Genomic DNA, 71,180 nt, shown 5'->3' on the forward strand with positions numbered 1-71,180 from the left:
ATAGTTGTGATTTTTATCAAGTAGGCATTATCCACATGGGCGTCGCCAGGATTTTTTTCTCAAAGGGGGTAAAGTACATTTCCCTCCAAAAGCCCTGTACTTTTCTAGCATATTCTCGATTTATCATTTTTCGAGGTAGGTAGTGACATTTACTCCCTCTCCCAACACATTAAATATTAGGAACTCATTAAATTAATACCAAAGGAGGGCAAGTAACCCCCCCCCTCCCGCGACGCCCATGCATATCCATTTTACGGACATGAAGCATATGACTATGGCGATGGAACTGGAACGAGACAAACAACGTTCAGACTTTGATCATTTGATAGATTAGCAGAACGTAAAGTTGGATGACAATAAATTATGCAAACAAATACAACAATGCCATTCATAAGTGAATCATAATGTTTGAACTTATGAAATTGAGACATATTCTGATTATTTATTGGAGATGTACTGTCGGCACTATTTATTAATTCTAGCAAATCAACTACATGCTATTATTCCAATAGCATTAAACGAAAACCGTCTGAGAATTTCCATTTGATATAAATAAATGAAATCATAATAAAACGACCTGTTTACCTACATCAAAAGTCCATGGTGTATAGTTTAGTATAGCTGAAGATAGAATTAAGTCATTTTTTCCCCCAGAATGCTGCCGGACATCGTGATAATACCCAGTTAAAGCATTATGGACCACATCGGTGTTTGGGTTTTGGTCTTTCTCAGATTTTGCGCTGCGCAGTACAACATATGTCCCAGTGGATCGGGTGAGTGGCTTTATTATCTGTAGTTCTAATCACAATTTAAACGTACACATGAACCCATTCCAGTTTGTTTGAGCTGAATGAACTATCAGGTGCGGATCCAGGAAAAAAAGGTACATGTACATGTATTCCCCTTTTAACAATTATTTTATCAGTAAAAATGTGCCGCATTATGTCCGCCTGTCCGCACCAATCGAACATAACACAGTCTGACGGGCCTGACCTCACCTGCAACAATTCCTGGATCCGCCCCTTCCCGGGCACGCGCGTATGAGCTCTAGTTTTTGGACCCCCATTGTATGTTTCCGACGGAGAAAGAGGTATGATAACAGGGTTACCACTTGAAAGTCTGAACACTCTAAAAACAAATGAAGTTTTGAATTCAACACTTTAACCCTCCGACGCAGAAAGCCCATTTAGTAACACACTTGCTGTAAGGGGTCCCCCGGGGACCCAAATATTTAGCGCCACGGTTTGAGGCTACACAACACTGTATCCACATGAACACAATCTTGCTATGTCTGTAGACTAAGGAGGTGTATTTGTATACATAGTCTGTGGTCAAGCCGTGCACTGTCTACTCGCAAGTGACCTTGTTTGTGCACATGTATATGGTGGGTCCCCGGGTGGGCAGAAATTGCGTCGGAGTTGTTTTGTGCGCATGTATATGGTGATCCCCGGATGGGCAAAAATTGCGTCGGTCCTTAGCCCAGATTGTCATGCTCAGATATGCCTGACCCGGGGTCACACACTAAAGGTGACTGCATAAATCCGTAGAGGGTGTCTCTTGCTAGGATTAGATGGAAGATCACCAGAATTGGTTTGAATTTTTTCTTTAATTAAGGTAATTAACCAAATTGGGTCCCCAAAAGGGCTAGATTCTGCGCCGGAGGGTTTTTAAGAGGTCGGTCAGTGACCACACTTTGTTAAATCCAGCATTTTAAATGTTAAAACCAACAGTTACAATGTTAATTCAACATTAAAAATGTTGTAAAGTGATGATTCAACATTGTTCAACTTTAACACTTCAGCAAGGTGAGTCCACAGCCACAAGATTTAAGTTTCACTGTTGTTTCTTTTAGCAATCTTTCTATAAGAAACACAAGGATTCGGTAAATGTTTTTTTTTTCAAAATTGATCACTGAGTTTATCGTTTTGCATTTTTTTTGAGGCAGTACCATGCTCACGCTCATATTTGTACGCGCAGATGGAATCCATCTTGATCCAATAGGCTGTTAAAATGCACATGCATCTCAATTTTAAGAGCACTCGTGACACACAAAGATGTCCTTTTACACTTCTGAGACAGTTTATATTTAAGAGAATCTATAACACTCTTATAAAAGTTGTGTCATTATTTTGTCTGTTTTGGGGGTTCTCTTTTGTCTTTATGTATTATCATTTTTAATGGGAGACTTGCGATGAAGACAGCTTGATATTTTCTGATGTAATGCTGCCTCACCCAATATTATGTACCTAACATATTGTAGATAAAACTCTAGGCAATTTGCTTTAGTATCTCCTGAACCCGGGGTCAATAAATGTTTCCTTAGCGAATTTGTAAATGACGATAATCCAAAAACAACCAAGTCTTGGACAGCTGTCGGTAATGCCTCCCATAATCTAGGGAATCTATGAAAAAGATAATGGTGAGCAGTATGCATTACACATGGTTCTTTGATGGTGAAACTTCACAACATCATTGTGTCCAACATTAACAGCAATGTAATTATTTAAAGGAATGTCAAATTGTTTTACAATAATTAAACAACAAACGCAGTTGAAAGAAAATGGAGTCTGTTTTTTAAAAGGGGGTAAACCTAGATGAACGCACCTATCAGCATACTGAATTTTATTGTCAGGGTAAATGAGCAACCTTTTCGGAAAACTAAACAAAAATCTGGTAAAACGTCTCTTTACCCTCTTAGGCCAAAAAAAAGTCTCCGGTTTCTGGTATGCGCGCGCGTCGCCGTAGCCATGCGTGTCGGCAAGATGAAAAAGTTTGTTTTTCATTGAAAGATGATGTCTCAAAACCACCAAACTCACTGGTTTGACTGGAATCCTGCTGCTTCACAATTTTAACGTGTTTTTAGATGGGGTTATGATCGAGAATGAGCTTTATGTGGCCTCTCTGGACTCCCATATATTTGCACTAAGTTTAGTCAGGCACCATTTGCAGTCATCAGCCGACATTTGGAGCAAAAAAGCAGCGTCGCCGCACCACTTTTTGGACAAGCTCCATACCAGAAACCGGAGACTTTATTTTTGGCCTTAGTTATGTACTTGAATTACCTGATATTTTCTTCAGCAAGGAGAGTCCAGAACGTGTTCGGTCGGTCAAGGAACGTGCAACGTGGAGTCTGGCACCTTCTGCCATGCCCAGAACTCCGTCGCAATGAAGAACTTGATGGGGTGATTTGGTACAAAGGGGAGAACATGGAGGATCCATCCACAATACGTCTCGTCAGCCTCTTTTCTGGTGAAGTCATCCCAGGCAGAGAGCGATTCGACATAAGGTCCGACTTCAGCCTCGTTATACAAGGTGTTGATGACATGGATGGAGGTAGATACCTGTGCGAGGTCGTGACTGCTTCAACGGAGGACAGAATTGGAGAAGTTGACATTAGGGTCATTGGTAAGTAAAATCAGCTTTACAGGTAGACGTTATTGATGTAAGATTGGAATCAGCAAAGTCTGCAGCAAAATTGAGAAGTCTTAAGTTGACACAGAGATATGCTTTGAACACCCCAACCCCCATTATGGTTCTTTTGGGGTTTTAAGAAGAGTGAGTCGAGGAGTTGACAACGATCACTCGCACATCATATTATGGGTTTCCCATTCACTTTGCAAACATTCCAATACATTAAGTTAATCTCTGATGTGATCGAGGTATTCATTCTAATCTTGATTTATACCTCTGTAAGCCTGTGGTTTTTTTTTTAAGAATGGCTGTTCTGTAAATCATTAAGAAATTCTTGAAAATTGAAAGAGTCAAATAGAAACAAATTATGTGCACATAAAAAACCCATGAGGGTGCCCTGTGCTGCAGAAATGAACATGAGTACAGTTGGCATTATAGATTTTAAACATTTAATTGTAGGCTCTATGGATCAACTGATCATGTGTATCAACTGATCATGTGTATTTATATTTTAATATATTTCAGGAAACTTTTTTCCAGCCAGCACAAGTGAGGCATCATCCACATCGAGTTTTCAGCGTGGACGCAGAAAGACGCTACCGTGTGAGTGCGCGTCACAGGCACCAGACGTAGTTTATTGGTCAACGGGAGAGGACGTCACTACAGATACACACATAATTGGTGCACGTTTCTCTGATGGTGCTACCCTGCAGATCCAACATGGCGCCAGTTGCAGCATTGGTAGCGACGCTTCACTTACAGTCAACTCCCTGAATGACGTACAAGATACACAGAGATTCTGGTGTCACGTGTTCCAGTCAGATGGTACCGTCAGAAATTGCGACACCAATGTCCAGATACTAGGTAATGCCAAAAGTATGTAAGTCGACAGAAAAGTCTAGTGTTACTTAAGAAATTTCCACATCTACACACAAATCAATACAAAGTAATAAAAAACAGAGCAATTCTCTGAATTGATGTTCCTGACCTTTGGTACTATTATAAATTCTTCCTTTGTCCATTCACAAAAGTGTTTTAACAATTTCCTCTTAATGACTTTGAAGTAGATGAAGTGGAATCAGCTAGTGATGCACTGAAGGCATCAGAAAGATCTTTCTACCTGCGAAATGACACGCAGCAGATACTCCCTTGCCTGAGCTGGACACCTGGCACCACAGCTTGTGAGGTGGAGTGGCGTAAGCTCGACAACCCAGATCGACAAGTCCTTAGTTACAACCTGTCGACTGGTGTCGTAGATTCTAGTCCTGAATTCGACCTCGCCAGTGACTTTGGTTTGATGATTCAGTCGGTTGATGATGACCATGCTGGAGTGTATCGATGTGCTGTGGGAGATGAAAATCTGATGGATGTAGAGATCCGAGTGATAGGTATGTGTACATATTGCATGATGTAAATTCAATGATGTAAAGGTTTTTTTCTCTTCAATTTGACGGTAACTGATTTGTGAGCATGATTTTTAACATGTTTTTTTTTTGCTGTTTCATTGCAGGGGATCGCTTTCCATTAGACGACGGCATCGCTGTGGAAGGTGACAACGTGACCTTTAAACCTATTAGTAGATTTTCTCTTCAATGTCCGGCTTTCTCAGACATCCCCTTGACAGCCAAAGCAACTTTGTTCTGGTCCTTTGGCGACCCTGATCCAGAGCCATATACCACTGTGATTGGCACGCTGAATCTACCAGATGGTCCCAAAAAGATATATTATCAGGTAGAGGACTGCCTCGGCATAACAATGGAGGGCGCTCTGCTCCTTAATAACTGTTTCCAAGATGGTGACGTCAGATACTGGTGTCATGTCTTCCCAGCAACTGACGATCTGATCAGGTCATATGTTGATGTGTTTACAGAGAGTAAGTTCATGTCATCAATGTTCCCATAATTGTTCTCATGATAAACGCTTGAGATTATTGTCTGTGACCTTAATGCGTCATTCACATAATGATTCCGTCATATCTTGGAGCCATGTCTTCCTGATGTTAGCCTTGTCATATTCAAAAATATATGTGTTTTTTTATTTTTGAAAGGAAAAGGACGGCTGCATTTTAGATATATAGGAGCTCGATGAAAAACATCAGCTCAAAAAATGTTGACGGGGGAAAAAAACTATGATGAGCCATGTTAAAATCCAATGAGCATCGACAAATACATTCCCTATCCGCGATGCAGAGTCATCGTCCTGTAGGCTTTTGCATATTACTGAAAAACATTCTTGAGTAAAACCGTCGGTGGAATTAACATACATACAGGCCATTGTTTAATAGATACCAAATCATGTAATCTTCTATTACTAAAGTCAATATGTTAATTGTATTACTATCACAAGATGTGATTTATAGGTTTATATCATGTTGCAATTGTTTATTCATAATTGGGTTTATTCAAGTCAAGGAGTAATAGAGCAAGACCTGTTCCTTATTCTACCCCCCCCCCGCACCGAGAGTTTGTTAAGCTGTTCAAAGCAAAGATGCAGAGAGTAGTGTTATCTAATTTAAGTAAATTAAATCAATGCTTGAGTGATTTTGGGTTTCAAGGCATACCTAGGTATGTGTGCTGATAGGCACTACCATCTCAGCCTGTGTTGTGTATTCATGGGTAGTCAACCTGTGTGGTGCTGTACATATACTGCGTGTATTGTACATAGGGCGCGGCCCTCAAGCCAAGCCAGAGCCAGTTCTCAAAATTGTAAGTTTATCTTATTGGGTGATATTTACTTACATTTTGATTGTCTTATTTTGTATAAGTGAATTGTAAGTGATTTCTTTGAGTTTGTTTAAGGAAGTTTGACCAAAGAAATTACTCTATGATGTACATGTATTGGAGGGAAATAGTGTAATTCGATTCAACTTTCACTGAACGGGCTTCAGTGAAAGTGGAAAACTGTTTGAATTTTTTTTCTTTAAAGGGCTTTCCCCGTGGAAATAGAAAATTCTTAGGTTCTAAGGGAACCAGATAGTTCTGTGTGAACAAGACTTGGTCAATCCTAAGACTCACGGTCTACCAGGAAAATCCGGAGGAGTATTCGGAAGGCACAACCGTTTCCCGTGTGGACCGTCAAGCTTCAAGCCATATTCCAAGGCCCAAAAAAGTCATCCATGTTCCCCAAGACCGGAGTTTATTGACCTCATTGGGAGCGTCAATACGCTGGAGGGGTTGTGTGTGACTGGCACTTCAACTTGGCCACCCGTGTCACAACTGTGAACTGTTGACTCAGCAAGTCCTTTCAAAGGGTTTGAACATTGAACATTTAGGGTGTGAATTGCAATTGTTTTGGGGTATTGGAAACGGCCGTATGATACTTAATACAGGATCCTGATAATGCAGTGATATAGTTGAGTATCCGTCACCCAAAGTATAAGTAATCGATAGAGTGGCATAATTCAATTGAAGTAATTTGTAAATTTCTTTTTGTTTAATATATTTAGTTGTCGTAAATAGTATTTTGTTTTGATCATACACATTTTGCCGTCCGGGGTTTGATTTTCTGTCCTGCTGATTTGTCAAATATATCCACTGCTGTCTTCCATGGGGAAAGCAGACCCACTGTGTGACCATTACTGTCATTTTATTCTTTGTGTGCATTAGATTCAAACGGTAACCCTGAACAGTTTAATGTCACCGCCATCGCTGTGTGCGTGCCTTTATTCGTCATCGTTCTTCTTGGGATTGTTGTTTTCCTGATGTGGAAGCGGCGTCGACGATCTTTGCATCACAGAGAAGACAATGAGAAAGGTGACCACATAACGGTGCATGAACTCGGTAGGAACAATTTCGAAGGTTTGTAAGGGAAGTCTCCAGGGGAGCAAGTAGTTACAGAATTTTGAAATGTTGCAACTTGAGGGTCACATTGAAATTCCTTTTAAAATATTCATATGGGCATTGTCCTTTCTGTTTTGAAAATAGCTCATCAGGATAACAGTTTAATCTGTATCACATTAAAAGACGATGTTAATACATTTTACCTTCCAATGTCTAAAACAGAAACCTTTATGACCTAAATCACCTAATACGCGAACATTGTGTTGTATTACAACTCTGTACGATGCATTTATGAGTTCATGTTCTCTGCAGGGCAATTGTGTTCAAATATACCCTGATGATATTCCCTCTCGATTTTTTTTACAGACCCCGTCATGGAGCTGGGTTTAATGACACTTGCCAAGAAGGTTAAATCCTTTGTGATCAGCAAACTTAGCAGAATTCCTATTACCCCATGGATTGACCTGGATGATGCAAGCTTCGCACCCATAGACACAGTCTACAAACCCCTAGAGATGTTCGCTAATGTCTCATATGTAGGAATCACGGTAAAGTATCAATTAGACTCAGAATCTGATATCTTTGATGATGGTATTCCAGAATTGGCCAGTAAGCATGCTATAATACAAGGTAGACGGGGTTGTGGTAAGACTACTTTTTTGTACAGACTGATATACGACTGGGCCATGGGAAGGCAACGTGCACTGTGGGGTAGTGATCAGATAGTTGTTCTTGTCCCAGCTTGGTTGCTTATTAAAGCTAAAACCATCGGTGAAGCAGTCGTAGAATGCATGCTTCCAAAAGATGCAAACATTTCGGCCAAATCCATTAATGCACACTACGCACGAGACAAAAGCAACCTGACAATTTTGGTAGATGACTGTAATGACAAGGACGACATTGACACAATCATGAAAATAGTGGCCGACAATGAATTCCCTTGCTGTCAATTAGTTTTGACGACTAGAAACTCAGAGCTGGCAACAGCTACCTCACGAAAATATGACATGCGCCACATCACTATTACCGGCTTTGCGCTCAGAAATGCTATCGAATACGTCACCGTGGTTTTGGATACTGCTGTCAAGAGTGACGCTGAACCAGAAACAGGTTTGACGGCAGACATACACAAAAAAAGAAAGAAACGTAACCTTCATCGATATCTGAAAAAGGAGAGTCTAGAACCGAAGGTATCATGTCTCCCAGCTGTTTTGGTAGCTCTCTGTCAGATCTCAATATTGACAAAAGGAGAAGCCTTCAAACCCGACGATACCATGGCAAAGATGTTCCTCACATTGGTCGAAAATATGGTAAACAAGAACAAAACTCTAGATGAAGGTGTCTCTGAGGGAAACCAACCCAGTCTTCCCACGAAAGACCAAGTGAACTTTTTGGAAGAGCTTGGTAGAGTGGTTTATTCAAAACTGCTTATCAAATGCCCGAACGATGCAGACTTTTCGAAAGAGGACTTCTTGAATATGTCAGAAAATGGAGAGCATGTCTTGGATGTTGCAATGGCCCTTGGATTTCTTCGTCCGTTTCAGGTTGAGTCCAAGGTTGAGTCCAAGAAAAAAAGCATTGAGAGAGTTCGTTCTGAGGTATCAGAAGTAAGGAGTACGAGAGGGTTTCTTTGTTGCACAAGAAAGGGAAACAAGCAAACCGAACAAGATCATATGAGCCAGGATACAGAGCTCACTCCCCTGACAAGCCCTAAAGTAGAAAGAGTATATTTTGTCTTGGAGATTCTTGAGGAGCTTTGCGTTGCTCAGTTTGTCGCTCGGTGGACCAAAAGAAAGGTTGGACAATTGGTCGATGACATCCCAGAGATTGACCACACGAAGATTGCAAATATATTCCAGTTTGCCATCCAAGATAATCAGTTTGACAGAGAAGCTCTTGTTGATTGTTGTGCAAAGATCATTAACAGGGGATACAGTCAGGTTAGTCCCCTCCATGTTGTGCTGCAATTGCAGAAGTTCGTAGAGTTGTGTCTCCAGCTGAATTTCGAGGGGCAGTGTGAGGGCGCCTTGAACAAGAAGCTGAAATCGATCTTTCCTGACTGGAGGGTCCGCTTAATTGGGATATCGAGTTACAAACTGCATCTGATGTCATACCTACTCAAATATGCTCAGCCTGAAGATAAGAGCAAGCTGAATGTGAAGTCGGTTGAATTATTACGAATTGGTCGATATGACTGGCTAGAACTTCAAGAATACATTGAATACTTTGCTCCCGGTCAAAAAGGATATGAGAAGCAGATAACAGTGGAAACAAACCCAGAAGACAACCACACAGATACAAGTGGAATCCACCAGGGAAGAGGCCCAGCACAAGAGCCTCAATCAGGTGAGGAAAACAAATGTGATGATTTATCGCTTCCAACACAATCACAATCCGAAGCAAGTGCCCCCGGTGGTGAGGATGCTAATGAAGCTGAATCTACCGAATGGTCAGTTAATGGGGATGTTGAATCGTGTCGTATGAATGACATTAAGAATGGGGAACATGTACTCAAAAAGCTGCGTGAGAGGATAACATTCAGCAACCAAGACATGCCACAGTTTCCTCCTGACGAGTCAGACATCAGTGTCCTACACAATGTGCGGTATTTCGGTCTACAGGAGTTCTTAGAGTCACAGGTAGGGGAGTGCTACTCATCGGGTGCAGCAAGAGACTTGGCTCGCTACCTTCCTCGTCTGGAAATGCTGGAGAGTCTGGTTCTGGTTGGGACGATTCTGAGTTCAAAAGCTATTTGCGACTTGGCGAACAGTGCTGACCAACTCCCAAACTTCAAGAAGCTGGATCTTCGTCTGAATAAGCAGTTCGATGACAGAGCCTTTGTGGCGGTAACAAATTTACTGCTACGTGAGTGCAGAAAGTTGACGGATCTCAGACTGTCTCTGTACAAAGTAACTGATGAAGGGTTTGATCGTGTTCAGAGGGAAATGAAGAAGGACGGCGAATACTCGTGGGGAAGATTGAAGACACTGTATCTGCTGCATGGAGCACCTGCTGAGACGTTTGTAAAATTCCTCAGCAACAGCTTGAAATACTTCCATTTTGTGAAATCTTTTCATCTTTCGGCCCGTGTTAAAGAACAAAGAATACAGGACAACACTCATGAGGAGTTCGAACAAAATATAAAAAACCCGAAAATCATGCCAAATCTGGAAGACCTCGACATCAGCAACATGGAAAGACTGAAGGCAAGAATGGCGTCCTTGAAACTCCCTAAGCAGAAGAAAAAGGGACCAGGATTCTCGAAAATAATTGGAACAACCGTCGCTGGCCTGTGAATTCTTTGATGGAGAGTTAAACAGTTTACTTGATTGAAATTTTACTTGATTCTTGCAATTTCCTTTCAAGTTAATTGTTTTTGTATAAACACATACAGAAAGATATTGGGAAAACACATAAACAAAAAGAAAGAAAGGAAGACATAGCAGTGAAACACATAAAGAAAGTAGCATGCAAGAAAGTAGCATGCTGTAGGTCATACATCTGCATACGTTTCATTGAGGATTTGTTGGTGAAATGACCTACGAACGACATTTAAGAACAGCGTACGCATCTTACATTTAAAAAAAGTAATAAAAATAGCCCATTGTCTCGGGGACTTTGGTGGTAACCAGATCTACGCATATGCATACACAAAATATCTAGCAGTTTTCCTTTTTACAATCAAGACCAGTTCCCTGCACAACAAGATACCAGTGCCATAAAAATACCGAGGTTTAAAACTCCATGCGCTGACATCCATATACATGCGCAATTGTGAGATTATAAGGACTGCCTATTTTGTCCAAAAATAAACACATGTAAACGAAGAAAAATCTCACAAATTCCAACAGCAACTCAAAAAATCCCCAAGTAAGTGTGCTAGTAATTCGTCGAAGACATAAATGATCGATAAAAGTGGAAGATCTAGATCTAGAAGTGGGGGGGGGGGAGGAGTTGAGTGAAGTCATCCGCCGGAAATTTTTGAAATCTACGATGCTTTCTCCTGTATGCTAAGGCGATTTCAGAATAAATTTAGGAACTGAAGAATTCCATTAAGTTTTTCGCCCCATTTTTATAGTTTCATTACATAAGTTAGCGACCGAACATGCAGGAGGGGGACCCCCGATCCGCCACTGGATAAGATACATGAAGAATATATCTTTAATTAATATAGTCGTAATCCTCAAGTTAAACGTGGCACCAATTTTAGATTTGTCCCCCAAGGAGATGAGTTATGAAACAAGGATATTTGCAATCTGAACTTATAATGCTAATTATAGTTCAATTTGAGCAATCTTATGAGCAGGATATAGGCGGGGGGGGGGGGGGGGGGGGGGAGTGACTACCTTTATGGAAGGACGATTGAGGTTACAATACGGAAGCAATAAAATGTAAAAAGGAAGGAAGGCAGGAAGCTGGGTGATGGTAAGATGTGTCAACAAAATTATAGTGTTCTGTTTAATTCCTCTAAACCAACCTATAATCAGTAGTGTTTGGCTTTAAGTGTGTTACTATATTGCTTGGTTATGTAATTCTCGTTTTGTATGTAAGCTTTAGAGTTATTGGCTATAATATACCTTAAAGTTGCTCTCCGGGGACATTTTGAAGTTTCACTCAAATATTTAGATGTCAATTGTTTTGGAATAATATCATTCTGAACAAATACATTGTGCAGTACATTTGTAACTAATATAACTTGCTTTTGTTTCGGAGGCACAGAAACACTAACAATAAACCTTTTCGCAGAGGTTGCCGATGTCCAATATATAGAAAAGTGTTTTCTTTAATATAAACACGCCTTTATACCAATAAATAAATAAAGAGAGTAAGCTCAATTTTGTTTTCTGTAAGTACGTTTTCATGTATGAAGGGATACTGAATTATGTCAAGTGTGGTCATCTCAATACTGATTTAGATTGTACTTATTTAACATCGTTAAAACACATTTCTTTCGATTAAGTTGATGTTGCTTACCCGCAGTAATTGTATTTCTACCGTCATTACGTTTTATTGACGTTTGTATTTTTTTTATGAACAATAAAGCAGGTTATAATGTAACATTCATATGAAGAAGCAAAACACTACAAAGGGAACTTTTTGGGGGAAATGAAAATGTCCTTCCTTAGAAGAGATTTAGGTGCTAAAATAGTAAAGCCTAATAGCAAAGGGAACTTTTGGGAGGAAATTAAAATGTCTTTCCTTAGAAAAGATTTAGGTGCTAAAATAGTAAAGCCTAATTAAAAACAAATGAACGTTTAAGTGCTTAAGTGCAAAATTTCAAAAGTAATCAAGTGTTATAGCAATCGAATACTTAAGTACTAAAGTTCCAATCAGCCAGGCTGCATTACAACCGTCGTTATTTGAACGTTTCTTCATGAAAGGTTTAACTACAATTCATGTGATTAAAATCTGAAATTTGCCATTAAAACTCATGCCAACATTTTACATTGCGCAGCGTTTAAGCATATATCCCGCACAAAGTGCCAAATATTCAGTTCTATAATCTAAGCCCAAGCAAAAAAAGAAGAACAAAATGAAGTCTAATTCATTCAAAGGAAAATACACGTAAACCAGTCGACAACGCAATTAAACTTAATGATGTGTTTATAATACACATGCATTGTCAGGAGCAAAAAGCTTGTACATTACATTTAATTTTGGCTTTGTGTGTATTGATTTGATATTGAATAAAAATGGGGATACAAGTCGGATTAAAACTTAATTTGTGTGGTTTTTTTGCTTGTTTTGCTAGTTGCTTTTGTACGCCCTTCTGTCCGTGTTTATTCTTTTCCTTGTTCACTTCACAACACACCGACGAAGATTTTCCGTTTTCCCTCAACCTACAATTTCCCGTCTTTGGGGCCTTTGAGGAAACACGGGTCCCTGTGATGTGCTCCGTGACCATCAAATCCTATAGCTCGATTGCATTCAGCGGCCATAATGAAGGTGTATGTGTGTTATTATGTTAATTCATTAACAGTCAATGCATAAGAGTTCATGTGTATTTGATGTTGTTAAATAAAAACACACTACTTAAAGGTTGCTGCAGTGCAAACGATCCATATGAACAATGGAAGCACTGTTTCAAATAACATTATATACATCTGGCTTGCACTAAGTTATCAACCCCAAAAAAGTTTGAAAACCCACACGACTCTTGGAAATTCCATACAGCTCTTTGAAAAACCATAGATCTAGGGGGAAATCCACAGCCCTAAACACCTGTAAGTGACCCACCCACTGTTTCTAATAATTGTTATCTCTGGGAAAGAACAAAGAAAACAGTTAATGCAAAAGGGGTGAGTGATCTTCTCAAGCCCATTGTCATGTCTGAGGGAAATCACTACAGTGGATTTTCAATTTGAAGAAACTACAGGTTTCGAGTCGAATTACTGCGATCTGTAAAGTTTTCATGAAAATGAAAACTGTTATGACCATGTTATGAACATTTTATGAAAATATTGAAATACATGTGGTTCGATATATTTATAAATGAACACTGAAAATATAGAAAAATGAACCAAACTGTGTTATAAAGTATATAATAAAGAAATGCTTAGAAGCGAATTTATATGCAATATGTTTTATTTCCGTAGTCATTTGTAAATAAAAAACCACAACAATACGCTGACTAAAGAAATATAGATTTTCAGTACATTTAACATCTTTCTTTACAAATCTATTGTTCTTGAAGATGAGATCAGTCATCATCAGTGCATATAGCCTACACGATATTTTGGGTTGATTGTCGGCACAATTTGGGGCAAGTAGGCTCAGTGGGGCCAACTTTAGCGGAGTACACCATATCAATAGAATAAACAGAACGTGGCGGTGCCGGTGTCATATGAAATACGTCTCCTATGAAATACAGACTCGCTTTTAGTATTACGCATGCCTAAGTAAAGTTTGTAAACGTTCAACCAATAAAGAGCGGCATTTCATGGGAGTCCATATTAAATATGGCACCGCACTACTATTTAAAACCAGTCGGTCGGTGTTTTATAATCCGTTTAAAAGCTCTCGATCAATAAGTGTGGGTAAAATGTCAGTTATTTATGAATAAAACATTAAGGGTGCACTCTCAAAGGAGACCTTACGGCGACCAAACATATTTAATAAATTTAACAATCGCAGCAAGGACGCAAGAAAGTGGCAATTTTCTGTATTAAGTCGCCGGAAATAGCTAAAGCTACACTTACACTCATAGTGCACTCATCCCGCGCTTACGATGCGCTCAGCTCGCTCTCTATGGGCCGCAGTCATGCCCAATCACTCAAAATAGTCCCTGCCGCAGCTGCGCCGTCACTGCGCCCACACTAAGCTCTGCTTGCTTTTGATACGTCCTAGTAGCTCGTGTCACGCTCTCTATCCGACCAATATACGCTCAAGTGACGTCACTTGCACTTGAATGAACGGAAACAATCAAATGTAAATAACAAAATGCTAAACCCATTAATGTTTTAAGGAAACAAGAGAGTAAGAAAGGTTTGATCTTTGCATATTAGGAAATGAATCAGGTTGATGGTGCATTGTGTAAAGACTATAATAGCCTGCTGCTTAAATTAACAAAAATTAAAATACTAGTTTTATTCTGCTGCAAGTGTATGTCAGTTGTATTGCCCTTGTAGATAAAATAGTTTAGACTCATATATTTAACACGATACGCTAAAGTTGCTTTTTGGTGATCTTAAACTCTACTTTACTTAGGCCTAAGCTCTGAAGTAGTGAAGCAGTAGTAACATACTAGCAAAGACCTTAATGCTAAAGTGTTAAGTAATTAATTACTAAGGTGTTAAACTACTTGAGTCTTAAAACACTAAAGTACTTAATGTACAATTTATCTAGCTACATTAAAACTGACGTTATTATGAATTTCTACTTGAACGGAAATCGTACGCTATTAGAGTCTGAGTATACTTTTTAAATCAATAGTAGGTTCCATCTTATGAATTGCTATTTAAATTAAAGTTATGCACAAATATAACTTTGGCGAATATCCAAAAATTCCAAATATTGAGCGCTAATGTAAGCCTAAGGAAAAAAAAGTCTAGTAAAAACGTGAAAAGTAAAATACACGTAAACACGTTTCACAACGCATGGATATTTACTAGATTACTTTGAGTATATTTGATGATATATGTGAAAACTTACACAATGGATATAAAGGGGATTTGTAGAGGCAATTGTAGTGTATAATAAAAAACAAACAAAAACAATGCTGGAAAAAGATGGGTGTCATCCTCTTAAATCCTTTTTCATGAAATCTCAGCATCAGAAAAGCGCGGTTCAATTAAAAAAAACAACTCATGTTTTCAAGGCCTGTGTTCGGTCCGTGAACGTTTCCTTTACTTCTTTTTCGAATCTAATTCGAAAACGAATGTAAAACGAACATAACAACTAATCTCGAATCGTTTTGGCTGCGGGCATAACGGCTTGACGCAGTTAAAGGAACACTGGCTGGTGTCGATTGCTCAGTTGTCATCAAACTCGGGCCGGATCGCACTCAAATTCTCGTAACGCACTCGGCCAAACGAAAAATAGGTCTGAAAAGTAAATGAAATTAACAATGTCCTTGTTATGTGTATGCACATACAAAGTGGTAAGGGTCTTTTATTCGACCTCTAAATATATATTATATAAACTCGGATGTTCAACATTTACACCAGTAAATCAAACATTGTGATATCAATTGCAATGTACATATGAATATTTTGGTTTATTTTCATCAATCTAAATAATCTAAAAGGAACACGTTGGTGCGAAATTGAGGTTATACTTACATGTTGAATTTTGCTGTCACCCATGTCACTTAGGGTAGAAACCAGTTCAGAGAAACTTGGTCTGTTGTTCGGATCCTCTTCCCAGCACTTACGCATTAGGGCGTAACTAAAGAGAGTAACAAATAAATCGTGTGAGTGAAGATCGGTCCGTGTTTTTTTCTTTAGATCCCTTGTTAGCGCATCATGTAGACACAAATCAAGTGAAAGGAGACACAAATCAAGTGAAAGGAGGTTTTTTTGGGCACATTATAAAATGGTTGGGCATAAACTAGTAACATGAGGATAAAATGTAACATGTAATCCTTGTGCATCACCTCAGCGCTAGGTTTCTACGATTTAAGAAGGGTAGACAATATTCCATTTACCACCGCAAAAAGGTAGATTATAATAACATTGTGTAGTCTTTGATGAATTACGTTAGTAATAATTTTGCCATAAACGAAACTGAAAAGTTGTCAAACAGGCAGAAGCAGGCCTACTGGAAGTGCCTTGTCCTCATAATGTGTTGAATTCGGCTACACCTTTCTGTCCACAAGCCTAAGAAACTATTTACGTAGACCGCAACCTACATCATATGCTTGTGGTCATCAAAAGGGCAAGTCGTAGGCAAAACGTATGGCCTATAGGACACATATAGCTTTGTCAAGACGCGCGAGTCAGCTTGAATTTTGACCAGCAGAAGTGCTGACACTCGATATTTATTAATTTGACATCTTACCTTTTGTCGTCACAGTTGCTGGGCTTGGGCATACGGTATCCTCCCTTCAGCTTCTTGGCTACTGACTCGCTCTTGGTGGTCGGGTAGGGGGTTCCCCCTTCACAATATAAGTTTAATACGATTTAGATATAGCGAACAAGGAGAAGGAGAACACTTATTAAGATCATGATCAAAGTCAAGTTGCCTTAAATCATTTGTTGACACCTGTCTCAATTTTGTTAGTCCTAAAAAGGGCAGACATTCCTTTAAAGCAGATATGTCTCACCTATTGTTGATATCTCCCACAAGAGAATTCCAAAAGACCACCTGATGATGAGAAATTAAATTAGGAATTAAAAAAAATGAAGTTAATGTTCTAGGTGTTGGCCTAGCTTGCATCATAAAAAAAATACCTCGATTCGATAAACAAGGTTCTTTGTACTTACACATCGCTCTTTGTCGTGTACCTCTTATACCTGATTGACTCAATAGCCAACCAGCGGACTGGAACTCGTCTCTATAATGAAAGGCAGAGGAATAAACATCGCTAACATTTCTAAGGTTTTTTATCAACTGGTTACGTGGACATGTTCTTGCACAATATGATCCATGACATGACACAAAATTAGTTATCACCGTAGTTGTTTTGGGATGAAGAGTGACAAAGGATAGTTGCCTCTGGGGCGATGTATTTGAGAAGCTTGCAACCTGTCTTTACACTAAAGATTGGGATTGGCTTGTTACTGACACTGTTTTAGTGAATTGTGATTCAGTAACAACTGATTTGTTAACTGATTGATAATAAGGGCTTTTGAAGAGTTGTAGGCACCCGCTGTGGGAGACAGTTCCTTAATAACATCAAATATATGCAGTGTACCAATCAGTGCTCAAATTACCCAGTTAAAAAACCTCATTAAAATGTGAGATAGTATCTGTTGTCTTCGTGTTCAGTTTAGTTCAAATATACTACCTTTGATGTTTGGACGTAGATATCTTCCCCTCTGGACAGTCCGAAGTCTGAAACCTTAGCAGTCAGCCCTTCAGATAGTAGGATGTTCCTGGCAGCCAAATCTCGGTGGATCACCTTTTAGAATTATGAACACAATATTAACAAATGGTTCTAAAACCATTGAGGAGGTGTGTTCGTTGATTCTTCTTGACGACATTTTCTAATAAGATTTGGTTCAGATTTAAACCGGGACTGTTTTTCTGGTCAAGACAACACCTCTCTGTATTCCATTCCTCAGGGCCATTTGTGACTCCAAACCTGATTTTTTGATGAAAACAATGTCATTTTGACATGAAAAGTTGTCATTTTTACCTAGAAGAGTGTCCGGTCAGGGCTGACCCAGACCCAGGGTCAAATCTTCTCTGGAACGTTAAAGTGTTTAACCTGCCATTTCGACTAAGAAAATAATACAGAGAAAACCATTTTGACCAGAAAAAATGCCATTCTTTACCCTGAAAAGTGTCAGGTCAAATGTGACCCACATTTGGGGTCAATCACCCTGCATGTGTCAATATGAAAACCGAGCCTTTCCTAATCAACATAAAAAAAGGCAAACATGCGACGGCTACTTACCCCCGCTTTAGCAAGGTGTTCCATTCCCTTGGCAACATCCAGGGCAAACTTGACCAGCTGATCGGAAGACAAGGCATCGTCGTCTGAGTCTGACTGTGAGCGAGCCGTCCGCAGGTAGCTGCGAAGATCACCGCGGGGAAGATACTCCAAGGCGACGTACAGCACCTCTGATTACGGAAAAAAAATGTTTCCCGGGGTCAAGGTCAATCTTAAACCATTAACAAACACAAGCTGCGGACCACCTCGTGTGAAGCTGCTGGGAACGACCATAGATCGATCAACGCTTCATGATGGTTTGACCAATCAGAGTGGTGATTGTTGTCGGACATGCGGGCACGTGCGCATGGCGCGCGTTTTGATGGTCAGAAACACACGTGTTGATGCCAACGTAAGCAGTGCGCGAGGCTTACTGGATATAGTAAGTCTCACTTACGATTCCATTTGTTGTCCCAGCAGATTCAGTTTTTTGTACAGAAAATATAAAATCACTCATTTTGATAAAAAGCACAAAACTCAGCTTTGTTCGATTTGATCAGAAAGTAGATTACCAAATTAAAATAAATATCCACTATCTCAATTTCAAATGTGTCTTTTTTCAGTCAGTTTGTGTCAAAAATATTTATATAACAAAACGAATCCATACGTCGATGCTGACATGCGCCAAGCAGAGAAACGACATTAGGGTGGTGGTCAAAAGAGGTCATCGTGAGGAGTTCATCGATGAAATCATCTCTCTCACTCGTCGATGCATGGCCTGTTTGAGAAACACAGTGTTTAACGTTTTAAAAGTATTTAGCTGTCAACTAAATGGCACAATTTTTCCGTGTATATGCGAACTGTGATTAGAACAGACCGACCCATTAGGCCCGGCCCACTGCGCACATGGACAACAAGACGTGCGCTTCACTCAATGCCATGTTCATAACGGAGATCAATGCCATGCCACTACTTTAAAGCCGCGCTCATCACACGCGCATATACCCATGTCGGACATTTATGTACGGTTGGATTGGATTAAAAGACCTTTGAGCGGGTCTTAATTGTTCGTGTATTGTCATTTGGCCTGTGTAATGAACCTCACATGATAAGTAGTTATGGGTTACCTTTGAGCATTTTGATAGCAGCCCTTGTCAGTTCTCCATCTTTCATCACAGCACCTGATCGTACCTCGCCAAAGTTCCCACTGCCGAGGACTCGCTCATCCATGATGAGGTCGCAGCGAGGCACCTTCCACCTCTCAGCCCAAGGGGGTAGATTGTTTTCTTCATCACCACTATCAGGTAGCATTGGTGTTTTCTCCTGTGGTGGTGTGGTGTCGTCATACTCCACCTGCAGAGTGCGTGTATCTTCGTATGTGTGTGCAACATGATGGGCAATTCTCTTATCGTATTTGTGTGGACCTTGTGGTGCAATTTTGTCCTCGTATTTGTGTGGACCTTGCGGTGTAATTCTGTCCTCGTATTTGTGTGGCCCTTGTTGTGCAATTCTGTCCTCGTATTGGTGTGGACCTTGCGATGTAATTGTGTCTTCGTATTTGTGTGGACCTTCTGGTGCAATTCTGTCCTCGTATTTGTGTGGACCTTGCGATGTAATTGTGTCTTCGTATTTGTGTGGACCTTCTGGTGCAATTCTGTCCTCGTATTTGCGTGGACCTTGCGATGTAATTGTGTCTTCGTATTTGTGTGGACCTTCTGGTGCAATTCTGTCCTCGTATTTGTGTGGAAATTGCGGTGTAATTGTGTCCTCGTATTTGTGTGGACCTTGTGGTGTAATTCTGTCCTCCCGTTTTTGTGGATCTTGTGGTTCAATTCTGTCCTCATATTTTACCTCCAATGACTTGCCGACCTCTGATTGATCTTGTCCTAAAGCATCCTGGTCAGAGGCAACATCCTTGAAATAAAGAAATACAGAAAACAAGCAAATAATTAGTGATACAAAACATGTTTATGCTTTCCTCGACCTTTACAATCAATTTCGTTTGCAAACTAGCCAGCCTTCCCTCGGTAGACTGGATAAAGGCAATTTAATAAACTTTTTGGAATTAAACTTGAGCAGAAATACTAACAGCCATGTCAAGTCCTAGTATTTGAACAATTTGCACGGTTTTTGGGGAGACTCTTTTATGCTGTTTTACTCATAAATTGTTTCAGTTTAAAATTGCTGAATTGTTTTTCTCAAAATTAATCGTTTGCTTTCGTTTGATTATGATTGCATGTAAACATGTCCTGGATGTCTTCTCATTTTCAAGGCCTAACCTTTTGTCCATTTTTTTTTCAAGCAACTTTCATTTTCCAATTGTCTTGTAAGACATAAACCTGTTCAATAATCACGTGACAATTATCATTGCACTCCTACACACATACATTTTTGGGTGTTTTTTTTATTTTCGTTCGTCCTTTATTAATATCTCCAATTTTTAATTTGTAATCAATCAGCAAAATAAACGAAGGCTCACCGTGTCGACTGATGATCGCAAGTCACGTTTGATTTGATCACTACGCTGTTCTCTTCGGTTCCTTATAAACTTGACGGACATCACGATTGCCAAGACAACCAATGTGCTTAGACAACTGACCACAGTTACTATGGCGATAAACACTCCATTTGCACCTGTAGAAAGAGCAGTGTTTTAATTGAATAACGAGCAGGCTCTTGTTTTAATTGATAATTTAAATATTCTAAAGACAAATCAAGGAATTTCTTTGCTGACACACTCAATGTCCAGGACGAGACTTAAACCGGAAACCGGATCATATTTGACCTGATATTCAGGTCCAAAGATTGCTTTGCTTATCACAATGAAACTTTTGTCAAGATTTGTTGGGCTTAAAAAATTATGAAACTGTTATTACGACCATGCAAATTATCATTTTGACTCTGATAGGTATCGGGTTAATTCTAATCCAGACCTTTAAACCTTAACAAGGAAAGGTATAACATGACTGTTTCTGACTCGGTCAGCCATTAGAATCATAAGCTGAAGGTATCCTTTTATTTTCAGTTCATCCAAATTTTGCAATAAAGCATCATAATGGCATTATTTTTCCTTAAACAAACAGTCAGTTGCCGTGACACGCGTAGCTGCTTTTATATCTCGTCCACACAACTGACAGCAACGCGAGACTAGCGAACGATGACCGTAAAAAGGGCTTGAGAAAAATTCGCAATTTTCAATGCAAACCACAACCGATCTAAACAAAGTTGTTTGAAGTAGTTAAAGACCTAATACATACATCTATCAACGTCTTTTTTTCTGAAAAAATATATAAAAGATTTCGATGCAGTTTGACGATATTATTTCACGGACAAATCGACTAAAATATTTCGTGATGAAATGTCCGGGACTGTTTTCGACAACATAGCAAAGAAAGTCTCCCAAATGTTGAGGTAATCAAAAGAAAAGAATGAACCTTCGTCTACAAAAAAAATCTCGTGAACGTGATGTCGTAAATATATTAAAAATTCTATATTCTGAAGTATTCCAACCACCTCAATTTTTTTTACAACGCAAAAGATGGTCGCCATTGTTCAAGCAACGAGAAATGGTGACCTTGTGATCCCAATGAAGATGTTCGCCCACTGATTGGTCGAACTTCAGATGGCCTGCTTAACATTCCTAAGCATTCATCGCATGCAGTTCGCGCGTGCTTTTCATTTTTATTTTGTAGGCCATCTTATGTATGCAAGCATTACAGTTTACTTGCAAATCGATGAAATCTCGCAAAAGTCTAAATTTTTAAACGGCAAAAATCCTTAAAGAAGCGCACACTATCCTCTACGTACTGAAACTTGCCATTTCTTTCGGCCTTTTTCAAGAATTGAATGAACACGTAAAACTATCGGCCCTCGCTTTTGCTGCTATAAAGGGTTTTTTTGACGCGCCGTAACAACATTTCAATTTTGTCAATAGCAATTATATTTGGTATCAAAATAAAGCACACGATTTTAACTTTTCATTATAACATCGTCATCTTGGGCGACAGTGGTACATCCGAGTAGTTCGTCGGTGTTTTTTTCTGTAGTCTCGAATGAATTCTTGTAAAATCTCGCGTAGGCATTCGGGCCACGCGTGCGTGACCCCGACACAAGAAGCTGAGGCCGAACAAGGCTCTGCGCGTGACACGGCCGCTGACTGTTCAACTCTTCCACATTTCAGATCGGGTTTCGATGTCACGATAGTCTATCAGGATAATATTTAGCAGGAAGGAAACGGTAATTTTAACTCAATACATTGTTACCCCGAGACCAATACAGAAAAGTGCAAGACAAGAAGTTTCACTATTCAGTCGTTTTGCTTTCTCTTCGACTAGTGTGTCGTAAACAAGGAAATGAGTCTTACAGTTTTCAGAAGTAAATAAGCCTGAGACAAGATCGAAAGAGATACCATCTTTCAACACCCTCCAAAAATTCTCTGGAACGATCGATAGATACAGTGTCTATATTGTTTATTTTGCAGGGAAATTGATGGGTCTCCAAAAATGCCCTGCTGCCCTGAACTGTTTCTTGCAATAATGTAGATTTTGTCATTGAATATCCACATTTTATCGAACTCACAAAAGTATCTAAGATCAAAGCTTTGTTTGATGAGCTGAGTCCTTTCAATATTAGCCTAAAACGTACAAACATATTTTATCTCAGGCAAAACGAAATAAGTGAGACTGCACAATTTACTTTTACCGTGATGCAAAAAGTGTTGCATGAAAGTCTTGCATTAACTGATCCCCTGCAAGAGCTCAAAAATACGACCCCGAAAAATGTGACGCCGATGGAACACATGAAACACCATACTTTTGGTCAATTTTCCAGGGAAAGATAGAACGACCGACCGACCGACTACCAAGAGCCGTGTAGAAGCTTCTGCCAAAGCTTAAGAAGAATTTGACCACTTTTGATGTCGAAGCCTCTAACGTACACTGGGGCTTCTTGTCAGTGGCACATGAGAAAAAAAACATCTCCCATAATGCAATTTCGGGTACATTTCTTGAAAATTTCAGAGATTTTCACTGAAACGCTATGCAACCCAAATCCACTTGAAAAGTAGTGTATTTTCCAGTTTTTGGTTTTGAGCCCAAAATATAAGATGAACAATTTTAAACTCGTTTTTCCCGACCTTGTTGTGGGCGGAGCGTCCATTTGGAAAAAGCTTTTGGTTTTGAGCCGAAATAAAGAATGAACAATAGTTTAAACTCACTTTTCCCGAACTTGTTTTGGGTGGGGCGTCCATTAGGAAAAAGATGGCGAAATGAACTCAAAAAGGAGATTCATTCATCCATTATTATTAATCATTTATCAATATAAATTTGTATTTTATTTCAGATAAAAAAAAACAGCAAAAGATTTCCTCATGAGTGTAATCACTATTTTACTATCACTTTGGATTGTTTGTTTTACTCCTGAAAACAATGACCAGCAAATATTTCGTGTGTTTATTAAATGTCTATCATGCCTCAAAAGGAAACAAAACATTTATGATTTGACATTCAAACACTCTGTCCACCCCCGATTACTACACTGGATGGGAAACAATAACACCAAGATTGCCGGTTACAGCTACAGTGTCTGTTAACACCATTTGCTCTCCACTCCCATAAAATGGGACCCCGACCCCAAAAGTGGCAAAATTCTTGAGTTTGTTTATCCTAAAGATGTAGCACTTGGGTGAGCTGTACAAATTACGAGAAAGAAAGTGATAGTAAATGAATCAATTCGCTGCGCAAAGCCCCTCCATTTTTAAATGCCATTCCCCCCCCCCCCAAAAAAAAAAACCTTTCCGAACTTGTAAAGGTATCCATTATTGATCTTAAGAGTTACAAAGATTCTACCCAAAAAGGATAAGGTCCCGATAAGCTCAATGACTATTCTGCCATTCTCCGGTCCATGACTAGCTTTTTGTAGGTCGTCTGAAACCACTGTCGGTTACAAAGAGGATAATAAACTGGCCCTCTGGGACCAGTAAAAACTAGTTTGTGTACAATACTTACCCGCACAAGACGTTATCAGCACTCTGGTGCTCAGTGACTGATCACTGCTCGTTGCAAGGCACGTTAGGTTACGTTCCCGAGTCTCGTTGCCAGGGTTTGTCACGATGTGCAAGCTGCTCACGTTGACCAGCCCAGCTCCGGTCCGTGCCTCGCTTTTTGTAGCTATCGTCTGATTCTCAAGCATCCACGAGAAGTTCCATACCCCCGGTCTGGCGTCTTGAATCCTGCACTCAAATCGCCGCGTGGTGCCGGACTGGACGCAGACGGGGCCATACTCGGGATCGTCCAGCACAGCTCCTGTGGCGGGGTCCAGCAGATGCAGCGTCGCATCTCGTCGTTTAACCGAAGAGTCGTCAAATCGGGGAGGGATCATCGAAGAGTGATACAATGAAAAATAAAACAAAACTAAACAACTCACAGTTACTCCAATAGTCTGCGAAGCAGGCTCTGGACTTTCCTTTACCTTATTGTTTTAGGATGTATTTTGTTGACTTGGTGTTGGAAGGAAGAAAAAGATTGTTATAGCATACAAAATAATTGATGACTCATTTTGAAGAAAAAAAAGAGATTGCTTTTATGAAACAATAATATATAATGATGTTTTGTAATTATTTAATGAAGCCGACCTACCCATAACATGGAGCTGCACTGTTGTTTTAAATTCGCCTAAGCCGAGGGAAATTGCCTCACACACGTAGATACCTTCTGATCTCTCCGTTACGGGATCAATGGTCAAACTGCAAATCTTGTAGGTATCATTCCCGGTGATGAGGTCGTTGAAGTTTTGATCGCCACAGCTAGTCAGCGATTGGTTGTTGAAAAACCACCTGACTAAAGGGTCTATCAGTGTGTAATCACCGTCAAGGACGCACGCGAGGGTGATGTAGGATCCCACGATAGCATATCTTGGGTTTCCTCCCTGGATCTTGAGTTCTACCGCTCCGGCTTCAAGGAAAATTTAAAAAAAAAAAAGGCATGGATTTGTAGACGGACCACCAGCTTTCCCTGTGCTTTATTATGTGGGGTACGGTTGGTCGAATGTGATGCCAACGGATTAAAACAAAAACTGGGGCGAAAAAGGCAGAAGTATTCAAGTAGACCATAACCACAACTTGATCCACTGAAATGTCTTTAGTTTATTTAATTCACAGCCTGGGTGTCGCGTGGGGGCAAGAGGGTGCTTGAGAAAATGCTAGAGAAAGTCCCCCCCCCACAAAAAAAATGATAAGTTGAGAAAATGCTAGTGAAAGTCCCCCCCCCCCAACACATTTTGGCGACGCTCGCGATTCACAGTACATGAAGTACATATTCTTACTTCATTTACATTGATTTTTTTCTTAATGAAGAATAACGGACTTACCATCTAAAGCATGCATACAAGTCAGCGCGAATATCGTTAAGATGAATAAAACTGCCATGTTGCACAAGAGCTAGGCCGTACGTGGAAATAGTTCTGTCTGTAGACCGTTAATGCCTCTAAGAATGAAACACTGACAGTGATCAGTAAATGCTGATCTTCGTGCCGCTTTGCTGTGAGTGAAGTTCCCTATAACTGAGTGCAGTTTTGCTTTCGTTTTAACTAATGATACATATAGTTTATGTTAGCACGGAACCAGCTTATTGCAAAAAAGCTATTGTTACCACTTATTGTGCTGTTTGCGTGGTGATGAGTATCGATTGTTGCTGAATTCGAAAGTATCTGTGGCAATTATCGAAATGAGAAGGCCACTGCTTTTCATTAATCAGAAACTTGTGTTGTTGAAATGCTTGAAAGTTGCCTTCGTGTAGAAACTGACGATTTTGCCCTCTGGTAATGGTTCGGGGTCCGCTCATAAGTCCGACGCCTCATAGGTCCGACGCCTCATAGGTCCGACGCCTCATAAGTCCGACGCCTCATAGGTCCGACGCCTCATAAGTCCGAAATTTCGGACTTATGAGGCGTCGGACTTATGAGGCGTCGGACCAATGAGGCGGAATAAATACATTTTATGCCTCAAAAGTCCGACGCCTCATAAGTCCGAAATTTCGGACCTATGAGGTGTCGGACCTATGAGGCGTCGGACTTATGATACGGCCCCAATGGTTCTACTATAAGAGTGTATTTTTTTTCTTTAATTAAATAAAATGCTGCCCATGCGCTGCACAGAGCTCGTTTTGCAGGTGCAGCCCACACGAAGTGACTGTGTCGTAGACTATAGCACTGCCTGGTATTGTGTATTGCACTCTGAACTTTCATTCAGCTCGTCAATGCTAATGGCAACAATGCAAACGTTATTATGGGTCACGGTGTAGGTCAAGTTGCAGTGCGCATGTGTACATATCCGTAATGATAATACATGGAGTCATACATGTATGACGAAAACTGGAAAGTCCCTGTGTAGTCCAACAGGCATGCTGTGCTGCAACAGCAAAAACCCCAACAAATCACCGCGGTTTCTTCGTCGAGATTCATCTACATGTGGGATAACTGACTCCAGAAGAAGAACAGACTCGACCAAGATATGTCTAGTTGGCTGTGAAGAGACGGGTGTCATGGTGAGTTTGGGTAATCTAACGAACAACGTTTTTATGTCCTGACTGGAATTTACATTTCAGCAATAATAATATGCATGGGGCAATGATCGTGTTTTTAGGAAACGCATGGATATGGAATGCATGGGGATTGATATTTGAGTAAGACGTGCCTCTGCCATTGGCGTCAATCCTGAGGGGAGGGGGCAGGAGGGCATGTCCCCCACTTTTTGAAGGATGGGGAAGACATTGCCCCCCTCCCCCCATATTTTTGAACTCGTGTCTCATTTGTACTAAGGTGTATCTTTCGCTAAGACAGTACTGGTGAAAGTGGTCAGAAATTGTCTCTGATCACACCACAGAGCTCGAGTTCGAATACGTTATACGCTTTTTGGGTGGTTCCATAATGCTGCAGTTATATAGATATTGTGCATTCAAGGTGCTATACCCAAACGGATTATTTTGGAAGAGAAAAATACAAATCATAGAACACAAATATGTTTCCAGATTTTAAAATCACGAATTCCAAAGTTAAGTGAGGGTTTCAGAATCTTGAAATTGGCCCGGAAAAATTAATGATGCTCTGATTAAGATTTAATGTCCTTAAATAGATCTTAAATTGACCGAACTACACTGCTTGTAAAAATATGGACTGCTCCTTTTTTAATCTGTATGCAGCAAAATTATTTTCTCAGAGCTATTTTCTTGAGAAATCATGCTGTTGCAGTGTAGAACAGTAGATATTGTCCATCCTGTATCCTGCTTCGATAGCACAATTAGTGAGCAATGGATTAATATCGTGTACTTAGTGTTGGTGTTGTCACGTTCATTATAAAAACATGTATTACGTCCAGACCTTTTCCAAAAAAAAAAAAATCTTTGCTTTTCATTTTGCCCATATTTATATGAAATGTGATACTGCATATTGGCTGGATAAGGTTGTAACAGGTTAACTTTCAAAAGAAAAATCGGGTTCTCGTAAATCATACCGCGACCAATTGATTCTTTTTTTACCCCAAACACCACACAAAAATAAACGGTGATGCAAAGCACAGTCAGGCACCACACTATTCCTCATTTGCATACGTATCCAAAACTGTTTGCTAACCAGGGTGAGAGAAGAGGTAGTGGTCAGAGCGTACTGCTCGAAAACCTGGGAACGAGGTTGTTTTTGGTTAACATGATTCGTTTATAAAGTCAGTTTTAGTATTGAAATGTAAACAAAAAAAATGTTTAACCATATGAATGAATATTTTGTTCTTAAATTGTACCCCCAGTAAATTGATGAATTTTGACATAATACGAAACGCGTTTTGCTTTTTTTTGTTCGTGACCAAAGTGAGATTTTATGTTTGTTTTCTTCAGTGAGATTGACAAATGCGTTGACATCATGGCGGTTACACACACGACAATCATTCTGTTGACAATTGGACTTTGCGAAGCAGCCTACAATATCTGTCCGGCAAACTCCAGTAAGTATTAGGCCTAGTTTTGTTAAGTAAACAAATCAAAAAAATATAATAACTGAACTTTTCTTGTCGTGGGTTTTTTTTACTCTGGGTCATACGAAAACAATTATGAGATAATTGGTGCAATTATTTGTTGAAAAAAAAACCCGGATGTTCAGTCATATGTGAATAGGTGTTTTTTTTGTTTCTACAAAGATGAAGAAAATGTTTGACTATTTAAATTAAAAAGTCCAATACAAATGTGTGTAAGTTACTTCATGAAACGTTAACCATCTTGACCACTTTTAGAAGCAATCATCAATCATGCGGTTTTGTATGAAACAGATCGCTTAAACATATTTTCTTTCCATGCTATCTTGACACTAACAAATCCAACCGGGTAATATAGCACGCAGTCATATCCCTATAGACCATGTGCCCTGTGACGTCATGCCGACCGGCAAAACATTAAAGCATATTTTGCATGTTATTTGGCCAACATTAATCAGATTACGTCAACATTAATTTTCTAAAATATTCATGTGTTAAGAGCTGTTCCTGCAATGCAGTAGAGAAATGTTTGCTGAAAGTTGGCGGCACGTTACCACAGCATCATGGGCGTCGCGAGGGGGGGGGGGGCAAGGGGCATTTGCCGCCCGCCCGCCCCCCCCCCCCCCCTTGAAAAGCAAACAAAACAAAAAAAAGGAAGAAAAAAAAGAAAAAAAAGAAAAGAAAAAAACCCTGATAAAGCGAGAATGTGTTGAGAAATACAGGCATTTCTTGGCAAAACAAACCAATTGCCCCCTCTAGAAAATATCCTGGCGACGCCCATGCACAGCATCCAATTCTGCAAACAAGTGTCACAAACAAGTGTATTATTGTTAGAAGTCTAAATACTTTTGCTAAAGATTACACTGCTTGAGCGGTTATTTCAACTTTGACACAATTTGTGTATCTATATTTAGGACCACTTCACTGGAAAAAATGCATGGTTTAAATATTAATCCGAATGGGTTGACATGTAACCCAACTGTGTGGTGAAAACTGCAACTACCCAAAAGTTGGCTGTGTTTACCATGGTATTTCAGGGTCAAGTTAACCAAAAACTTGGGTAACTAATGACCAAATTTAGTTTGAGCGACTATCGGATTTGATTAAATTCAACCCGTAGCTTGGGCTATAAAGCTTTGCTTGTCATTGTATGTACTAAGAGTTTGTGGTCAGTTTAACCCACATTTGTGGGGGAAATCAGTTACTGAATGGGGAATATTTTAACCATTTTAATATATTAGCATTGGCCTATAGGCGTAATTGACATACTGTTCAGTTATTCACGACCAAAAATGTCGAAAAAAAGTTTCAATTTATATCTAATCCAGCCAATTAGTTATCATCGAAACTTTCAACCGCTGATTTTAGCGTTTAACAAAAAAGGCCAACAAATATAGTTCTGCTTCCAATTACATGGCATTTGAAATTAGGGTAGGTATGTAGGATTTTTTTTGCTATTTTAATGGAGGCGATCATAATGGAGGCGTCTGCGTGTAGTCAAGGGTAAAAGGTAAACATTGATGGTTTTGGGTGAGGATTTTTCCTTCATTTGTTTCCCATAAAAGGTAGGTAGGTAGGGAAACCGGAAGCAGAATTTTGTTTGGCCTATTGGGTTAATCAAACTCATTTTAACCAAAAACATAATCCATTTTCTTTTACTTACAACTTGAACTATAAGTAAGTTTAACATAGTGTTCCATCCTAAACAAATTGCTGATTTAACGACTACTCATTTATTCGTGATTGCTTTAGCCCAAAATATAATTTTAAATTCCGTACCCACAGCTTTGGTTAATGTTTGACGTAGGCAGTTGTTCAGTGTCGGGTACGCAATTAACACTATGATCTGATACACCGTGCCCTCTGGAGACGTGTGTACATTAGGGAACAAAAGATTGTATACGTCTCCACTGGACAATTTCTATGAATACGTCTCCACAAGATTTTCACGAAATCAATATAATTATGGATTTTACTCAAAAACTATGAATTTCCAAAGTGGTTTGATTGGTCGCAAATGGAAGAGTTTTAGAAAAGGAATATTAAGTCCAAATTTTAGACAAGAAAATTGATTCTGGTTAAAATAAGAGCATTTTGAAACTTCACTTTCAAACTCGAAAACTTTACTACACGAGAACAAAGAAATGTCTCCACAAGGATACTAATTTCAGTATGCGTGCGGTGGTTGTGTGTGAACTGCAGGTGTCAGATCCACACCTCAGTTACAGCATTGTGCTGAAAGGTTTGACCAACAATGGCGTTGTTAAAACTAACGGTTGTTACTTGTTTCAGTTAACAGTACTCACAGTACTTTTGGTACAAGCAAGTACGTTCAACGAGGCCTATGGCACCAAGTACCTTGCCCATCCTTCCGTCCAGATGAGGCCATTAGTCGGGTCATTTGGTACAAGCAAGACAGTCCCACGACTCCTGCGCAAACGTTGATCACTCACAAACGTAACACAGACTACCCAGAGAGCGACATGTACGCGTTCGGGAAGTCTGGTTTCAGCCTCGTCATTAAAGGTGTCCAGGAGAGTGATGGGGGAAGGTATGTGTGTCAAGTCGCACCACGTGACACACTAGCTCGAGATGAAGCAATCAGCATTCAAGTTATAGGTAGGCAATATTGCTATTGTGGTGTATTGGAAAAAAAGCCTCATTTGTAGGAAGGCCCTATCTAAAGTGCCTGATTAAGATTGGACTGTATTGGATGCAGCAGAATAAAAAAAAAAGTGAATTTATGAATATAACTATTCCTATTTGCTCTTGCAATCAATATTCACTTTGTATTGAATAGTTACAATTATTCAAAAAATAGACCCCAATGGGAAATTTAATTCGTCAATGAATTATTAATCGAGGATATTATCAATTAACAGCCAATTTTTGACTTCATAACACAGGCGAAACCTTTCCAGGAGGCAGTAGTCAGGCATCTTCCACAGCTAGTTTCCAGCGAGGACGCAGGCAGACGCTACCTTGTGAGTGCGCGTCACAGACACCAGACGTAGTGTATTGGTCAACGGGAGAGGGCGTCACTATCGATACACAGATCATTGGTGCCCGTTTCTCCGATGGTGCTACCCTGCAGATCCAATATGGCGCTGATTACTGCATTGGTAGCGACGCTTCGCTTACAGTCAACTCCCTGAATGACGTTCAAGATACGCAGAGATTCTGGTGTCACGTGTTCCAGTCAAATGGTTCCCTCAGAAATTGCAACACCGGTGCCAAGATATCAGGTAATGCCAGAAGTATGTAAATCGACAGGTCGGTTTGGCAATACTTCTGCGACGAAATTAATGCAACCAAAAGATTTAAATAACACAGAAAAAGAGAATCCTTTTTTTTTCAGAACTGTTTTCCGTTGCATCCAGTTGTATGTATAAACGTGGATTTATTATATTATATCATTTGCTTGTGATTAGATATAAATATTAACCCGTGTTACATATACCCAGTTTGGTTGTTAGTTTTAGTGACTTCTTCCCAGTACTATGAGGGTCAGAAGTGAGGCTCCGTAAGCTGTTTGAGCTTGTCGGCCAAGTAGAAATAAAGGCAGTCGTTTCGTTACTCACTGAAAAAGAAACTGAATCGATTGGTCCAAGTTCTTTCTGCTAAGCTTTCTGCTAAGAAAAATGCTACAATTTTGTTGTAATCCTCTATTGTCCATGTTTAATACGTTGTACATTTTACCTTTCTTTGAAGTGGAGGCAGAGTCAACCAGTAATGCCCTGAAGGCCTCAGAAAGATATTTCTTCCTGCGAAAAGACACACAGCAGATACTCCCTTGCCTGAGCTGGACACCTGGCGACACAGCTTGTGAGGTGGAGTGGAGTAAGCTCGACAACCCAGATCGACAAGTCCTCAGTTACAACCTGTCGACTGGTGTCGTCGATTCTAGTCCTGAATTCGATCTCGTCAGTGACTTTGGTTTGGTGATTCAGTCAGTAGAGGATGACCATGCTGGAGTGTTTCGATGTGCTTTGGGAGATAAAAACAAGATAGATGTCGAAGTCCGAGTGATAGGTAGGAGTAAAGATTGATTTTGTATTATGTTAGAGACTTCAGACTTTTTTTCTCTTCAATCTGAAGGTAACTGATCTGTGGGCATGATTTTCAACCTATATTTCTTGGCTGTTTCATTGCAGGGGATCGCTTTCCATTGGACGAGGCTAACGCTACAGAAGGTGACAGTGTGACCATCAAACCTGAAAGTAGATTTTCTCTTCGATGTCCGGCCCTCTCAGACATCTCATTGACAACCAAATCAACTTTATTCTGGTCCTTTGGAGCCCCTGATGCAGAGTCTACCACTGTGATCGGCACAATGAATCTACCAGATGGTCCCATAAAGATGTCTGATCTGGGAGACAATAGCTGCCTCGGAATATCAATTGAGGGCGCTCTGCTGCTAAACAATTGCTCCCAAGATGGTGACGTCAGATACTGGTGTCATGTCTTCCCTGCGAATGGTGATCTGATCAGATCATACGTGGGTGTATTGATGGAGAGTAAGTTTATGCAATGTTTTGATCATCTACGTCGTGTTAGAACGCTTAAGCCTATTTTCTGTGACCTTACTTAAATGTTTGATGGTCACATCTTGTACCATGTTGTCCTGGTGTTGGTCTTGTTATATTTATCAGAATAATGTTGCTGTAGTTGTTTAAGGCGAAACAGTTACTGCTTTTGAAAATATACTTATAGAAATCATCTGCACTAAAAGAACGTTGATGGAAAGTGTAAATTACACGCCATGGCGTGATAATCCCTTCGAATAAACAATCACTTTTCATTTCAGGCCAACGTTTACTATTGACAAAATATGTTTGTATTCCATTCTTACAGTCTGTGTGTTAATTGTAGGTTGATTCTCCGATTCTTTGTATTAGATTCAAACGGTGCTCCTGGATTGTCCCATGTCGTCGCCATCGGTGTTTGCGTGCCTTTATGCGTCATCATTCTTCTTGGTGTCTTCAGACTGGTGGGTAAACGAGGTAAGAAAATTACAAGGTTAATAAGACAGGTCTCGGGGGAGAAAAGTAATTTGGAAACATTGGGGACTGTTGAGAGAAGTGACTACAAACCGGTGGATAAACAAGGTATGAAAACAATAGCGTTTATTAGAGAAATCTGTGGGAAACAAGTATTTAAACAATAACACACCGGAAATTTACCATGAATGTTGCAACGTTTCTCATAAGTTTGGTACCCCTGCTGAAATATTCCAATGAGCATTTTTCGATTTGTTTTTTTCATTGTTAGCTGGAAGAATTGTAGGTGAGGTACAGTTCATTGATTTACAATACTGCACGGTTAAAGTTCAAGTTCAATGAAACCTGCAGTCCAATAAATATTAATATGAAATGTTTTTGCCTTTTACAGAGCCTGTTTTAAAGAAACTTGCCAAGAAGATAAAATCATTTGTGATCATCAAATTTGAGAGAATTCCCATTACACCGTGGGTTGACGCGGGAGATGTTTGCTTCGCATCAATAGATTCAGTCTACAAGCCCTTGGAGATGTTCGTCAATGTCTCTCACGGAGGAAGCACTGTAAAGTATAAATTACACTCGGAGTCTGGTATCTTTGATGATGGTATTCCAGAATTGGCCAGTAAGCATGCTATAATACAAGGTAGACGGGGTTGTGGTAAGACTACGTTTTTGCACAGACTGATATACGACTGGGCCATCGGAAGGGAACGTGCACTATGGGGTAGAGATCAGATAGTTGTTCTTATCCCAGCTTGGTTGCTTATTAAATCTAAAACCATCGGCGAAGTAGTCGTTGAATGCATGATTCCAAAAGACGCAAACATTTCGGCCGAATCCATTAATGCACACTACGCACGAGACAAACGCAACCTGACAATTTTGGTTGATGACTGTAATGGCAAGGACGACATTGACGCTGTCATTGAATTTATGACGGTCAATGGATTTCTTGGCTGTCATTTAATTGTTACCACTAGAAACTCTAAGTTTGCAAAAGCTGCGTCACGAAAACATAACATGCGCATTGTCACCATTAGTGGTTTTTCGTTCATAACTGCTATCGAATACATTAACGTAGTATTGGATACTGCTGAAGACAACAAGAAAAGTACCCCTGAGCACACGGCAGTCAAGAGTAAAGCTAAGCCAACATCGGATTCAATTCCTCTAGAAACAAAAGCCAGCACTTCCACTGCTGGATATCCAGAGATAGAGACCCCCAAAACAGCTACAACGAAACAGAAACGAAACATTCATCGATATATAGAGGAGCACATTCTTCAACCGGATATTTCGTGTCTCCCAGCCGTCTTGGCAGCTCTCTGTCAGCTGTCAATCTGGACAAAAGGAGATGCTTTCAAACCCGACGTTACTATGTCATATTTATTCCGCACATTGGTCAAATGCAGGGTCAACAAGAAAGGAAGTCTAGAGGAAGGTGTCACTGAGGGAAACCAACTCAGGGATCCCATGAAAGACAAACTGAAGGTAATTACAGAGCTTGGTAGAGTTGCCCATTCAAGACTGATTGACAGTTATGAAGATAATGCAGACTTCTCGACAGAGGACTTCTTGAATGCGTCAGGAAATGAAGACCATATCTTGGATGATGCAATACAACTTGGACTGCTACGTCCGTTGCTCAGTGAGTCCCAGGTTGAATCTGCGGAACAAAGTATTGAGGTATCTAAAGTAAAGAATAGGAGAGCATATCTTTGTTGTAAACGGAAGGAGGAAAGAGGAACCAAACCAGATCCTATGAGGGAGGATATAGAGCTCGCTCTCCTGACAAGTCCTAGGAATAAAAGGGTTTATTTTGTTTTGGAGATTCTTGAGGAGCTTTGCGTTGCTCAGTTCTTTGCTGAGACCACGGAAAGGGTTGAACAATGGGTTGATGGCATCACAGAGATTGGTCACACAGATATTCTCCAGAGGCTTTCAAATGTATTCCAGTTTGCTATCCAAGCTAAAAAGTTTGACAGAGAAGCTCTTGTCAACTACTTCGCAAAGATCATTGTCAAAGAATACCGTCAAGCCCGACTCCTCCATGAATTGCTACAAATGCAGAATTTCGTAGAGTTGTGTCTCCAGCTGAATTTCGAGGGGCAGTGTGAGGGCGCCTTGAACAAGAAGCTGAAATCGGTCTTTCCTGACGGGAGGGTCCGCTTAATTGGGATATCGAGTTACAAATTGCGTCTGTTGTCGTACCTACTCGAACATGCTCAGCCAGACGATAGGAGCAAGCTGAATGTGAAGTCTATTGAATTATTGCGAATTGGTCAACATGACTGGTCTGAGCTCAATGAATATATTGAGCACTTTGTCCACGGGCAAAAGGTTCCTGAGTTGAAGACAGAGCATACAAAAACTGAAGAGAGTCAGCCATCGACAACTGAAATCTACAAGGGAACAGTCCCATCATCACAGGAGGACATCGAGGAACTCCGACAGATTCCCCCACCTATTAGAAGTCATCCATCTGAATCTGAACACAATAATCCGATACAGAAGGAGGTCCAATCTACAAAATCCGAGCTTCAACCAGGTAGGGAAAACAAATGTGACGAGGTATCGCTTTCAACCCAATCAGAGTCCGATGTCGGCGACTCATCAAGTGAGGCTTGTGGTAATGAGGACGAATCTATAAGCAAGCCTAGAAATGTTGATATTGAATCGTGTGATATCATTGACATTGAAAATGAACAGGCTGTTCTCAAAAAGCTGCGTGAAAGAATAAAATCCAGCAACCAAGACATGCCTCGGTTTCCTCCTGACGAGTCAGACATCAGTGTTCTTCATACTGTGCAGTCTTTTGGTCTACAGGAGCTCTTAGAGTCACAGGCAGGGGAGTGCTACTCATCGGGTGCAGCAAGAGACCTGGCTCGCTACCTTCCTCGTCTGGAAATGCTTGAGAGTCTGGTTCTGGTTGGGACGATTCTGAGTTCTGAGGCTATTTCCGACTTGGCAAGAAATGCTGACCAACTCCCAAACTTGAAAAAGCTGGATCTCCGACTGAATAAACAGTTTGACGACAGAGCCTTTGTGGCGGTAACAAGCTTACTGCTGCGTAAGTGCAACAATTTGACGGATCTGAGACTGTCTCTGTGCAGAGTACAAGATAAAGGGTTTGATGAAGTTCAGAGGGAAATGGAGAAGGATGGCGCGGTGTTGTGGGGAAGATTAAAGACACTGTATCTGCTGCATGGATCACCCGCTGAGAAGTTTGCAGGATTCCTGAGCCATAGTTTAAAGTACTTTCATTTTGTTGAATGTCTCCATGTCTCAGCCACTTATAAAAGTGAAGAAATACGGGACGAAATTCAGGGGGAGTTCGAACAAAATATGAAAAATCAGAAAATCATGACGAATCTGGAAGACCTAGACATCGGCAACATGGAGACATTGAAGGCGAGACTGGCGCCCTTGGATCTCCCTAAGAAGAGAAAGGGATCTGGACTCTTGCCAACGTTTGGGACAGCCGTAATAGACATGGGGAAAAGGACAGCAATCGGCTTGTGGAATCGGAACAGAAAACAGACGGTAAGCGAGAGCGAAAAGTCGGCAGCAGACACGATGTCTGGTCCAACACGTGCTGTTTCAGTAGATGCGATGTCGGATCTACGAATGTAATTCCCGATCTTTAGGTAATAATTGCTATACAGGCCGAGTAAAGCAACCGCTTCCCAAGTGGCAGGACCAATTTTTCAATAAGGTGTTCCATGCCACTTTGACAATCTAGGATAAGATTAGTACAGGGATCATTTCAATGTCTCATATACTTTTCAACTCACGACATTTTGAACACAAACACCCGTCATGCCTTATGGTGCCTTACTCTGTAAACTGTCATCTCTCTACAATATCACTGAGGACCTGTGGATCCGGTCTTTTATTCGTGAACGCCAACAGCGGGTCGTGTACCGTGGATACTACTCAGTCTGGTCAACAGCATCGTCTGGAGTGCCACAAGGAAGTGTTCTCGGACCCCTGCTGTTTAACATGTTCATCAATGACTTGCCGTCTTGCCTAAAATCATCGTGTGTACTGTTTGCCGATGACACTTTAATTTACCCGTCAACACTTCTGATCAGGAACTTTTACAAGTGGACATGGACATTATGTCTCAGTGGTGTGTAGAGAATAGGATGAGATTGAATCTGGTTAAGAACAAAGGGGTTAGATTTACCGGTAAACGAAATCCAATTCAACAAACATATAAATTGAATTCCGGATCTCTTGAAATTGTTAAAGAAGTAAGTATCTATCTATGTTAAACAGCCAACTCACTTGGTCTAGTCATATCCGTTATATTACATCCCGTGCCAACAAGATGCTAGGCTTATTATCTTGTATGTCCAGGGGCTTTCTCTACGCGTGCTCTCCTTTGCTTGTACAAGCCGCTGGTTTTGACACATTAAAGGTTATGACGTCAGTTTATACATCTCGTCTCTAGAACTCAACGTTTACACTGCTCTCCCATTCATGCATTTCCTAGACTCTGGGATGAATTGCCTAAACAGTTTCGTATTGATTTTGTGATAACTTCGCTGAATTCTTGGTTAAGAAGCCTGAAAGATTTTGTTTGCTCCTCTGAGTGAATTGTAATCATCTTCCTCGCTCCAGTCTTTTTAATGTGCTTTTGATATAATGCAGTTTTTATAGATATATATATATATTTCCTACCTTCATTGTACATTTGTGTGCATGTTTGTGTGTTTTAATTCATTGTTTGTTTCCATCATCATGTCTTTATGTAAGGACTTTTCTCAACTCTAGCCGGTTTTCTCTTTTTGTAAAGGGTTTGGTTTTTACTTCTAAATTCAGTGTTGTTTTCTTTTATTCTGACACTTGTTTTTCTGTCATCATCCTTCCGCATTCTTTTGATCATGGTAATTTTTTTTGGTCATCTTTCCCCGCTTAAGTCACCTCAGATATTTTTTGATGTTTTAATTCATTCATTGTTTTGTATCTTTGCCTTTTTAATCATCCGTCCCCGTTTTGGTCATTTTTTTGAGTTTTTTTTATCTTGGTAATCTCCCTCACTTTTGTTTGAAACATTTTAGTGCATGTTTATATATGTATATATAATGCACTTGCTTTTTTATGTATTGATATGCTTTTTTATATAGCTTTTTATTTATTATCTATTATAGCTTGTTTATCGGTGCAGCAGGTCCTCCAACCACAGTACTTTTGCTGTTCCTTGCTTTCTTTATAATGTTGCGAGAATGGCTAAATAAAATAATAATTATAATTCATTCCACGAATCACAAAAAAGTACGTGTTCTTTGAACAAAACGAAAACAATTCACGTGCATCCCTATTCAAAAAAGACTGATGGTACAATCGGCATAAACAACCTTAACATTCTTAACTCTTGGATATTTTAAGGAGCATGTAAAAGATAAGTTTGAAGGAGTTACGATGCCATAGTAGCTAGCCTAGAAACTGTGCAAATATAATTATAGTTTGCTGCTTAATTATCATAATATCAGAAAAAAAATGAGATCAGTTGTATTTTACTTCAAGTGTATTTTTGTATTGTTTGGCATTGTAATTCTGCCGAATGGTGTCTTGGCAGATAACATGCTTTAAAAATATAGGCGTTTTACGTTATGCGTTACAGTTGATTTCCCGGGCTGTACTTCGACGTTTCACCCCATGTATGTTTTCTTCATAACTATTTGTTTTATCAAACACTAAACAAACTGAATCGAATATCCAATGGACACCTATCCCCCTCCCTTCACATTATGGAATAAAAACTTAAGCATTGCAGACCAGCAGGGATTTTCTTGTGTTTAGGTATTTCAATATTGATTTATATTGTAAATGCAACATTGTTAAGTAATCTATTTTCCATTAAACTAATGTTTATTACCCGCAGTAGCTGTATATCCACCATCATGACGTTATATTGAAGTTAAGGTCATTTCTGAAAAAAAAATCTGAAAAAGTGTATACTGTGTAACATTACTTTGCAGAAGGCAATTATGAGAGAAAATTACTTTTTATCGCTAAAGTAGTAGACTTTAATGACACAGAAGTAAGTAGGTGCCAACGTTCCCAAGTGCTTTGCCGAAGTACTAAAGTGCTAAAGTCCAATGTATATGTCTGGAAAAAGGAATAAGGGAAAAAAATGAAGTCTAGAATAACGTGAGGAAAATGCATGTAACAAAATTAGACAATGCCATTATGACACTTAATTAAATTATGAATATATGGTGATATTATTTAGATGAAAGCTTGTTAAGTGAAGTGTAATTTCTGCTTGTGTTTTTTGTAGTTTAATATTAAAAAAAACAATAGCCCACCAAGTTAGCTAGTTAATAAGTTGTGCCTGTCCGTCCGTCCGTGATTATCTCTTTCCTCTAACACGTAATTGTTTCAATTATGTCCTATTTCCACACCAAGCCGGTAGACATTTTCCCCCAACCTAGAACACCCCCCCCCCCGCGCATTTTTGGCCTTTGGGAAAACATGGGTCCCTGTAATGTGTTCCATGAACATGAAATCAAATCCGATAGCTTGATTGCATTCAGCAGCCAACATGAAGGTGTGTTTTCTTCTGTTAATTCATTAACAGTAAATGTACGGTCATACAGGTGTGTATTTGGCTGCAATCGGGGACCCCCTATTGTCCCTCTTTTGTTTGTACTTTTTAGGAAGACCTCCCATATGTTTTGTACACAAATCCAAATTGGGGACTTCTCGGGAATTGGGGACCTTATTGTCCTCTATTGTTCAACCTCCCCTATTGAATACAGAAACAAATTCATGTGTATTCCTGTACAATAAACGTACACACTTCCAAGATGGCTGTAGTGCAAACGATCTATGTGAACTATAAAAGCACCGTGTAGAATCATTTCCACTTGGTTTGCACTAAAATATAAAGCCCGAGACTCAGGTTTGAAAAATCCCATAAGACTCCGGGAAATTCAGTTATGCTATTTTGTTTGTATATAACCCACAGATCAGGGAAAATCCACAAGCTCTGGGATAACCCACAGATCTGGGAAACCCACACTTCTGGGAAAACCCACAGCTCTGGAAAATCCACAGCTCTGGGAAAACCCACAGCTCTGGGAAAACCCACAGCTCTAGACCTCTGTAAGCGCGCCCTCATTGTTTATTTTATTATCTGGGGTGGGGAGAGAAAGGAAAATGTTGCTAGAAGGGCTGAATATTACATTGCAGGTATTACCGATTTATGCAAATTGGGTATATTTCCATCACTTGGATTTTTTAGGACTATATGTTATGATAGGGACTTTATATAAATGCGCTGAGGTGAACACATTCTGTTGCACTTTGGTTTGCGGCTCATTTTCTAAAATTAAGTAGTTTGCGTGGACTATTCAGTTGAGCTTTCGTGTATGAACTTAAATTGGTTGGTGGAAAGTGGGAAGGAAGTTGTGCGCACAGGACAGACAACGGGTCTAAGAGGAATTATCGTATGCACACGGTGGCACGTCATTGTTTATACAGTGCCATTACATGCTTCCGTGTAATGTACTGGTGGGCATTCTCCATGTAAAATATTCAGAGCTCAAGCGTACAGACAAATGAAGCTACTACAGCTGGTTCCCGATCACTTCAATCAAAAGTAGGGTGGGGACCAGCCTCAGCCACTCCCGACGTTACAAAAAAATAATACAATACAACCGTCAAAAATAATACGGAAAATAAATGAATTTACATAAAATCTAATTTCTTGCAATTATGATATTTTTATACAAAAATGTGTGTGGAATAAAAAAACAAAAAACATTCGAATTCAAATACAAAATAAATTGTTCTACGAGATTAAATGGAGATTAAATGGAGATTCATTGTTCCCCTATTTCGGGCCACGTTGGCACCCCTGTGGTCAACACTAGGTGAGTAAAACTTGTTAGTAGACTAATTGGATTCCTCCTATGGGGGATGGGTATGGGTCTACAAGGGAGTGGTGCACTAAAACAATGATTACCATTACTAATGTATTGCAACCTTTCCTAAAACAAACGAAGACGCCATCGACTCCCGGAAATAACAATGTACGTTATATTAAATGACTTGAAACAATCTAAATATGATGAAAGTGGTCCTAGAATACACTGGCAGTGTTTCAAAAGAAAAGAAAAAAAGAAAAGAAAATGCAACCATATGAAGAGCTTTAATCTAAGTGGGGTGAGGCCTTTTTTATGATAATTGTCTCCTCGTTGTATTAATTCGCGGTTAATTATTAAATACTGGATAGACCTTTGGACTTAAATTCACGAAATAATATTTTGAAGTAGAATATAATAATGTATCGTTAACCCTGACTTCATGCATCAGGAAAATACTGGTCAGATTGATGCTATTTGCATTGGAGATATGTACAGCTCAGCATACATGTCCCAACAATGGCGGTGAGGTTTTCAACATAATGTGCATTTGTGCATGCATGGTGCTGGTGTAGCTTGGAGCAGTATTAATATTAACATACGGTGCGCATTTCAGTATCGCAGTGGCCATGTAACAGATTTATTTAAATGCATCACCGCAAATTGTTGTGTTCCGTTTAACTTAATTTTCAACCTTTCTATTGTGATTTTCAATGGTGTTATTGTGCTTTTTTTGTTTGCTCATATTCGTGACAAAATAATTGTGACATCATTCAAGGCAGAAACTCCAGTGCTACGGCTGATTCCTCGTCAAAATTTGCTAAAATTCGGCATTTTTTTGCTGTCAGTGATACATTTTCAGTTTTGGATAATTCTTGATGTTATGACAGTAGGCGAATGAGCAAACATTATTATGCACAGAAAGTTTTGAATTAGATTTTTTTTCTAGCTGCACTTTGAACAGCAACTGTCAAACTGAAATATTGTGCATTAAATGACATCACAACATTTTAAACGTTTGAAAAGTGTCTTTAAAAACTTTTACCAAATAAGGGCATCTCATAATTTCCGTACAGTTTATAGGATTTGATATTTTCAAAACATATGTTCCTATGTAAATGTCATGTCTTGAAGTGTCTTCCAAACTTTCTGTTTAATACAAAAAAAAAAAAATCAAGAGTGACATGATTGTTTTGAGGAGTGAGTTTGTTTTTGCATTCAAAAGGGAACTTTGAACAATAGAGGACCATAGGGTCCCCAATTCAAGAAGGGTCCCCAATTAGGCGATGAATACAAAACATGCGGGAGATCTTCCTAAAAAGTACAGACAAAAGAGGGACAAAAGGAGGTCCCCGATTGCAGGCAAATACACACTCGTATGCATGGGGGTCGGGGTCTTTGGGAATAAATGCACAAATCGTATTGCATGGGGATGGTTTTTTCGACACTGAAAGCATTGAACACACGTGTGTGATTTTTATTTTCTTAGATCAATTAAGGCTCTCATATTGAAAGGGTGTTTGCATTTTCAAAAATTCACATCTGTTGCTCATCGGTGGATTCACCAAGCATTTTGTTTTTGGTATCTATGCATGCAATTTCATGGAATCTTTCCCCGCATTGCCATAAACCTATAAAATAAAAAAAATAAAACAATAAAAATGCACTCTAAAGAAGCTCGGGTGGGATTTGAACCAGAAAAAGGATTCAAACGTATGTGATTTATGTATAGTCATAATGACACTTCTGGGTCAAAATGACACTGTTATACCACTGACACAGAAGATGATCAAGACAAGCATTATGTTCACCCCAAAAAGTTTCCCTACAGGCCAAAGAGAATCTAAATATCATTCCGTTTCAAAATGTGACACGTACTTTTTAGATGGAGTCTTAAGGCCAAAAAAAAATGTTTAGCGCCCTCACCCGCTACCTTTTTGGAGGCTGCCTCTTTTTTTAGCATGAAAAAAAATTATGCATTTGCAACCGTGGCCTCACTCTTGCCTCTTTGTCTGTTGCATCTAGCCCATATAAAGCTGGTATGTCATTCCTGAGTCTAAGTGGCGGCCATTAGGACAAAGTTGGCGGCCATCTTGAAAAATATCCCGGTCAGGCAGCCATTTTGAAAGGGAAAAAAAGTAAAAAAAAGGGCCTCCTCCTTCCTTTTTTTTTCAAAAAGAAGGACGCAAAACATGTTTTTTTTTTCCTTGGCCTGAATTCTTAGTTTCGTTTGGGTCATTGTGTCATTGTGTCAATGGGTTGTATGTTGTAATCGGAGTACGCTAACAATATACACTTACAGGGGGCCCCTTAAAAGGCAAATTAAAAGGTCGATTGTAGTTACCAGCGACCAGACAGGCGCGTTTTTATGTTAATCCGTTAACAACATCGTAAATCATATCCCTGTTCTATAAAAAAACAGACCTCAGAAATATCGCTGCAGTGCAATCGACCTATGTAAATTGTAATCCATCACGGGGCAGGTGCTGTGAATGCAAGGAGAATGCGTTCGCCATTAAAGGGGCCCTCTTTTCGTGTACACTGATTCAGCGTTGTGCAGTGTGGTGTCATGCATTTCAATATTTAAGAGGTTGTGGAATGCTGAACGTCCTTTTGTTTTAACAATTGAGGCAATAATGGCCATCTATCGCTCTTATACTTTCAAACACGATCTAACTATGGGTTGTGTGATTTTCGAGAATTAAAGGTGGCCCTAACTGTTTATCATGTACAACCGATAGTTTTTTGTTAATCTGTTGACTATTTTCAACAACAACGTTCGGTATGTTTTGTACATTAAAACCGGGAGCCAAGGATGATGTTCGGTGCAGCCGAATGTTCGGTATAGCGGTGTTCGGTATATCAGCGTTTCACTGTAGTGAAAAATGGCAACTTTGTTTTTCCGAGAGTGACAGAGATGAACAATTCCTTTTCATAACATTTTTGTGAGTAAATTGAACAGGGAAATGCTGACCTCCTCGTGGCTATTCCATACTAAGTTTGAGTTGAAACTGCCCGAAGAAGAGACCAGCGAAAACAAAGATACTGCAACTGATTCAGCTGCAAACACTGGTCCGTTAAAAATCAAACTGTTTTATCCAAGGACTTGCAATAGGCCTATCATACATTTGTTGTAAAAATTTTCAGATGAGCATAACAAATCCTACTACAATTGTCTTCATGATTTGCGGACAATCCTCAAGTTATTCTAGTGAATAACTAGTCAAAAGAGACGACACATCGTTGGTCCATATTCCAATACGCGTACGACACGTATCACGGCAGTGGATATGGTCGATGGGCCGTGTCCCAGAAGTAATGTTGTACGGTTAGCAGTGTCACAAGCTCCGGTCAACTCCCTCACGTTGCCTGGTGCTTTTTACATATACGTGCACCACACAAAAAGTAGTCATTTTATGTTTTCTTTCCTTCTTAATTGGAACCATTTTTAATTTTCACAACGTGAATAATTTGAGCTTGAAATTGTTTACTTTATTGTTAACCAAAACAAGCTGCAAACTAGGCCCTGCATGAGACCACTCGTACATGTACCGTTTACGCGTAAACGTCGTTACATATCCAAGTTCCGGGTACAATACCAAAATCAAAATCCCGGTTGCAAACCATTCACTTACAAGTAACAGTCCCAAAACATAACGAGCACTATATGTTCAGTACCTACATACGTGTTTATCCAGGAACTTCCAGTGGCATACAATCTGTCATCATATCCAAAGAAATTCGAGGGGAAAATGAAGCCTACTCGAACGTGTACTGTAGAAATTTGAGTTTCGATTGTTCGGGAATATGAACGGAGCATAGCCAAGTTTAAATGGGTCTACGTTTCTCCAAGATTGGCCATAGATGAGTGGTTCCAAAACAGTCTTAACTATAATCAGTATCGCAGTTATTTCTTGTCGAATTAAATTCTAAAGGCTTTGAACAAAGACAAACGTGAACTTTGAAGCCATACAAAACAGTTCTCCAACGTGCACTTTGCACTTTGGTTTGTGGTCCCGTCCGCAACCCCTTCTGTGGATATGGATCCACGCCCGGGCCGGGCGCGGGCTACTCAGATAATTTTGTTTTCCCAAACAACCCCGCCTTTCATGGTTGTTGAGCGCCCTCTACGATACTTGTGTCATACGTACGCAGGCATATATTACCATGAATTCCTGGATTTATCGAGCAGTTCGTTAACTCAGTTGATAGGGTTGTGAATTTATAACGCGACGGATCCTAGCGGTATGGGTTCGAATCATCATTTTTACCCGATTTTTTCTTTCTTTTCTTATCTGAGGCATTTGGAGATTTTTTTTTCTGAGAGTAATAAAGTCAGAATTTGATTACATTGAAATTAATGTCTTTGTTTTTTATTCTATATTTTTTTATCATTTTTGTTAGAGAAGTAAAGTCTAAAATGTCATGGCGTTCACCCCCATGCGGATGTCGTTTGGGGAAACAAATTGCTCGGGCTGGGCCGGAGACAGCTCATCACACTGCCGCTCAGTGGCGTGTCCAGAGAGGGTGACAGAGGGGGCACTCTGCCCTCTCCCCTGGCGGGTTTTTGTCACAACATTGTTGTTCAGCAATTATTTCAATAAATGGTTGTGACATTCCAAATTCCAAAAAAAGAAAACCCACTAAAAAATCATTACAATGCGGCGTGAAAATGGGTATGTAATTTGCAGTATGCATAATAATGGTCATTTTTTGAAGAGCGCCCCAATTTAAAAGGTGGGAACCCCCCCCCCTACCCCCCACCCCCACCCCCCCCCCCCCCCCACCCCCCGTGTACGCTACTGCGGTCGCTTAAATTTACTGTCGCGACAGGCGTCAGTACGGTACCGCCGTTGTTTTTCTGTACAGGCGAGTAGCAATTCTAAATTCTCTTTTGAGCAAAGAAGACCGTATATAAATAGTCTTCCCGTATAAAATGTAAAGGCTGTGCAATGAGCGCATCATTTATATCAGCGATCTATCCGTTTGGCGGAAATTCAAAGAAAAACATAAATTTAATCTCGGCGCTCAGTGTTCTTAGTGGTGTGGTTGCAGCCTTGGCCTAGCCTTGTTTGATGCGCTCGCTACCCGTACACATATTAAATATAAATATTTTTAAATTCCAAAACTTTTACGAGCGTCACAATTTCGTCCCCGAATTTCCAGCTTCATAGTTAAATTGTTCAGGGTGCACAACAAATAGCGTGCGTGAATGATCAATGATGTTCATGTGAAAGACGTTTCTTTTACTATGGTTGGTGGTTGGGGCAAACACAAACGAACAATCCACAAACTATAATTACAAACATTGTGTAACTATCAAAACACTGAATAATTAACAGAAACTACCAAAAAGTCAATGCGATTTTTTTTGGGGGGGGGGGGGGGGGTGGGGGGGAAAGCTGTTGCCAGCTACGGTTGAATGTATGCAGCACGTGGCTTCCCATACAAAATATCGCTTAATTGAGACCTATTGTAAACAAAAACCTCTAAATGCGTGGAGTGATTTGCCAAAAAAAATCGCAAGAACGCTACATTGCAAGTCCTGCTTATGACGTCATTATTTTTTAACTGTGATTTGTTTGCTGCCCCCAACGATTTTTACACAAATTGCACTTTTGGGCCTAGACATGACATAAGAAACAGCTCTCAAAATACCTTTTGTATTCATTTCATGAAAGAAACAACAGTCTGTTTTATGTAATCATATCTTAAGCTACATATAACCACAACATGGACATGTCCAGCGAACCACAACCTCTTTAAGCTGCATGCGTTTTTCCCCTTTTCTTTGCATCCATCTTAGGTCGATGAAAGAAAGTAAATGTTCTAACTACTTATGGTTTTTCACACTGGAATTCTCCCTATGTAAGCAACATTTCCTAATAGCTTATTAATATTGTCTGCTCGCTGGCATTTTAGTACAAGGCGGTAGAAAGACCTTTCTTTATTTTAGTGACTTCGTAATTAATAATTCTCTGCCTCTTTCCTCCTGTCTATCTATTTTCTATAGCCCTTAACCCATTTCCCCCGTATGTTTGGTTGATTGATTGTATTGCTTTAAATTTTCAAAATCAAACAAATAATTGAGCTCTCTAAAGACGCTATCTGTTGTCTATACAAAGGACATTTTTGTTTTCTTTTTTATGTTGCTATTTTCTACAGCAATACAAAAATTATGCATTTGTTAACAATAAATAGACCAAACACAGAAGGCATTCTATAACATTAAAATATGGCCTCAAGTATCTAACATGATACTGATCTTCTAATTGAATGTTGATTGTTTTTACTTTTTTCGGTTTTTTTTTGGGGGGGGGTAGGGTGGTGGCTCTTGACCTAGATTGGTCTGGAGCCTGCTTACTTGGCTTGGCTTGCATTGGATTTATTATTTTTTAAATTTAGGTGAAAACGTTGAACTTGCCTTTGGCTTGTCCAACACCCAAGCCTACTTGCAGCAAGGCTTTTGGCACCGAATTCCCTGCCCAACGTTCCGTTCTGGAGAGAAAACAGACGGCGTCATTTGGTACCGGGGAAGCAGTATAGACGACCCATCAAAGGTCCGTCTGCTCAGCCGCTCCTCGACCGGAGACTTTCCAGCCAGTGAGAGATATGCCTTCTTGTCTGGTTTCAGCCTCCTCATTAAAGGTGTCGAAGAAGCTGACCAAGGGAGTTATCTGTGCCAAGTGATACCGCAAGAGACTGGATTCAGGGTTCGGAGAATATATCTACACGTCATAGGTAAGACCACTGCACGTACTTCTGATATGCAACGTGCTAAGTGTTAGTCAGTTGCATGGCGCTGTTGTCAACTTTACGGAATCCAGTGGAGGACACATCGCGTGCACACAATGGCTCGCGTGCGCAAATCATTTGCCAAATGGAGCGCAGAGCACGCCGATTAATGTTGCATTTACAAACCTTTATTAGTGTCTGTGAGCTTGGCATGGCAAGACGGACGCTACTGAGCGCGGGTGACGGTTAAGTAATGGCGATACATTGTCTTTCAATACCGGCTTCTTTCGTCTATGTCACCGTTGAGGGGGTACGTTGTAGCGCACAACTACCACAGGTTGGTTTGGCTGGTCAAGCAAGCTGATTTCTAACCGTGTTCATGTTTAAAACTAGATTTTGCGAAAAGTCGCATGTGATAAAACTAGTATTTAAAATCTTTTTCAAGGTAAAATGTTCCCGGCGAGTCCAAATGACACGTCATCTGCTCAAAGTCTACAGCGAGGAACAAGGCAAACGCTACCCTGCCCATGCACATCACAGACACCAGACGTAGTGTATTGGTCAACGGGAGAGGGCGTCACTACAGATACACAGATCATTGCTGCGCGTTTCCCTAAAGGTGTTACCATACAGATCCAATATGGCGCCGATTACAGCATTGGTAGCGACGCTTCACTTACAGTCAACTCCCTGACTGACGTACAAGATACACAGAGATTCTGGTGTCACGTGTTCCAACAAGACGGTTCGCCCCAGAATTGCTTTACCGACGGCTCTCTCTCGGGTAATTCTTACTTTTGCTTGTTTTGTTTTACTATAAAGAAATAGTGTACCCAAATTGAAATCGATCCTATCACAATTCAAATCACCAGTCACTGCAGGTCAGAAAAACAACAGGGTGAATTGACTGCGATCATTCAATACATTAGTTTCATATTCATGAAGGTCGTGTTTTTTTTTTTCATCGTAGACGAGCAGCAGCCTACTGATGATCCTTTGAAGGCCTCAGAAGGATTGTTCTACCCGGCGAAAGACACTCAGCAGATACTCCCTTGCCTGAGCTGGACACCGGGCGACACAGTTTGTGAGGTGGAGTGGAGTAAAGTCGACAACCCAGGTCGACAGGTCCTCAGTTACAGCCTGTCGACTGATGTCGTCGATTCTAGTCCTGAATTCGATCTCGCCAGTGACTTTGGTTTGGTGATTCAGTCAGTTGGTGATGACCATGCTGGGGTGTATCGTTGCGCTGTTGGAAATTATTCTTATAAAGATGTCGAGGTCCGAGTTATAGGTACAATACTCTGAGGAGATTTTTTATTATTTAAGTTGGGACTATCACAGTTGCAGTTCTTATAGACCGATTCATATGCCCTTCACTCCCCACGTAGATAACAACACGTGCTCCTCAATTCACAAAGGAACTTAATCACGGCTGTGATTGGTCAAAACATATAGTGCGGGGCTTAGTTGATCCTAAGAATGACAAAGGCATTACTATGCTGTTGTCCATCAACTGTTACTTGCATCCGGAGTCGTGAAGGACTGGTGACGGGCTCGACATTTAACACCGACTTGAGAAGAGTCTGTTGCTCGAGTAAATAAAGACGTTTTCCTAAGCTTATGAAAAACAATTGCAGATACGCTTCTTACATCTTGCAAAAAGAATTATAATACTTGCATTTGACAAATTATCACAATCTCTTCCGCAATTATGTTTTTCATTGTTCAGGAAACTATTTCCTACTGGATGGAGGCATCGCTGTTGAGGGTAGAACATGTACCTTACAACCTGGTAAAAATTTAACACTTCAGTGTCCTTCCGCCTCGTCTATCTCCATGACGAGCAAGGCACATTTATATTGGTCCTTTGCCGCCCCTGATGCACGGATCACCACTGTGATCGGCACGCTGAATCTACCGGATGGTTCAATGGAGATGTCTGATTTGAGAGACAACGACTGCTTCCAGATAACCTTAGAAGGTTCCCTTCTCTTGAACAACTGCTCTCAAGATGGTGACGTCAGATTCTGGTGTCACATATTCCCAGAGAAGGCATATTTGCTAAGGTCATTCGTGGACGTAGAACTTGAGACTTTAAACGGTAACTACATACTGCATCGTTAGGAATAAGTTGTAAGTCCTCGCATGTCAATCACCTGCCAATCGCAAGTCACTCAATCGCAACTCGAGTCATAGGATTTCCAAATAAAATAGCGTGAGGGAAATCCCTTAAGGACATGTCATAGTTAATTCTATGTTATATTGTTCTTGCGACCTTGCGATAAACTTGTGATTTCACATGTGATGGACTCATGAATTCCTTTGTAATGGACTCAATCCACTTAAAATCTTCTCCCTTTTCGCAAAATATTCATCTGTACTCTTAAAATATCGCTAGTCTCAAAAGTTCTTTTTTACTATGCTCCCCTCTTTGTGCCTATTACTGACTGACTGACCGACCAAACCACAAGTACTTTTGGGGTACTCATACAAAGGGAAATTTAAGGGACAATGTTACCCAACTATACTCACCTCAGAAAACGGTACCCCAGAAGTTAAATTGTAAAGAAGAGTAATAAGAGGACAGCATCACAGTAATCAAGAACTCCCATCTGCTGGGAAGTCCGAATGACCGACCACATTTCACTCGTTATCGTCAGGGATTACCACGTAACACCAACAATTTGGATAAATCTGACCCTTGTGCTCGCACATACAAATGAACAAATTTCCTATTGTAAATTCCCACTCCGAAGCAATGAAATGGACTTGTGCTCTGAGACAACCTTTGCTAAGTTTCTTTGTCTTTTTCTGGTATATTTTTTTTTACTCCAGACCCAGTTGAACCTTGTGTCATATGGATTACCAAGGTAACATTCGTGATCGTTGTGGTGTTTAGCATGGCATCAATACTGATTGTCATTGGAGTGTGTTATCGAAGAGACAGGCGACGAAGGGAAAGTGCACACGGCAGATACGACATTGCACAGGTACTCTTCTTTGACTTTGGTAGTCTTCGTTCAAAACTGGATTTGACTGATCTTAGGGGAGTACGTACTAGGGAGGCTGTATTATAGGGATGGGAATGCAAATCCAGTCTTGAACAAGGTTTTCCAAACTTCGCTTTTGTTTCCGACTTCCGCTCAATATCTGGCAGTGTGGATGGCTCCGTACCAAGTGGAAGTGTTGAAAAACTGTCACCTCATAGTCTAAGATTTAATGCGGAAGAGGAATCTACGCATTGTGCTATGTTTCAAATGTAAGGCGCCCTTAAAATACCATGGAGCGAAGCTTAGGTTTTGAAACCCACTGCCACCAGTATGTAATACATTGTTTATTTTAATTCAATTGATTTTCTTCAGGGAGACGACAATCAATCACCGTCGACGATTCTGAGGTAAACATTTGACAATTCGACCCATGGACTTATTTTGCATCGTCGGTTGGATAATTATGACTATGGTCTCATAAAGGAAACACATAATATTATGTGTGCATGGCCTCGAATAAGGGGGGGGGTACAGTTGATCTATTAATGAGGGACGTCATTTTGAAGGTGAAAAAAACATGACCATGATTAGCAGGTTTTTGTAGATGTACCTTTGCATAATGGTACAGTTAAACATTCCAAGTTCATCAACAATCGTACTTCTGAGGTTAAAGAGATTAGTTTCAACATCTCCAATAAACGAGAGATTTCCCATAAACTATGCACACATGCCTTCACTTTCCTCGTGAACCCTTATTGACCTGTATGGCATTAGGCCTACTAAAATAAACAAGTAACACGTGCAATTGGTATAGGACGCTGTACTCCGGAAAAATAATTTCCTGTATGAAAGGGAAATAGGGAAGCGCAGATTCTAAAGACAGATGACATTAGGACAGTCAAGACTCCTGGCAGGTTCACACTTCATGCGAATGCGAGTTTGAAGCGAAATTGACGCCAGGAAACAATACTGACCGACTGCTTCAAAGTATCAAACTTGGCATATTTGTATTGCTTTAGAGCAGATATATTACACGAAGGACCAACGATATTCTTCTGGGAAGGGTGCATAATTTGCATAATTTACATAGGGATAAAAAGAAAGCTATCCGCAAGTATAGTGCCTCGGGATATTCGGTCTCGGTTTTGATATTTTTAGATAAAAGGGCTGTATATTTTTTCTATATTTTGACTTGCCAAACCTCTTGCCCAAGTTAATTATGTTAATTTACAGAGTAATGTCACGGTCACGTAAAGGGTAATTTCTGCCTAACGGTGGAAGTCCACTTAATGAAGAATAAATGTCTCTGACAATTGAAGGGAAAAACAATCAGAAATGAGTACGAATTGAAGGCAATATTTACTGTCAAGATGTCTTCCAATGATTTATTCAATCTTAATCTTATTTGAGTAAATTGAAGACGATTAGTGAGAGAAATTAATAAATTAAAAGTTGTAAGGAGTAAACAGCGTACAAAAGTACAGGAACAGTAGACAACCCCTGAAGAGTGGTCAAGGTATAATGGCACTGAACCCCGATCACAATGAATTGCTCTATGCCCGTAAGCACTTATTCAACTTGTGATGATGAACTTCAATATTTCACATCAGCTTAATATGAAAGTGAGGTAACATTACATAATGCTTTCAATATTTGCCAATGATTTCAGTAAATCTCAATGGTCTAGTAACATGCATCTCAAATGATTAAGGTATGGTATATACTATTGTTTAATGGGCTATATGTAATGAGTAGCATGTACTCTGAGCTTAATTATGAGTAGAATCTCAATTATGAGCTTATTATGAATTGTTGTTGGCTCTTGAGCCTAAGCCTAATCTCAATCATGAACTTAATTGAAATTTTGAGCTCTGAGCCTGAGCACTGTGCAAACGTGCTCTCTCCATGTATAGAATCAACCTGCGTAAACAATACACAGACCGAATACTTAAATAGTCGTCGAGACCACACATGAAACAGCCGTATGCTTCACGTGAAATTCACGCGATAAAATCTTCACTTAAAAGTTTACAAACAGCTTCCCGGGAACGGTACACAGAAAACTTGTCCAAAATGACAGATTCTGATTTTGGTTTGAGCCTACACTCGGTCCACATGTTCTATGAACCTGCATTAATTCAAAACATGGTTAACTCAAAATTAGGTATTTTGGTGAATGAAATGTGCAAAATATGTTAGATTTGCAGAGAAAGTGGATCTTACTTCTTTTACGAAGGGAACTCCAGCAAGAGAGGGGACGGTTTCGTGCAGTGTGCCGAAGCACGTCACATCAGATAACAGAACTGGGCCTAAATATCCGGCATAATATAACAATTTACGAACATTGTTTGGCTATTATTATGACAGGAATATTCAAATGTAATGACCATGATTTTACAGAAATGTTAGTCATGTTTGATAAAACATAATGGGCCTATTTCACCCAAGCGTATGCACGGCATGGTCGTAGTGATGTGGTTACATGCACAGTGTTGCACACGGCACGCTGAAAACAATAAACAACAAACTTGTCTCAAGGCGGAGTGAAGTCTTGTTTCGAGTCGGATCGCCACAGGAATATCTAGTAAACACAATAGTTAATTAGAAGGTACAATCAGCTGAAAACAAATAATTTAAAAAAATAGTGCTTAAAATAAAAGTGTAACTTTATAAGGACATGCGCAAATGAACCATCGATATACAATTTTGCTTATTTAATAATAATATCATTTAATATTTACATACGTACCGGTATAACCTAATTACATAAAATGAGGTATTTAAACATATTAATACACGGATCCATATGAATAAATAGCTTATTTTCTTTCTTTTTTTAGAATAGTTCACTCAGTTGAACTCTGTCCTTGCCAATTGTTGAATTTCCTCTTACCATTTTTTTCATTTTAAAACGTATACAAAACAATTATAAATATACAATATCCATTAATTTATACATTTTACGGGGTTTCTGTCCGTCTTTTGAATTCTTATGCTCCAACCATCCTTTTTATTTGTGTATTTGTTGTTTGATCTACATTTTCCGTTTCGTCTTCTTATCGCTATGGGCTCCGTGCACAGGTAATTTTCAAAGGCCAGAACAGGACCGTTGGGGAGACCTAGACTGGTTCCCAGTCCATCCACTGCGTATTTCGAATGATCCAAAGTTAAGGGGCCAGTCATATCATATGCGCTCTCATAGAAGACCTTACGTCGACAGTCTGACCGGGCAACCTCGTCTCCCAGTGCTTATACTTTACTTCAAACCTCGTTTCCAATAGTAAACCCTGGATAGGAAACTTTCTTCCTGCATCCTGATTCGATACCGCAATTTGCTAATAATCGAGATATATCGTGTAGTTGGTGTTGTTATTTCCAACGTGCATGTACGTGTTTTCACGATCCTTGTAATTATAATGTCCTCGCCGTCTCAACAATACTCCTTTTCTTTCCATTTTGCTCATATTAATATGAAATGTGATACTGCATGTTGGTGGGCCACATTGTAACATTTTAAGTTATTCATAACATTTTGCGTCGGGGTGATGTAAATAAAATTATGTTTTACCTAATTATGAATAGTTAATGTGGTACCCGCTGCTATACGTACATCATATTCGAACCAGCCAACCGATCTCGGTGGTCGAGTGGTAAGACTTCTGCACTAGAAAGAAGGAGGTCGTGGGTTCGAGTCCCAACACAATGATTTTTTTTCCAACTTTCACTCAGGAGGTAACACACTGAGTACACAGTGTTTATACGTTGGTGAAGGGCAAAAACCTAATTTCATTAACATTTTAAGTTTAAAAAATAAATCGTGTTTTCATAAATCACGGCGCGAAGCTGATTTTACCCAGGCGCCAGACTATTCCTCATTCGAATACGTGTTCAAAAATCTTGCACATGCAAATGATCCAATACCAGGGTGAGACAGCAGTTAGTGGTAGGCGCGTACTGCTCGATACCTTAGAGACGAGGTTGCTGACAGAGCCTTTAGCTTTGTACAAGAGCCGAATTGACTTTTTGCCGTTTGCGAGTTAGCCACGCCCCTTAGATAACCCTATGAATTTTGTGTACACTAATTTCTGTTTGTCTCAGATGTTGCACGTTCCGCGTCCATTTGTTTTTCAATGTAATTGGACAATATTTCATAAGCTGCGTTGACGTTGATTGTAACGCGATTCTACCGCGATAGGTCAACATAGAGAGTTGCGACAACTTCAGACTGTTGAAGCATAATGGCCGTTCATTGTGTGTACAGTGCAGCTTGCGAATAATGTGTACGAATTATATATTGTGCACTGATGCATAATCCACCGTTTTGGTTCCAAACAGTGCAAACCTTATGTCGCAACTATCTCTATGTATGGTTTTGGCTTTGAACACATTCAGGATACAGTACAGTACACGCGGTGTCCAAGGGACTCTCAAAAGTGGTAAAAACGCGCCCTCTTTTGTGGGCGCACGGAGCGCATAACGGTACAGTAGTTTACTTTGTCATTTTATGTCTTTTAATTTTAGTTTTAACGGAATTCTCGTATCCGAAATGTTCAATTGTTTCGATAAGAGAAAGTGAACGACATCTTAGTTATTGCCGAATATTATCTGAATGTTGCAAACAAATTATACATCCATTTGGATAAGATTTAAAGGTTTGTTGGTCAATATAATTATCATTCATAAATACCTCAGACAGTTTAGCCATTCCTATTGGTCGAGAGCCCGTCACGTGGCCGGTATTAAACGGATGATAAAGACATGGCTAGCTGGTCTTAACCCTAAAGGGGCTGGGTTATTTTGACCATCTCTCAGCCGGGGGGGCGGCGGATTACGCCCCCCCCTAAGATCTCGGCCATCGAGCGACGAAAAATTTTAAAACTCAGCACATGCATAGAGCAACTCTACCTAAACATGCCCAAGAAATTTCATGACTATAGGTCAAAGGGTTTTGGAGTTATGGCTAATTAATTATTCATATGTATGAATGGCAATTCTGCTCGGTGTACACGACATATATGCGAAAATTCAGTTTTCACGGCGCGTAGCGCCGGAAAATTTTTCGCTACAGGCCAACCCGTGGTCCGATTTTTATGTTTTTGGTATCAAAATATGCGCAAAGCTCGAGGCTAAAAAGTCATAACAGCTCGGGTCGCGAAAAATTTTTTTTTAGAAGCTATCGCGGAAAATGTTGAGGGGGGGGGCGGATTCCGCCCCCCCCGGCCCTTTTAGGGTTAAACACTTTTCCAGTGTCACAATAAAATGTGGACTCCTAAAAATCCAGTGCCTCTTATCGTTTCATTGGTTGAACGTTCACAATCCTCACATAGGCATGCGCAACACTACCAGGGAGTTAGAATTTTATAGTTCTAAATTCAAAACGCAACGCGCCAGGTGCGTTCTGCGCGACATCGCATAGAACATGATACGCGCGCGTCAATCTCCATAAAAGGGTTGTTTTCCAACCTCGTCCCCAGTGCTTACTTTATTTCCAACCGCGTTTCCAATAGTAAACCCTGGATAGGAAACTTTCTTCCTGTATCCTGATTGGATGCCGCAATTGGCTAGTAATGGATTTTTATCGTGTACTTGGTGCTATATATTCACAATGTGCAGTACGTGTTTTCGCGATCATTCGTCCACGCCTTTTTGAAAATACTAATTTCCTTTCCAAATTGCTCATATTAATATGAAATATGATACTGCATGTTGTCTCGATAAGATCGTAACAGTTTGATTTCAAAAATCGTGTTTTCGTAACTCACGCCGCGTGCTCGCGCTGCTACGTATTGACTCTGTTTTTACCCCAGACACCGCATACAAAAACAAACGCTAATGTGTAACGCATATCCAGGCACCAGACTGTTCCTCATTTGCATACGTGTGCAAAAATCTTGCACATGCAAATGATCCAATACCAGGGTGAGAGAGCAGGTAGTGGTGGGCGCGTACTGCTCGACACCCCGGGGACGAGGTTGGTTGTTTTCATCTCACTCGCCAGCTGAACACTCCATTATTTTGCAAGAGGGATGTTTCAAAAAGCATAAAGTGAATTTGTTGAACAAAATCGGGATGTTTTGAACGAATTATATGATTTTTTTTTTACCTAAAAGGTATTTATGAATGGGAATAAATATGTACTCCGTCGGTATTTATCACTCTGTTTAATACAACTTAGAGTCTGGGTGCTGATAATTACCCTCGCCTCCGGCTCGGGTAATTATCAGCACCCAGACTCTAAGTGGTATTAAACAGAGTGATAAAAACCTTCGGAGCACACATTTATTCCCTTAATAATATCAAGAATTACGGAAGCCCATGTAACAATTCTTTGTTTTTTGTGAGTTTGTGAGTTTGTGAGGTCCGGAGGTAGGGTGTAATGCAGCTGTACTGGAAGCAGTGAAGTGCTTGAAGTATTGAGTCAAAGCTAAAGCAGGCTGATCTCAGTTGCTGGCCCCTTCAGCGTTGGATACTGCCCAAAAGTTGAAATTCACCAGGTTGTTTTTTCAGAACCTCACAAACTCACAAGACAGATTTGTCACATTGCGCTACCATGACTCTTGAATAAAAGGGTTGCGTGAACACCATGTGGAATAATTTCTCAAATAACAAAAAGAATGGTTCTGAAAATAACCAGATGTATAAACACGACGTTGCGGCAAGTATGTGCTAACTGTCTTCAGGATAAACTAAGAGAATGGTTCTGAAAGAGAACAAGAGGTATTAATTCGACGTTCCGGTCAGTATGCTCTGACCGTTTCAGGAGAGTGCCTCAACTAATTTCTTAGAGTTTAGTCACTCTCCTGAAAACGATCAGAGTATACTGATGGGAACGTCGAGTTTATACCGTTGGTTAGTTACAGAACCATTCTCTTAGTTTGAGAAATTATTCTCACATAGTGTTTCTGCAAATCTGTCATTCATTAGAATGTCACATCGTTGTTTTTTTTTTTTTTGGGGGGGGGGTGGGGTGGTATTTCTTATTATTTTTTTTGACTGAAAAAAAAAGCCAAATGTTAAACAGCAGTGATGTTTGTATTGAGGGGCCTTTCAAAATTGTCAATGTTACAAAAAGAACGAACCTTTTCGATTAAAAAAAACCCCCATATTTGTTATTCAGTAGTCAAAGTTTCATAAACTATATTTGGGACGCTTAAGGCTTTAGCCTTAAGCGTCAGAACAGAAATCAAACTTTGTGAATATGATACTTACTTGATGTCTGTCCTACCGGACCAGGAACATTTATTTTTTTTACTTGACCATAATTTATGTTCCTTCAAATTTCAAAGGCGGAGCCATCTAAAATTCATTAGTTTCCCACCTCAGCTATTTTTGTCACCTCAGATATAACTAAGCTCTTAACCCTAAAAGGGCCGGGCTTTTTTGACCATCTCTCAGCCGGGGGGGGGGGGGCGTATTCCGCGCCCCCCCCCCAAGATCTCAACCATCGAGTGACGAAAAATTATAAAACTCGGCACCGACTGTGTTGTTGAATCCTTTTATTTTCCCTCTATGGTTATCAACTTTCATCTATTTAAGTTTTTCATTTCTCTTTCAATGAAATTTTTATTGGACTCATAATATATGTATTGTAATAGTAATATTGTGATAGTGTATTGTAGTAGTAACAAATGTATGTATTGTATTGTAATTTTGTTTGTATTTTAAGTTAGTCATCCTTTACGATGTTTGTCTAAAATCATGCAATTTACATGCAGGCTGTGACACTAATTTCAATCGAAATAAACCATCATCGAATCAAATCATACCAAATCAGCTGTTTTTGATAAATCAAAATGATCTTGTCTTTAATATTCCTTGTAGTTACGATCAATGTCAATAATGATTAACATTAATTGCTATTAATACATACCTTGGAGAGTTGATGGTTTCTGATTGGTCGAGACTCGATCACGTGGCCGGGCATTAGCGGTGATAATGGACCGGCTTCAAAGATCAAGCGAATAAATGGCCCCTGAACCAGTATTGATCCTGCCCCGTTCAGCCCCATGCAAGCCAGTGATTGGTCAAAATATAGTAACAGTTCTGCGGTAGCTTGTAACAACAGAGCACTGCACATGCGCTCAACCCCCATCGCGTGAGACTGACACGCGCGTTGGGGGTTTCTGATTGGTCGAGACTCGATCACGTGGCCGGGCATTAACGGTGATAATGGACCGGCTTCAAAGATCAAGCGAATAAATGGCCCCTGAACCAGTTTTGATCCTGCCCCGTTCAGCCCCATGCAGGCCAATGATTGGTCAAAATATAGTAACAGTTCTGCGGTAGCTTGTAACAATAGAGCACTGCACATGCGCTCAACCCCCATCGCGTGGGACTGACACGCGCGTACGCAACACAGTTGCTAGGGATGCGTGCGTGCGCGCGCGTATTAAGGAAGTTTTGAAACGACATCGTACAGCAGTGCAGTATATACTGAGGATGTTTACGACGAAAGCGTAGATCTACGCTTTATTTTCTTCGGACACTTCACCCACCGACATATTTACCTTTCCTAAACCAAGCATCTTTGTAATCCCGGACACAAGGAATGTGTAAACGAGATTTCAGCTTCCTCCATCAGGTAAAGATATGAAAATATTGTTGTAATTTGTTTCGCTATGGCAGCAGTTTCTGTTGAGTTTACGTCGTTATAGCTGTTAAGCTAAAATATGGCCCATGAACATGAACACAAAAAAGTCTGGAAATATTGCTGAAAGAAAGTCACAAAATTGGAGCGTTTTAACTGTTTATTTCGTTAAAAAGGTATTTATTAATGGGAATAACAGTGTGAGGATCCGGTCTTCACTGCGTGATAATGACCGGGTGTGGGGGTGACCGCTGTTAATGGACCTCGACTTCGTCTCGGTCCATTAACAGCGGTCACCCCCACACCCGGTCATTTCGTCTCGGTCCATTAACAGCGGTCTCCCCCACACCCGGTCATTATCACGCAGTGAAGACCGGCTCCTCACACTGTTATTCCCTTAATAAAATGAACAAAATAACTATGCCGCTTTTGTGTATATCTTGTTATTTTGATACGGGGCGTTCTTGGGAGTAACGGACTTTTGTTCAAAAGCTGTCCCACATTCACCAAACTCATTTTGAACACATTTTGTTTGCAATCGGTTAATTATTGACCAACCTTGAACGGGCTACACCCAGCTAGCCTGGTTCCTCGTTTCAAGATCAGGGAACTAAAAGTATGGTAAGGGAACCAGACTACAAAACAGCTTTTTTTTCTTGGTTTTCCCAGCATCTATGAACTTTATTAAACGTCAGTGTAACAATATTTGACATAACAGACTTATCCCCTATTCCGACTATTTCTGAAAACAACAGCAAAACAATTTCTATATTAACTTTAAGGCTCACTTTTTACTGATTAGTACAAGAATACGGAACTAAAACCATTTTTTTTTAAAGAGAAGGACAGACATAAAACTCACAAGGTATGTCAGTCATGAGGATATCAAAATTTCGAAACAGAGAAGTAATGCGACAAATACCCCCATTAAATTGAATAGTAACTGAATATCCTAGAAGCAAGAAATTATAGACTCTTTCAAGTTCGGTTTGTGAATAGAAATGTCTCCTCTTACATCCGAATAATCGAGTGAACTGTATTGTCAAAGTTGTGGTCCGAGTTTATGAAAGAATTCATAATCTCTTTGCATGCTGGGCATGTTTCTTGTAAATTACATTAAAATTATGAACCCTTAACAAATCATTCAACGTCCGGTGTAACAATGGAAATGTTTCCTAATCAATAAAAAAAAACGGTCATATACTATTTAAAGCTACCGAGTTTTTGTAAGGATTAAACGCATTAATTGCTGGGCATGTGATTGTAAATTAACAATTTCAGTTTAATATAATACCAACTTAACACCAAAGTAATGAAAAATAACCCATTTCTTTCAGAAATTGCAGACAAGTCCTTACCTTCACAAGAATCCAAAGGATTTATGATGAGTAAAGACTAATTCGACTACTCAACATTAAATGTCTTATCCATTGACCAGATATAACATTCACTCAATACAAATAAACCTATACTAATAATGGTGCATTAATATGCTAAGTAACTTGAAAAGCGTACACACTGTATATTAGCATGGATATTATTAAAACACAAACTAAGGCATAGATATTTCAATTCATATATTTATGTCAAATATGCAGTATTTTTTTAATTAATATTTCCTCTACGAAGATATAGTTCAACAGAATTACCTCAACAAAATGTGGGCGAAAACAAATTGTTGAAAAGCCTTTAGACAGTCAATACGTTGTGCGTGTGTAATTTAAAGACAAGTTAAAATCATTACAAATATGCAAACAATAATTGAACCTACTACTAAATTGCGTGACTGACAACTAGAAAGATTGATTGATGCAATTGATAGGTCATTATTGCCAATATATTTGAGACATGATAATTACTGTTATAAGGAAATTATGGATGGGATTTTTTTCAAACTATCCATTAAACAAAGCAATATGGAAAACAAGTAACCTGGGGATATACAATGCTATATTGAGAAAACAAATATGAGATTTGACATCAAATTGTAGCCTAACGTCAGCTTAGAAATATCATCCCAAAGGCCCCCAAACAAATACAAAGAAAGTAAAAAAAAAAAAAAATGATTTGTCACAATATTTTGTCCCCTTATCGGTGCCCAAATCTGTTTGCAAAACTTCTCAAACGGTCCCCTACAATCAAATAATATCCAGATTTTTTAAAGAAATAAAGGCATTATATGCTGGACATGTGATTGAAAATAAACTTTCAATTGTAATCCTATAGCAACTTTCGCACCTTAAACAATTTATAACCCATTTCTGTCAGAAATTTTAGATAATCACTCACCTTCTATAATCAAAAGGACCAATGATTAAAGCAATGTCAATTCGACTTTTTAGCATTGAATGTCTTCTAAATTGAGCAAATATACCTTCACGTAATACAATGAAAATTATACAAATAGCTCTTAATTTGTATTCCACATGCAACTTGTAAAGGGTGTATGAGCATGCGTAATACCATCAATGTAAGCGTAAATAGTTCAGTTTTATTATATATAATATACATTATTTTAATTAATACCAACACAATTGCCTCAACAGAGATTGGGCGATACAATTAAAGCAAAAAAAAAATCACCTTTGGACAGCCGATACATTAAGACAGAATAATACACTTTAAAGGCACATTTTTTTCACATCATGACACATATGTACAATGAGTTTGATTGACATCGACCATAATAATTGATGCAGGTAAAATGTCATATTTCCATTTTATTTCATAAAATAACAAACGCTGATTAGAATAAATTGTGGATGGTACTTTCTAAACGATCCGCTCAATTACAATGCGATATTGAAAACAAAATAATGCAAAACTAAAACGTAACATAAGATCAGAAATATCACTACAAGGGCCAAAGAAGAATTAAAAAAAAGAGGCTGTGACAATGTTTTCTTCGTGTTACGGTATCGTTTTCATTTCACAAAACATTACAACAGTCGCGTATTTTAATATAATAACATTGATATAACTGTCATTCTAAACTGTGCTGTAATTTTCAAGACACAATTAAATTAATGTTGTTGATCATGACATTATCAAGAAATCGGTATCACACTTATGATGTAAAAATTACTTCCATTCATTTGGATCCGGACGAACGCCTTGGTCCAATCGTCCATGTGAGGTTTTGGGGTTGTGCTCAATTTGCTTATAGCCTAAGCTGACCTTAAAAGTCGTTTTCTTATCGGTCGATCGGTGCGTAATTTCATATAATTAGAGAGCCGGGTACTGCCGAGACAGCTACTCTCCACCAAGTTTCATGACGATCAGACTTTCCCTTAAATGTGTTTTAGAAAAATGCACTTTTGATGACGTCATGATGACGTCACATATTTTTCAAATTTACATATACGTATTACCTATCAAACATAATACAAAAAGAATTTTGATTTGTGCATGTTGCGTTCGTGAGATATGGCTGAAAGGTCCAACAATTAAACAAAATCATATAAAATCGCACGATGATGTCATGATGAAGTCACCTCAATTTTTACCTATAACAAATCCCGGTCTAACTGCATACTGAGTTTCAACCCAATTGGACTTACAATTCTGTATATATAGGACTTAAAAATATGCACGTTTGTGATGACGTCACGCGACCCATGATGACGTAATCATGACGTCACTCTTCGGGACACATGTTTGCTCTAAGTAATATACCCATGCTTACTTTGAATGATGTACGACAAAGAGTATTGGCAAAAGTGGCGTTGAGAAAAGACGTGTACAAAGTCTATGGGATTTGCCAGGGAAAAAGAGAAGAAGAAGAAGAAGAAAGAAAAAACAGAACAAAAGTACACAAGTTCGAGTGAAACTGCCTGTTGAGCACGGACAGGCGGTGCTCTTCAAAGAACTAGAATTGAAGACTTCACATTGACGTCGAGAACTTGAACGACAGTGTATTTGGCAAGCCAGGTATGAGACCACCATGACTTTATCGACAACTTCCACTTCTTATTGGGACATATCGATGCTTCAGATAAGTTCCGTTAGAATGTTTCAGAAATCGCAGCTTCTGCATCTGCTCTAAAATAATATGCTACCCGACTTTCAGATTATACCCAATATCTTGATTCATGCAGTGAGCAGGAGCACTGAAACGAGATCGTCCTTTGAAACCCCGACTGCTTGGGATCAGAGCGTGTGATGGCGAATCTAACCCCGTGCTAAGCTTTATAATTGTGCCCAGCTGAATACAGGTCGTACGAGTAATTTTCTCTCATGTTGGTCTCCTTCAACAAGAGTTTTCTTAGACATCCTGATCAAGTTTATTATTCTGTTTGGCTGTCCTATTGTTAATAGTAACCGCTCGCCAGGTTTGAAAATGCTTGACTCATTGACAAGTTTTGTGATTTTTCAGTCAGCGCAGGTGTGTTTACTTATCCATTTCCATCACTCTCTTAGCTTGACTTCCAGGGCCGACGTGAGCTCAGCAGGGGACTGCTTGTAAGACTCGAAAAGAGGAGCTCGGACGTGGGTAACGGAAGGTTGGTGGAACTTGAGTAGATTATTACAAAAGTAATAATTTAAGACATACTCTGGGACAAGCGAGCATATCGATGTTGTAGATACATGTAGTATTTAGCTCCAATGGGAAGTACAATGGTTCGTTTTTTATTGAAACAGTTTTCAGATTTTCTAGCAATTCATGATTTTCTATTTTCCATGTACTTAACAAGCATACTTTTTATTATCGGATGAACGAGATCTACTCTGGTCTACTATCAGTACAGGCAATACCTGTAAGTGTAACAATGTAAAGCCATTAACCGATGTGCTACATGTCTGCAACACCAGAGACGCTATACTCATCCCAGAACAGATCCTGCGGCTGCACCAATTACTGTTCCCACCTTGGCTCCCTTTTTTCCTGCAACTTTACTCCCAATTTTTGCTCCAATCACAGCACCCCGTCCTGCCCTCTTTATTTCCTCTAAGCTTGGAATGTCCTCCAAGACAGTCTCGACAAGTTTCGGAACCAAGTCGCGTGTCTGCTTCTTTTTCCCCTTCGGCAGCTTTAGTTGGGCCAACGTTGATTTCAGTTGCTCCATGTTCTCCATGACTGGCATTTTTAAGTTTGTCACATAGTCTGGATTTTCCATATTATGTTTGACGTCACGGAGAACATTTTCTGATATCTCATCATTTGGAGACGATGCTGACATATGGATGTATTCTATGTCATGGAGATATTTCAGACTGTCGGACAAGAATTCCACGAGTGGTTCTGCAGGGGAAGCGTGTAGAAGATAAAGCGTCTCTAGTCTTTCCCAAGACTTTCCTCCACCTTTCTCCATTTTCGTCTTGACATTACTGAACCCATCTTTAGTCACTCTGTACAGAGACAGTCTTAGTTCCCTAAGCTCCTTGCAAGCATGTAGCGAGTCGGTAACAGCCTCAAAGGCACGGTCGTCGAAAAGTTGGTTCAGACGAAGATCAAGCTTCTTCAACTTGGTGATTTTATTCAGATGACTTGCTAGGGAGCATATATCTTTTGGACTTAGAATCGTCCCAACCAGAATGAGACTTTCCAGCGTTTTCAATTCAGGCAAGCAGTGAATGAAGTCTTTAACTGCATTCGAGGAATGACATTCGCCACATTGCGAATCAACGGTCTCCTGTAGTCCAAAAGACTGCACGGTATGAAGGACACTGATGTCTGACTGGTCAGGATGGAACCAAGGCATATCTTCGTTTCTTGATTCTACGTTTTTCCGCAATGCTCTGAGTGTTTCGGGTTTATACACCTTACCGAGTGCTTCCAGAGGGTGGTCGAGCGAATGAGAGCTGGGACTTGAGTAGACCTCCCCTTCGCTTGACTTCTGGGATGGCACAAAGTCTACTGGCTCTCCGTTTTCTGGTTGATGTACTTCGATTTTAGAATCGGGTGGAATGGCGTCTTTATTTTTCTGTGCAGGGGTTTGCTGTTCTTTTGGTTGTTTGGATGGACTTTCTGATTCTATCTTGATTTGCGCATTTTGCTCGGATTGACGTGAATCTTTTTGAAGGTTCTCTGCTTCATGTCTGGTTTTGTCATCATCTGGTGGTGCGGCTTTGCTTTGGGAGTTCTCTTTTTCACCTTTTGTATTCTTCTTTGTCGAAAATATTGATGACTTTCTCCGCTTTTCGGCAGACTTCACTTTTCCAACTTGAGCTCTGTCTGTTTGCGATTCAGTTTCATCTGTTTGTAGATTGTCTTCGAATTTGTTTCCTTCACCTTGTGATTTTGTCGGAGCCATAACGTCTTGTTCAGAACAGTCAGTCGAATAAGAGCTGGGACTTGGGTGGATTTCCTCTCCTTTTGATTTCTGGGATGCCACATCATCTGTTGGGCCCTTGTTGTCTAGTTGATCTACTTCGAGAAAAGATTTTGTTGAGGATGGTATCTTAAGCGTATCGTGAGGGAGAGAGGCGGGTGAACTAGCGTCGTCATTTTTCGGTTCAGGGGTTTGCCGTTCTTCCAGTTGTTGTGATGCACTTCCCGATTCTTTCATGATTGGAGAAATTTGTTCGAATTGACTTAAAACTTTTGGAGGGTTATCTGCCTCATTTTTGGTTTTGTCATCATCTGGTGGTGTCGCTTTGCTTTGGGGTTTTAATTTTTTACCTGTTTTATTCTTCGGAGATTTTGAAGACTGGTCCCGTTTTTTTTTAGATTTCACTCCTCCATCTGTTTGGGATTCATTTTCATCTGCTTGTAGGTTGCTCTCAAATGTGTTTCCTTCATCTTGTGACTCTGTAGAGGCTGAGGCATCTTGTAACCTCTGTTCTGCCTGAGGATCTTTTTCTTCAACATTTGTGTCGCTACTCATCTGAAGGGCAGTATCATTGGGTTGCTGTTTGTCCCCTGGGTGGTTTTCTTCATCTTCTGGTTCTTTTGACACCGATCCCTCAATATCTTGTTCACTCATTTTAATGTTCTGATTCTCATCTTGACATGTTTTATCACTTGTTAAGGAAGCAGGGTCCTGTGCTCCGTGTTCGCCTTTGTGTTCCCCGATATGTTCTTGCCTTGAAGTGGCAGAATGTGTCTTTGTATCCAGGGAATGTGGAGGAGTTGGTGATTCGGAATTATCCTCCTTGGCTTGTCTCTCCTCCTTATTAGATGTGTTCTTACCTACGTCCGCTAACACTTGAACAAAACCCGCAAACATTTCTCGAACGTCCTTCCAATCATTGCGACCTATCCGAAACAGTTCGATCGACTTCACATTAAGCTTGCCATCGCCCCCACCTTCCTGTGCATGTTTGAAAAGATACACTAGGAGACGGATCTTGTGTCTCGAGACTCCAATTAAACGAATCGTTCCCTTATCGAACAGCATATTCAGTGTTTTGTTCGCGGAACCTGAGATATTGCTATCACGATTGATCTCCAATGCTAACTCCAGTGATTTCTGCACAGGGAGCACATCTTTTAGACTCTTTGATTGATTTCTACCTGTTTTCACGATCTTTACAAGAAGCTTGATTGCTGCTTCACGGTCATTTTGGTTTTCCCGACAGGCGAATGAGACTACACTGGAAATCTTGTCCAGACTGGTTCTAAGGCCAAAAGTACGTGTCATTTCTTCAAACCAGTTGCTCACGCTTTCCGTAGAATGAGCCAAGTACATGCCAACGCAAAGCTGCTCCAGTATCTCAAGGACAAAGTTTTGTATCTGGAGCTCTTTATTTCGTGGTATCAGCGGTATTTCGGACTCACTCTGAACACTTTGTCTACAACAGAAACATGAACATCTATTGTTTGGTTTCAGCACCTTGACATCTATGTCTGCATTCAGTTCAGTGGACCCCACCGTAGATTTCCTGTTAAAATTCTTGCAACGGCAAAGCAGACCAACTTGGAATGCCGCTTCAAGAGCCTCCTGTCCTCCTTCAGTACCGAGGAAGTCCGACTCAGACAGTGTTAACGTACCCTCGTAGTATTTAGAGATCTGGGGCCAAATCACCTTGCCAAGCTCTATTAATAGTTCAAGCTGCTCCTTTGCCACGATGTTTTTAAGGTGAGCGCCATAGCCGAAGACAGTTTCCTCATTCAGAGACTTGTCATCTCTGATTGGTTTACTCCTCTGAAACATACACTTGACCAACCTGTAGCAAACATCGCCAATGGTCAAAGCATTAGAACGGAATGCCTCTCCCTTGGTCCAAACGCATAACTGACAGAGTGCCGCAAGATTAGCGGGCAGACAAACAAACTGTGGAGGTAAGATATCCTCATCTAAACACCTGCGGAGGTCAGAAAAGACATCAGTGTTTTGCTCGCCTGTTATTTGTTGTGAATCTGTAGGCACAGTGTTTGATTGTGTACTATCCATAATGATATTTGTGTCTGTGTGTGTTGTGCTTTCTGTCCCTGGTGCATCTTTACTTGGTGATTTTTGACCACCTTTACTTTGTCGTTCTTCATCATGAGTCAGATCATTTGTAGATTCTTTATAAACACCTGTCGTGTCTTGTGTTTCTTTAGTGCTAGGAGATGTGCTTTCGATATTGACAACTGTGTCTGGGTGTTTGGAGCTTCCTGTAATCGGCGTATCTTTACTTTGTGGTTTTTCGTCACGAGAATGTTTTTCATCGGATTTAATTCGCTGGTAGAGGGAGATATGGCTTTTCTGCTCGCCTATCATACCTGCTGTTTCTTGAGGTGAAGGAATCAGAGGTGTGCTTTCCATAGTGACAACTGTGTCTGTGTGTTTTGATACTCGTGTAGTTGCTGCAATCTTTTTAGGTGATTTTTCACCAGGATTTCGATCGAGCAAGATTTCGAGAATGTTATTTACGTACTGGTGAACATTGTCTGGTGTAAAACCATTGATCGTGATGTGTCGCATGTTATATTGATTGCACGCATCTCGTGCAATCTTTGCATTCATCGTAGTCATGATCATTTGACATTCAAGAAGACCTTGCTCTTTCATAATTCTCATCACAGCATCTATGTCTTGTTCACCTTTACATCCATCAACAAGTAAAGCCACATCACTGGGATGACTGCAGCAGTACTCATTGATCGAACTTGCCAATGTTTTCGGTTGTGAAGGTAGCATGTGTTCAACAACTGCTTGACCAAGATTGCCAGTTTGAATGAGGACTGTAGCTGGTACAAAAAAGACTAACTTTTTCTCAGCCAGCAGTGCGTCTTTTCTCCCCTTGGACCAATCACACGCTACCTTGTACAACAATGTAGACTTACCACTTCCTGATCTACCATTAATGAGTACATGCATATTTCCCAGTTCTTCGTCCCCATCATCAAAGATTTCCGACTCGGAGTTTAATTTATACCTTACAATACCATCTTGGAAGGGCACGTTACGTAACATCTCTGTCGGTACATACACCTTACCCATCGGTGCCTTGTCTGCATCAGCCCATGTAACCCATGGCGTGATTGGAATTTGACTAAAGGTTTTCTTTATAAACGTTTCAATTTTCCCGCGAAGTTTTTTCACGTCAAAGGTCGGAATAGATTCTGAAATGAAATAAGTTAAAAACAAAGGTCACAACCACGATGTAATTCGAACATTGTAATTAAACGTATTATACGAATTTCCAGTTATAGAGATCGCAACTCTGTGAGTAATGAGGTTCTAATTAGATTAAATTTGTTCCAGGATGGGCTCCAATTTCAGGAGAAAGATTCTGCAATGCTCACGTACCTTGCTTGCGACGATTCCAGACCAACAGCATGGCAATCAACAGGAAAACGATGACTAGTACACAAATGCATAAAACCAGCGGGAGGATATAGAACGAGTCGGGGTTACCAGTTGGAGCTTGTGTCGGGAAAAGAATGAATAAAAAATAGAAACACAATACGAATATCGTCGTCTTTAATTGGCAAAGAAGCGATAAATAAGTCACTCCACATATGTGAACTGAAACTTGTATGTAGTCTATGTAGACGTGTGAACTAAAAGCAGTCGGGGTTTTGCCATAAAAGAATCGTAATTTATCGAGCTTCAATAATTACATGTATTGATTCGCTTGTCTGATCTGCTCTACAATGCCGACTGTGTATTAAATCATGGTATTTATAATTTGCACATACTTTTCAATCGTGAATCAACATACGACCTGATGACAACGCCACCGTCGGGGAAGACATGACACCAGTATCTGACGTCATCATCTTGTGAGCAATTGTTCAAGATAAGGGAACCCTCTGTAGATGTCTGGAAACAGTCGTCTCCCAGATCAGACAACGTCATGAAAACACCTAGAAGATCCAATTTGCCGACCACAGTGGTAGTGTGCGCATCGAGGGCGCCATACGACCAAAACAAAGTGGCTTTGGTCGTCAAGGAGATGTTTCGTTTAGCAAGGCAGGTGAAGCTGAGTTTTCGATCGGGTTCAAAAGAAACCGCGTCATCTGCTGTAGCACTGCCGCCGTCAAGTGGAAATTGGTTTCCTGGTTGTTTCAGCCAAAAAAAAGCACCAACATAATTAAAGTGAGTTTAATAACAAATGTGAAACGGGAACAGAGGATGGCACGATGTATAATACTTAAACTGAGAGATTCCCACAAATGATAACTACATATCAGAGAGTAAAGCTGCAGAAGTACCCTTAATTGTTTAATAAAAAAATCAATAAAACACAAAAAGCTGACGTCATTTTACAAATTGGGACACCGTTGCTTAAAAAAATATCTAAATAAATAGTATCACTGTGTTTTGCACGTTGCTAAGCTACAGCAGTAAAAAGCTTCCTACGCAGGGTTTTGCCATGAGAAGTTGTGACTTCAACTCAAAATTTGGTTCTGTCAAAATATTTGGTAAACCTTGTAATGTGCATATCTGATGGTGGATCTCTATATCCCGGAGAATGCAACTGACCATCATTGAGAGCTTTAAACAACATCGCATGACATATATATAACCGAAACCAACCTACCTATGATGCGAACTTCAATTTCAGCGCTCTCAGTTGCAGTATCCACAAGATCACATCTGTACCTTCCAGCATGGTCATCTTCTGCTGAGGCGATAACCAAACCAAAATCACTGGCCAGATCATATCCTGTAACGGGTGCTTCAATCTGATTGGTCGACAGGTTGTAACTGAGTACATTTTGATTGGGGATGTCGAGCTTCAGCCACTGAATCTCGCAGGTTTCCGTGCCTGGTATCCAGCTGGTACAAGGGAGAACCTGACGTAATCCTTCTTGCAGGTAGAATGATGTTTCTGAAGCCTGAAGGGCACCAGTTGGATTGGGCGCATCTGTAAATGTGAATTTACATATTTTAGAAAATAAGAGCAGCAGTCACAAATATTAAATTTTATCTTTGTAGGCAAAAAGTTACGAGGCACGCTTTTAAGGGGCAATGCGTTCTAGAAAGCGCACAATTTGGCTACAAAACGCGTTTAGAACGAAATTATTTTAATCGGAAAGAGCATTTAAAAGTAAGATATAAACATCCGCACAACCATCACTTTAAAAATGGGCATTTTTGTGTTAATTCGTGTGAGAACGAATTTCGAGTCCACTTTTTGCGCCCCCCAAAATAAACCGGGTTGTATGTGACACACACAATGTGTATCGTACATTAAAAGAAAACGACAAGAAAAAACGTTTTCGTACTCGGTCGTATCCGACGTAAACAACCGGGTTTGTTCGTCTCTTCTCGGGAACGGTAAGACATTAGGTTGGTTTCCTTTCAACCAGATGTTACAAATAGGATAAGTTAACAATCGAAAGTATGACAATATAGGAATTTCAGGACGCAG

General features: G+C 39.9%; 6 protein-coding genes across 6 annotated transcripts in view; 3 read left to right on the forward strand and 3 right to left on the reverse strand.

The window, feature by feature from the left end:
• The first annotated feature begins 681 nt into the window (after window positions 1-681).
• On the forward strand, window positions 682-10,486 carry LOC119731983. Its single transcript, XM_038205328.1, has 7 exons — window positions 682-773; window positions 3,079-3,405; window positions 3,937-4,275; window positions 4,479-4,799; window positions 4,922-5,284; window positions 7,017-7,190; window positions 7,557-10,486. The coding sequence occupies exons 1-7, from the start codon at window positions 695-697 to the stop codon at window positions 10,484-10,486; spliced, it is 4,533 nt and encodes a 1,510-aa protein (XP_038061256.1). The 5' UTR covers window positions 682-694.
• Window positions 10,487-16,684: 6,198 nt separating this feature from the next.
• On the reverse strand, window positions 16,685-20,785 carry LOC119731994 (fibroblast growth factor receptor 1-like). Its single transcript, XM_038205338.1, has 8 exons — window positions 20,705-20,785; window positions 19,353-20,139; window positions 18,893-19,003; window positions 18,250-18,416; window positions 17,638-17,751; window positions 17,114-17,184; window positions 16,954-16,994; window positions 16,685-16,785 (listed from the first exon to the last, which is right to left on the reverse strand). The coding sequence occupies exons 1-8, from the start codon at window positions 20,783-20,785 to the stop codon at window positions 16,685-16,687; spliced, it is 1,473 nt and encodes a 490-aa protein (XP_038061266.1).
• Window positions 20,786-23,883: 3,098 nt separating this feature from the next.
• On the reverse strand, window positions 23,884-24,614 carry LOC119732001. The gene is made up of 2 exons (XM_038205350.1): window positions 24,231-24,614; window positions 23,884-23,912 (listed from the first exon to the last, which is right to left on the reverse strand). Exons 1-2 carry the CDS (start codon window positions 24,601-24,603, stop codon window positions 23,884-23,886), a joined length of 402 nt encoding a protein of 133 aa, XP_038061278.1. The 5' UTR covers window positions 24,604-24,614.
• A 3,517-nt stretch (window positions 24,615-28,131) lies between these two features.
• LOC119732008 lies at window positions 28,132-39,482 on the forward strand. The gene is made up of 7 exons (XM_038205361.1): window positions 28,132-28,213; window positions 30,533-30,859; window positions 31,147-31,485; window positions 31,952-32,272; window positions 32,395-32,757; window positions 33,139-33,243; window positions 33,632-39,482. Exons 1-7 carry the CDS (start codon window positions 28,132-28,134, stop codon window positions 36,871-36,873), a joined length of 4,779 nt encoding a protein of 1,592 aa, XP_038061289.1. The 3' UTR covers window positions 36,874-39,482.
• A 1,585-nt stretch (window positions 39,483-41,067) lies between these two features.
• LOC119732015 lies at window positions 41,068-49,976 on the forward strand. The gene is made up of 6 exons (XM_038205376.1): window positions 41,068-41,126; window positions 41,569-41,642; window positions 47,523-47,858; window positions 48,298-48,636; window positions 48,823-49,143; window positions 49,582-49,976. The coding sequence occupies exons 1-6, from the start codon at window positions 41,068-41,070 to the stop codon at window positions 49,974-49,976; spliced, it is 1,524 nt and encodes a 507-aa protein (XP_038061304.1).
• A 14,276-nt stretch (window positions 49,977-64,252) lies between these two features.
• LOC119732020 overlaps window positions 64,253-71,180 on the reverse strand; it is an 11,504-nt gene continuing 4,576 nt past the window's right edge. Inside the window, exons 4-7 of the mRNA XM_038205388.1 lie at window positions 70,347-70,673; window positions 69,502-69,861; window positions 69,110-69,226; window positions 64,253-68,922 (exon numbers count right to left, since the gene is read on the reverse strand). Of these exons, the coding sequence (XP_038061316.1) occupies window positions 64,253-68,922; window positions 69,110-69,226; window positions 69,502-69,861; window positions 70,347-70,673 (5,474 nt within the window). The remainder of the gene's footprint in view (window positions 68,923-69,109; window positions 69,227-69,501; window positions 69,862-70,346; window positions 70,674-71,180) is intronic.

The sequence above is a fragment of the Patiria miniata genome, unplaced genomic scaffold (assembly GCF_015706575.1).
Source record: "Patiria miniata isolate m_02_andy unplaced genomic scaffold, ASM1570657v1 HiC_scaffold_1, whole genome shotgun sequence".
Taxonomy (NCBI): domain Eukaryota; kingdom Metazoa; phylum Echinodermata; class Asteroidea; order Valvatida; family Asterinidae; genus Patiria; species Patiria miniata.

What these genes read in the sequence shown, in the direction of transcription:
- LOC119731983 (XM_038205328.1), top strand. Translation starts at nt 695, where the DNA reads ATGGACCACATCGGTGTTTGGGTTTTGGTCTTTCTCAGATTTTGCGCT. An exon ending in CATATGTCCCAGTGGATCGG is followed by an intron (nt 774 to 3,078) that starts GTGAGTGGCTTT and finishes TATTTTCTTCAG; the next exon opens with CAAGGAGAGTCCAGAACGTG. An exon ending in TGTTGATGTGTTTACAGAGA is followed by an intron (nt 5,285 to 7,016) that starts GTAAGTTCATGT and finishes TGTGTGCATTAG; the next exon opens with ATTCAAACGGTAACCCTGAA.
- LOC119731994 (XM_038205338.1), bottom strand. Translation starts at nt 20,785, where the DNA reads ATGTCCGTCAAGTTTATAAGGAACCGAAGAGAACAGCGTAGTGATCAA. An exon ending in TGCGATCATCAGTCGACACG is followed by an intron (nt 20,140 to 20,704) that starts GTGAGCCTTCGT and finishes CTTTATTTCAAG; the next exon opens with GATGTTGCCTCTGACCAGGA. An exon ending in TACACGACAAAGAGCGATGT is followed by an intron (nt 16,995 to 17,113) that starts GTAAGTACAAAG and finishes TCTCATCATCAG; the next exon opens with GTGGTCTTTTGGAATTCTCT.
- LOC119732001 (XM_038205350.1), bottom strand. Translation starts at nt 24,603, where the DNA reads ATGATCCCTCCCCGATTTGACGACTCTTCGGTTAAACGACGAGATGCG. An exon ending in GCTGATAACGTCTTGTGCGG is followed by an intron (nt 23,913 to 24,230) that starts GTAAGTATTGTA and finishes TAATTTGTACAG; the next exon opens with CTCACCCAAGTGCTACATCT.
- LOC119732008 (XM_038205361.1), top strand. Translation starts at nt 28,132, where the DNA reads ATGGCGGTTACACACACGACAATCATTCTGTTGACAATTGGACTTTGC. An exon ending in AATCAGCATTCAAGTTATAG is followed by an intron (nt 30,860 to 31,146) that starts GTAGGCAATATT and finishes TTCATAACACAG; the next exon opens with GCGAAACCTTTCCAGGAGGC. An exon ending in CACCGGTGCCAAGATATCAG is followed by an intron (nt 31,486 to 31,951) that starts GTAATGCCAGAA and finishes CTTTCTTTGAAG; the next exon opens with TGGAGGCAGAGTCAACCAGT.
- LOC119732015 (XM_038205376.1), top strand. Translation starts at nt 41,068, where the DNA reads ATGGAGATTCATTGTTCCCCTATTTCGGGCCACGTTGGCACCCCTGTG. An exon ending in ACCCCTGTGGTCAACACTAG is followed by an intron (nt 41,127 to 41,568) that starts GTGAGTAAAACT and finishes TTCATGCATCAG; the next exon opens with GAAAATACTGGTCAGATTGA. An exon ending in AATATATCTACACGTCATAG is followed by an intron (nt 47,859 to 48,297) that starts GTAAGACCACTG and finishes ATCTTTTTCAAG; the next exon opens with GTAAAATGTTCCCGGCGAGT.